This window comes from Pinus tabuliformis, chromosome Q, assembly GCF_031772625.1.
Source record: "Pinus tabuliformis cultivar Carrire ecotype Pingquan chromosome Q, CPIR1, whole genome shotgun sequence".
Classification (NCBI taxonomy): domain Eukaryota; kingdom Viridiplantae; phylum Streptophyta; class Pinopsida; order Pinales; family Pinaceae; genus Pinus; species Pinus tabuliformis.
This window is the reverse complement of record NC_142296.1, coordinates 202,966,321-203,038,409: the sequence shown is the minus strand read 5'-3', so window position 1 is coordinate 203,038,409 and position 72,089 is coordinate 202,966,321.

The window sequence follows — 72,089 nt, the reverse complement described above, 5'->3', positions numbered from 1 at the left end:
TCCCAAAATTCTGAAACTTTGTTAGGTGTTTCTTCCTCCCTTTTATAAGTAGAGGGAAAGCTTGAGAATCAATTACAAAAATATCTCAATCCTAAGCTTTCAGCTATTTGCATGACTAGCTGTCTCGATGTGTAGGATCTGTCGCCTCCAATTATTACAAGAGAAAGATGCATTTCTTTAAAATAAAACAAAATGACAGACTAATAAACAAACTGAATAACAAAATGTGAAAACTATAATGATGGTGTATGGAAATATCTCCTTTCCACTTCCTCGGATGGCTTTTGTCCTAGCTACATTTATGCCGCATCATGCCTCATACACTCCTGGTCGATTCCCTATTGCTTTTAGTCTTAATAGTTTTACTCCTTCCTTTTATAGAAACCAGGGGCGATCACTCTTGATGGCCATAACATATCCTAAGCACAACTTCCAAATCATCCATCCCTCTAGACTCCCTATATAACACTATCAGAGCCATATGTGCCTCTAAAACTGTTGGGTTGTGTTATATTCTTTCCACGACTAACCCACATAGTGAATCGGGGGGTTAGACGGGGGGTGGAGCCCCCCCTTCGTTGCGCCAATTACACAGCGGGGGGGTCACAGGCGGGTAGCCCCTCTACGGGGTCCGGGGCAGCGCCCCAGGAAATTTTTTTTGGACCCTATATTAGGTTGGGCGAACCTACCTATGGTTTTCAGTCCTTGGTTTTGGACGCGATGGTTTTTCGGTCCATGGTATTGGATGCTTCGAAATGTATAAATATGTATTGTAACATTGAAAGGAATATAATGAAAAATCAAGCCGGTAGTCCTGGTTTTGGGATCCAGGGGAAAATCTCTGTGTATATGTGTTTTATGTGTTAAGCTCTCGCATTGTTTATTTTCTCTGTTTTAGAATTCGTATGTAGGTAATTTCTGTACATGGTTAAAACCTACAAAAACAACCATAGTGTAATATCAGGAATTTTCCAATGATTGACACTTAACATTGAAAAACATTGCAAAAAAACGAATTCTGATCCCTTTTAGGCTCCTTTTGTTCTTTTTCTTCATATGACTAGGTGTTATGACTGAATTCTTAGCCCTAAGGCACTAGAGCCTTTAAACTCCTGTCCAGGGGCCTTTTTTCCTTTGTAAATATTTCGACTCCTTTTCCTTTAATTTCCTCTATAGACCATGCACTTAGCCAAATACCGGAGCTCATAAAATCGGGACTTCACACAGAACATGCTTCATGAACCAACGAAAACCAATCACTTTTTATGCTTAGCTCATGGTTCTTCGGCTCTTCCCATGACCATAGGTCAGCCCCTATATCAGAGCCCCCCAATTAGAAGTTTTCAATTGGCAATTCCATTATGACGCATAACACGCTTCAACCTCTGATTGTTGATCTCCGATTAGTGATGTCATCACTGCCACGTGTTGCTTCTTGAGTGGTGACACATGTCACCTAGATATGCCCCCACAGGACCCTCTAAATTTCAGATCTGCATGCCATGTGTCCTCCCTACTACCATGTCAAGGTGACGCCAGCCACCATGTGGCCCTATCGAGACTAATAGAATTCTGCCATGTGGCCCCCTTAGAAGAGAGAGAAAAAGGCTTGCCTGCCCTTGGTTTCTTGTTGATTTCCTTTATTAAACATTTCAAGGATTTCCCAGCACTTGAACACAAGAGGATCAAATCTCAGAAATATTAATCGCAATCATAACTTTAAAATGGTGTCATCTATTTTATTTCCGATTGTGACATGTCAATCTCCTATTGTTTCGATGACTTGGACCTCTAATATGTGGGATCGCCGATGTGTGAGCCCTCTGATATTGCAGGACCCCCCGATTGCCTATATATATAGTGCCTTGAATCTCCACTCTCTGATTTCCGATATCGGTGATCTTTGATCACTGGTTTTCTTTGACCTCCCCTGTGGCTGCTTTAGAAAACTCCGATTTGCAGGATCCAAGATTATACTTAAGAATTTTTCCTTGGTTTTTTTATTTTCATGGGTAACTTTCAATCTGCTCTAACTTTTGATTTCGGAGTCCATTTGAGGATTTCCATATACTGTTGGAAAGATAATTCCGAGAAATATCCATTGGGGGGGGGTCTAATTTAGCTTTGAGTACTTCTACGGATTGGAGGATTTCTTCAAACATATTTTTTCTTTTTTCTTCTTTGTATAGCTGAAAATCTTTTTTCGGAAGGCAACAACACAATGCATGAACATAAATAGACAAGAGACATATCATGTAGGCTATGAGCCAGGGCCAAAACCTCTCACTCTTTGAGAGGAAATAACACACAAATTCTTCTTCTAGAGATTCCAATTGATGAATACCAAGACCAAGACCCTTGACCTATTACCCACTTCAAGATCAAGACACAACTTCTCTTGACTTTATTTTCTTCTTCGTGATTCTTTCTTCGCTTAGACCTTATTTGAATTAATACATTGTCTTCAAATCACTACCTTATCAAGACCTTCTCATCACCATCTTTAAGATATTCTTCTCACTATCATGACCTTCATACTACCAGAATATATGACTATGGTGCACTATGAACTGTCTCATCTTCTTCGCTGCCACTAAAATATGAACTGTAGAGGGATTTGAATTCCCTTACACACCCAAACTCTTTCTTTGCCTCTTAGACCGATTTATGTTCTCACATCTGAATCATAGAGATGTTTCACTATTCATCATCACCGAAAACTCAGATAGGATATCCAAAATCTGTTGACCATATTCCATAGAAGAATTCGAACTTGTGACTGTTTCAAGAGTATCGAATTGTGGTTTATATAGAGACTATTCTTTCTTGTCACTGTGATCTGCATTTAAGAGGGATCCAAATTTCCTTCTCCATAGAACTGTAGTCTTGTAATATTCCAATTATAGCCTCTACCGAAACATAGATGATTTGAATTCCTCTTTTGTCTTAGTTCACCGAAATTTCATAGATGTGAAGTTATGGATTGTGGAAATGTGAGGATCCTAGCCTCCTATATATAGTGATTCAACCATATATTTAGGCCGACTTTAGCATCCAAATGGGTGTGTCACTTTGGGTGAGCTGACATGAGTTATTCCTTCATTTTATAGGCCAACATCAAGAGAAGAGAGTTGTGAATGTCTTTGGAGGGCTTTCTAGACATTTAATTGACTCATATACATTTTACACACACTCAAGGAGATCTCTTCATACATGACATTAATTCTTTGACCTTAATGACAAATCCTAAGGCTGTCAATGGGGGCCATCTAAAATAAAATCACTTGCTCATGAAACCCATGAAGCAAGGCTTACAATAATAATTTTATTTTCTTCATTAAATCATTTACAAAAGTCACAATTACATGTAATTATGAAAATCAAACCTAGTTACACTTTTCAACACTCCTTAACTAGGGCGATATTCATAATGGTACTTGGTCATTCTCAATATGAAGAATTTCTCATAAGAAGAATTCTGATTGGTAACTCATTTGTATAGCATCATATCAACCAACAATGTTACATAGAAAGGCCTTAACTAATAACTCCTTACCTCCACAAGATCTGAGCTCAACGTTGGCAAGACCAATGATTTATAGACACTCTCATTATTGTCTCTCTCATAGCATACCCTACTTGGGTACTCAGGGTATGTTCCATGAGGAATATTATTATCTTGGACTCCCTATCCCTCAAAGAATATTGGTCCTCCATGACCACTCTTCTATTGGATTCCATATCTCATCCTCAAAGAGCATCAGATGCCAAACGATTACCCAATCCTCCATTCTTTCTTCCCAGGTGAAGACCAAAATGTCATGTCTATCTCTTTCTCTCAAATAGGGAGGACATATTCCAATAAGGAATGTACTCATTCCTAAAAAAGGAGTGTACCTAAGCTCCCTCTTGGCTTAGTAATTTCCAAGTTTCTTCCAAGTAAGAAACTTCTTTTCCAAGCTCCCTATAAACTAGGGACCTATAACAATTCCTCATGTGGATTAACCAACTACCTGAAGAACCCCTCTCTTCTTCGATGTCATAAATTTCTTTTGTCATGGAGTCTTCATCTTTCAGGGACTTATTCATAGGGAACATACCAACCATCACTTTCTGTTGGAAATACTGGGGGGGGGGTGAATCAATATTCCTTAGCAATTATCACTTTTTAAATCTTTTAGAGAATTAGTTAATCTTCAATTATTATTAATGTTTATGCAGTAAAAATAGAACACAATAGGCATAAGAATTCTAGGTGGAAAACCCCCTCTGGGTCAAAAACCACTGAACACTTTTCTAATAAATTCTTTAATCTTTAGACCCAACTGAAATGAAAGTTACATCTTCCTAGAATTATAGAAAATCATTCTTCTCCACCTTGCACTGGAAGGATGCCCCAACGCCCTAGTTTCTTCAGTAGTCAACTGAATGGATCCCCAACACCCTAGTGAGCCTCAACTCACCCTAGCACCACCCTACCACCCTGAAGTGTTTAAAGGACCCAACCTATAGGTGAATTCATTCACCTGCCTAGCACCACCCTACCACCCTATAAAGACAAAAATTAAATACAAAAGTGTGGACTCCCGTACCCGGGACAATGATCCACTATACAATATGATTTACAATGATTTTGACCAAACACCCAATCACACTATGACCTACAACCCAACCATGAAATCACCCCAACAGAGACTCCTATACCTCCCAATAATTCCTTTTCGACTCTGGGCAGATTGACTCTTTTACAGTAATGCCTCTTCCAATGATGATACTTTTATAAATGACTCTTTTACAACTTTGCAATGATGACTCTTGGCCTTGACACTTCACAATATATAGATGGTTGTCATGTCTTCAAAGTATGTCCCGCTAAAATGATTCCTTTTATTTGATACTTATGCTCTTGAATTCTTTCTTGAAGTTGTACTTGAATCTTCTTCTACCTGCATGCAAAATTTTCCCAACGAAACAATCCCAAAACAAACAAAATACCCTTCAACTTACCTCTACCTACAAAACACATGCAAGTGCATAATAATGATTAAATACAAATTAAAATTACAATGTGTACCTGAAGCGTGCTTGTCACTTTTGGTGTTGACTTGTTGCAGCAGTAGAAAAAGACTCCCACTCTTGATATAGGCCTAGACTCTATGCAAGACTATATCCAAAACTGACCTAAATATATATACAATAAAAATTGATGACAGACCCTAGACTTATGATGGACCAAGTTCTAAGTATAGCAACATAGACGTGATGATGGATCCCTGTTGGGATTTGAAACGTTGACAAGCATGATTATTACTATGGGTACTCCGAGATTCAACTGAAAAAATGAACCACAGATGCCTGGAATCCAACATAGACCATTCTATCAACTATGAAAAGACAAGTAACATGAAGATACAACATCATATAGATTTAGCAGACTTGGTGTAGCATCAAATGTGTAGTATCAAGAATAGGATATCCGAAATGTGGTATCAAAATTAATTGTGACATATAGAGACATAGAGATATAACCGAGACCTTGTATATACTTACGTTGTCCTGCAAAAACATATGTGAGAGATGATACTCATATTTCAAATGTAAACACTAATCATACATACCTTTCTATAGGAGACTTACCCTTGACTGTTGATGTGTGGTCCTTATGGTAGTGATCTTTGTATGCATGCTTTTTCTTGCCTTCTAGGAGCTCGATATTGAATCTATTGTATCTATGTAATTTCAAATCTCTAGGGTATGAAATTTCGTCCTGTGGTCGCCCTTTGAGTCTTATTTCCAATCCCATAGGTCTAATCAACATTGGATTCTTTAAGAAAGAGTTATTCACAATCTCCCACAATGACCTAATTATAGATGGGTTTAGTAGAGCAAACTTGTATGAACTGCCACATGTCACTGTTGCGACCTTCGGACTTGAAACACTACTCAAAAAACTACAGTCCATTCTAATTCTATGATGACTTACGAAATTTGAATCTAATGCTTAGAGAGAAAGTTATGATGATTGTCCCAACATCACATGTTTGACATAGAATTCGGGAGGCTACAAAAACCCTAACTTCCTCAGATAATATCTCTGCAAATATAGCACACCAAGATCTGAACTTAGGTTACTAGGTTAACCAAGATTTCGGCTCAAATGGTTTTTAATTGCAGCTTCTGAAGCTTCACAGAAACAAAGTTATAGAGAAAATTCCATGATGGACTGTTTGAAGCCACAAAATCCCTACTAGAGGAGGATATGAGGGTCATTATTTATATGAATGTATTGAGTTGAGAGGGTCCTCAACAAGTGAAATTTGGAGGGATTTTAGGAGCAATTTGTTTTATTAATTATTGACTATTCAATGACCACAACCAATTATGAGTGCCATGCCACAACCCCATAGGGTTTTAGCCCACTAACTGGGGTTACTAATTTCAATCACAAATATCTCTCAAACCATGAAGAATTACGTGGCGTGCCATGTATCAACGGAAAAATCTCGATGAGTAGAATCCATATAGAAGATCCTTGACCTAGAATAGAGTAAGTTTTCAAGTCAAAATTCCCATGCAAGATTGGGATAGCCCCTGGTGCTACTTTGATTGACATCAATGACAATCACTGATCAACACTTTCATCCATGAGTTAGTCATGTCCTCATATCATTAGAAAGTGATCCATTAGTTTTTCCATCTGGATTTTCTTCATGTCATTCTGCTTTCATGCCATATTTTCCAGAAGGATCTTACATCCTTCAATATGGTCCTCTTGGAATTCATACACATGTCTTCCATTTGGTAGTACTACATAAGCCCATCCAGATATTAGTTAAAAAATAAGAGATGAACACTTAAATCAAAATTACCTTTGTGATGGTATTTCATCATGACATCTTCCAGTTTGCAACAACATTTTACATACATGTTGTCATATCGCCCAAAGATATCCATTATCAAGGGTCTCCATATTTTTCCAACTTCCATCAGAGTCTTCATATTTTTCCACGATATTTCCTAGTCAAATCTTATTGGTCTTTTGGATGTTGATTTCCTTTATCATAGTTGCATATCTCATGATCTCTTCCTTCATTTATTCACACATTTCATTCCCAGGAGCTTCCAATCAGAGTTCCTCAATTCTATTCAACCACTTCATACTATATATGAGGACATATTATGTTGATTTCATCTAGTGTGACCTATGCCTTCCTGCATCCTTTCAGAGGAGGAGCTCCTTTTCCTTTGATCATGCTTCTCAAGATAGAAGTAGTGATCCATGTTACTCGCAACCATACGACATGAAATTATAGTATTGAATACAAGGATACATAACTAATTTACCTTTAGGTCATCTAGGCTTCTTTCAACAACTTCCTTGATTGAAAACATCTTCAACCCCTTGATCTGCTTCGTCTCTTATGCCATTATACCATCATCCCATGAACTCCACAAGTTGTAGTTCCCAATGAAACACTTGATTCCACTCTAGATCAGTGAATACTCCAATGAGGATTCCATCAGAGAATCTTAAGGATATCACATATCCTTATTCATCAGATGTTTCCCTTGATGTATGATGAGCCTTGTCTTGGATGACTTATTCCTTTCCTTAAGTTTGCAATGAGGTTCCCAAGAGCTATATCCTTCATATTTGACTGCCATGATTTTGTTCTAGATAACCTTCATGTTTCTTATGGTGATGTCACAAGCTCTTGTTTCTAATTCTTCCATGATGCCATGATCCATATTATTATTTATTATAGCCATATCCTATAAGTTTTAGGAGCTATGACAAGAAATTTTATGAGGGAGACTATATTAGCATAGTGGAGATCTCTTACTTCCTCTTTTCTTGGACTCCTCTTCTTTGGTGATATGGGCTTCTTCTCTTCCTCTTTTGATATTGTCTCTTTAAGACAATATTTCCTATAATGACCATATTTTTTACATGCATAACATTGAATCTCAACTATGCTCTTCTTTCTTTTCTGAGGAATTTTTTTTTCCAAACTTCCCTTTCTTTCCTACAAATGTTTAAGTCCTTTAATGTTTAAAACTTTTTCCCTCAACTTCTCTTCTTCTATCTTGCATAGAAACCACAAGTTGTCGAATGAGGTAACTTTCTTATCCCCATGGACATTTGTTACCTTGTTCAGTAGTTAGTGCATTTTGAACAATGATGCTTATCTTCTTATCATCTCTCCCAGATCTCGCAGTTGAGATCTTATGAAGATATCCATTCATATTTGATACCTTTAATTTGTGTAGATAAGATCTAAGCCATGTGACCTTCTTTATCGCATCTTCAGAGAATATTATTACGAGTTTATTATATGCATCTTTTTGATGTCTCCAATATTTCTATATGAATATTTCTATATGAGGGGACATTTCATAAGAATCCCTTTCCATGAATTCAGAGGAGACCTTTTTCATTGGTGTGTTCAATGACTTCACGTTCTTCGAAGACTATGTATGTCCTCCTTTTTCGTGCAAGGAGTTCCAATGACCCAACCCGCTTATAGATCTCATTGCAAACACAAAGTAATTTTACCAAATTTGATTAAAGAATGAAAGATACTTGACAAGTGAAGATGAGATCTTCATATTGATCACTTTGATGATGGTTGAAGAAGATGTATTAGTGCTCCCCTTTGTATGATCTTTTTCCAAATTAAAAAACCTTTCTTCAATAAAGAAGACAACGCCTTTTGATCTAGCTCATTTTGATGACGGTGATTGATGAGGATTTCTTTTCTGCTTCCTTGGATGATATTATTTAAGGAAAAGGATAGAATCCTTACTTAAATGAGAGGGAACTTGCCTCATTTCTTTGAAGATGATGATTATGCCTTCTTTCTTTCAAGATACTTCAACTACTTTGGTAGTGAATGAGTGCTGATTAGAATTTCTTCTAGGGTTTCCACTTTATGCAAGATGATGTGATCTTCATATTTAAAGTCCTTCGAGCTACCTTTCTTTGTAGATAACTTGATGAGGGTTTTTGTGGTATTTTGATGATGATTAGAGGATCCAAAACTTTTTTTGTTGTAGACTTATTCTTTGATCTAGGGTTTTATTATTCAATGTAGATCTTTATCTTTTGCTTTGATAACCTTCGACTTGCTTTGATGCCTTTCTTGAAACTCGATCCTTGAGTGCCTCTTTGATTAGATGTCCTTCCTTTGAATTCAACACCTTAGATCTAATACCATGTTGAGAAATCTATGGAATTAACATTGGGTGATTTCTCTTTTATTAGTGAATGCTTGTGAATGATTTTTACTTCTTCAAATTAGGATATGCTTCTTATAAGATTATTAGTTTTCTTCTTCATCAAACAATAACCAATACATGAACATAAATAGACAAGAGACACAACATGTAGGCTATGAGCCAAGGCCAAAACCTCTCACTCTTTGAGAGGAAAACCCACACAAATTATTCTTTTAGAGATTCCAATTGAATAATACCAAGACCAAGACCCTTGACCTATTAGCCACTCTAAGACCAAGACACTGCATCTCTTAACTGTCTTTTCTTCTTTGTGATTCTTCTTTCGCTTCGACCTTATTTGCATCAAGACATTGTCTTCACATCACTATCTTATCAAGACCTTATCATCACTATCTTCAAGATCTTCTTCTCGCTGTCATGACCTTCATAGTACCGAAATGTATGACTATGGTGCACTACGAACTATCTCATCTTCTTCACTACCATTGAAATACAAACTGTAAAGGGATCTAAATTCCCTTAGACACCCAAACTCTTCCTCTGCCTCTTAGACCAAGTTCTATTCTCACATCCGAATCATAGAGATGTTTCACTTTTCATCATCACCAAAAACTTAGAGAGGATATTCAAAATCTTTTGACCATACTCCATAGAAGAATCCAAACTTGTGACTGTTTCAAGAGTATCAAACTGTGGTCTATATAGGGACTAGTCTTTGTTGTGACTCTGATCTACATTTAAGAGAGATCTGACTTCCCTTCTCCATAGAACTGTAGTCTTGTAACCTTCAAATTGTAGCCTCTACCGAAACATAGATGATTCGAATTCCTCTATTTTCTCAGTTCACCGAAATCTCAGAGATGTGATGTTTTGGACTATGGAAATGTGAGGAACCTAGCATCCTATATATAGTGATTTGACCATGTATTTAAGCCGAATTTAGCATCCAAATGGTTGTGTCACTTTGGGTGAGTCAACATGAGTTATTCCTTTATTTTATAGGCCAACATCAAGATAAGATATTTGTGTTTGTCTTTGGAGGGCTTTTTACACATTTAATTGACTCATATACATCTTACACATGCTCAAGGAGATATCTTCATAAATGAAATTAATTATTTGACCTTAATGACGAATCCTTTCTCATAAAACCCATGAAGCAAGGCTTACAACAATAAATTTATTTTCTTCATTACATCATTTACAAAAGTCACAATTAATTGTCATTATGAAGACCAAACCTAGTTACACTTTTCCACACCCACCACTCATCTTGTTTCCTTCCATCATCATCCTTGGTTTCAGTCCATCAGTCACTCTACTATGATACTTGACCTTTTTTGAGGATTCCTCATTACCTTAACTCTGGCAGGCCTTTTTCTGTCGAATTCAACACATTTATGCTAGAAGTGTGGTCTAGATGGTGGTGTACCTTGGTTCCAGTTTTCATCTTTGTTTGGTTCCTTGAATCAAGGAAAGGGGATCATCATTTCCCTTTGACTTGGTTGTTTCTCACATGTTCAACGCCAGCTTATTATCGCATGACTGAGAATCATACACTTGATAGTTCGGTGATCCAAATGATTATATCAGTGATTCCTGGTGTGTGTGAGATGTTCCAGACCTCACGAGGGGGTGGCCCTTCAAGTATCCCCCCACATGCCCAAGTGTATGCATATGTTGATCCAACCTCAGATTCAGTTCTACAGATGTGATGGGTTTGGTTTCAGCTGCTTTCAATGCCCACAACATGCATGCCTCCTTCAGATGATCCATTCAGATCTTCAGAGCCTTTTCCTATTCAACTGAGATTCTTTGGTTGTGATCCCCCCTCACCATGTTAGATTCAGGGGAATTATGTCTCATGTACTCGAATGTTATTATATTTAGTCTTGGCCTATGTCTTTCCAACCACATTATGTATATGGGATTCATTGTATTGTTTTTTGGCACATTTATGCCAACATATCATGTATCGTGTACTTTGTATCTCAGTGTCACATTGTTGGGCTCACCATTATTTTTTGTACTCAGTTATCTTGGCAGTTATGGGTATGCCTCCCCTGCCTCATTTGAGATCATGTACTCCAACATAAAATGAGACTTATATCCATTTAGTAGGTCTCACCCCCTCCATTTTTGTGCTTACTTCCATTGCTTCAGTTGTATCTCTCTCTCTCTCTTTCTCTGACTCCCCTTTGGTGCCTTATGGAAGTGTAACCTACAATGTATTTCGATCATATCATTTTCGCTTGACACTCATATGTTGGGGAGCAATCTTTTATCACCAAAAAATTATCACCTAGCCATTTTTAACTAGGTGGATCAAAATACGCCATGTAGGATTAATTTTACCATAGTAAATTCACTTTCACCATGGGAAAACATTAGTAAACCATTTTAATTAAATTATTTTTGATTAAAAATTAAAAAACCCTATGACAATAATTGAATAAATCAATATTTATTTAATTTTCTCTAGGAATCATTATTTGATAATTATTCCTTGTCACATTTGACTAAATCACCTAGGAATGATTAAATAAATCACTATTTATTTATTATTACTTAATTATATTATTGGAATAATTGTTAAATCATTATTTAATAATTATTTCAGTTTCACACCATTCTTAATCCTCTTGAAATAATTAATAAATAATTTTATTTGTTAATTATTTCTAAATAAAGACATTTGACCATTTTGAATATATTTCCCCTCTCCAAAAAATATAATAAAGTATTCCTAATGGTTAGATCTTGATTTGGTCAATATTATTTTATAATTTTCCATTTCCGAGATCAACCCAATACTTTGTTATAAATAAGAGGGTTATCCATTCATTCTTCACCATGATCATTAGCATCGTCACCACTATCGTCTTCTTGCACTTTAGCTCTCACTTGAGTTCTACACTCTTTTCGGGTTTTTTCACATATTGAGAGAGAGAATCGATTACTGAAGCATCAAGAACATCAAAGGATGCTTCCCATGGAGGGGGATTTGTAGACCCTTTTTGTAGATCTCCTTCACCAGGTGTTATCAGTAATGATTATTATTCATTTAAAAGTATTTCCATATTGGGTTATTACATTGGATATATATTGTTGTTTGTTGTTTTTTATTACATATATCTTTTTGTTGCAGGTTTTTCTCATTTTATTATTGCATATCTGAAGTGTAAATAACCACGAATTGTAGTTAGGGTCACTTGTCACTAGTGACTTAAGTGAGATGTTTTTAGTACACATTTAAGAAATTTCATACTAATAGTAAACATTTAATACTATGTGGTTGTAAGATATTAATCACATTTACTTCCAAGTGCAAGCACAAGCACAAGCACACATGTACACCTACATATACATAGATATTTTTAGCATACAAGCTAGGGAAATATCCCTTCACGATTGCACCATAGGTATACACACAACAACACAATTCAACCCCTATTTTCCATATCTATTACAGACGACAATGCAACACAAGCCATTAAAAGCTAGTATTCAGAAACACTTATCTTTTAGTCTATAGGGAAAATGAGTTTGGGACTATGAATCTCCACCCAACCATAGATAGTTACAGCCATTAATACTTGTAGTTACCACCCCCAATCCAACTTCTAGAGTATGAGGGGGAAATTCTAGCTTATGGGACCACACACAAGATGCCATTTAAGTCAGGAACTCTGGAGGACTTCCCACCTCAATCCCACAGGTGTTTTTCCTCCTCCTTACATGCATGGGGAGTTTAGAGGTGTCCAACCACACCCCCTCGTGCACATAAAATGTTTCACCCCCTCCCAGGGAGTCTAAAAACCACTATACTAATTCGAGAGTAACCAGGAACTGTGTTCAAGCCTGTCTTTGTCTCGACTTCAATATGGTGTCCTCCCAAGCTGTTATAGGGCTCTACAATAGATATCCCAACCCACATCCTCTAGGGAATCCAAGTTGTTACAGGGATCCAGAGATTTCGTTACACCCAAAACCTCCATGGACCCATGTTGTTACAAGGATCCAGAGATTTCATTACACCCAAAACCTCCATGGACCCATGTTGTTACAAGGCTCCATAGACCTCTTGCCTCAACCCATAGCCTCCAAGGATCCAAGTTGTTACAGGGTTCTAGGAATCCTATCTCAACCCACAGCCTCCAGGGAACCCAAGATCCATAGATTGGCATTGAAACCACAACTTCCAGGGATAGAGAACTGATCCCCTTCTCTTCTCTTCTCTTCATTGTTACCTGCAAAAAGCTTCTGTTGGAGGTTCACTCTTTGCCCCCCCAGTCTACCTTTCCCTGAAATGAAACAAAGGTATGTACTTCCATTTCTATGTTTTTTTCAACTCATGCTATCCCTCCTCTTTGAGTGCTTCTCTCACCAGGAATATAAGTCCCCTCCATATGTTTTTTTCCTTTTCCTTCCTCTTTTTTTGTCAATATTTTTGTCCCCTTTCTTTATTGTCGCATCCTTGTTGTTTGAAACCCTTCATAAATCTATGTTCTCTTTACTTGGTGTGTTTTATCAAGAAATCATGGGCATGGGTACTTTCATTCAACCCATTTAATTTCAGGAGTCAATTCATTAACTCCTTGCACTAGCCAGCCATCCATGATTTACTTATCAAACCAGGTTTCTCCTTGGCACAAGAAACCACACATCCCAAGCAACAATTCTCCACCCCCGACTTTGGAATATGTATCCCTTAGATTCAATCCACTTTTCTTTGATTTCAAACACAATATTTACATTAAATTTATAAGGTGGCTCATATGAGAGCCTTGGATGGGGTTGTCATAGTCCCCTCCCACTTGAGGGAACGCCACCCTCAGTGTTCATTTGCACATATATAATGCCAAAATGAAGGTAAGACACATATTGTTTCATGGATCTTTATACACATAGCTCTATACAATATTTACAATTATATACACCTGATTTAATCGTCAAACAAGGAAGGATAATTAACTTTCATGGCATCATCCAGTTCCCATGTGGCCTCCTTTGGCCCAAAATTGCTTCCACTTCAACTTAACTATCTCTATGGCTCAATTCTGGAGCATGAGACTCCTTTGGTCTAGAATTCACATTGGCTCTAGTTGGAACTCTCCCTCTAGTTCCACCTATAGCACTGTTGTGGGGAAAAGTATCCGACTCGGAATGACCCTATCCCTACTCTAAGGGTGATAGTTCCTTAGCAACAACTGAAAGTAAAGCTTTGATATTTTTCCTTTATGAAAGTACAGAGAAGGAAGAAAATATTGACCAACCGATGTCTTTCGCTTTTGTCGATCCTGTCTTCTCTCTTTGCCTCTTGTTCCCAGCTCCTTGCTCCCTTTGCCGGCCCAGCTACACAAAGATCCTGCAAAAACAAGAGAGGGAAACTACAAGAAACATGTACTCATAACTGATGCATGGATTAGAATGGATCAAATATACAGATAAAAACAATACATCATTGCAATACAAGTATATAGGAGAACATCAAAGCTTTATTGATAGAAGAAAAAGGTTCTGAGAAGGTTACAACCATAAATGGCTCCAATCCAGCAGCACCTCCCCAGCAGCAAGAAATCTCCTCTTCTCCTCTATAAAAGCAATCACCCAATAGCTCTAACTGTAAACCAACAACACTTCCTTGCTTTGCACAAAATTCCAGCTTCCCTAGACCTCATGAGAGAGCTCTATATATAGGAGATTTGGAGAAAGGATGAGTCAGCTTGAGGCTGGCATAAAGCTGACTAGTGTCCTCTCCCACTTTAGTTAAACTTCAGTTCTTGAGTCCACTTGGAGATCCTTGCTTACACATGGAGATCAAGTACCTCTTACTCATCACAGGGCGAATCCCTTGAACCAAGTGTCAGTTTGGAAGCTTCCTGGGCAATTGACACCTTGCAGAATGACTGTGCCACTTGGCCAATCTCGCCCAGCGCAGGTAGCCTTCATTGGAGTTGACTTTCAGCGCAGGTACAAGGAGGAGCAGTTGACATTCAGCGCAGTTGCTCAGTGGAGCAGCTGACATGATCCAAAAATAGCCTGTTTTTGAGTGTTTTCAGGTGGAGAACTGATGGGAAGTGCTGTGGTTTGTTGACCTTGTTCTTCTAGGGGTAAGAACAACATGTTTAGGGACTGAGGATCCCTGTAATTATTGACATTTCATGCTCCATGCTGCGAGGCACAAAAATGTCTATAACAGTTGCCCCCTAAAGTATGAGGCCGTTTATCGGGTGAAATGCTTTATCTAGAGGGTCCGAAGTTCATTCCAGTGCTGAGGAGGCGCCCTGTAATACAATACAATACAATACATTATTTTTCATTTTGTTTTCATGATCTAGCTGAGGCGGGCATTCCCATGCTCAGCTTTATAAATACATTTTGGTACATAGAACAGACGATCGTCTGATGGTAGACTGATAATTCTCTGCTGAAATTATCATCCTTTGAGTAGGATGATCATCTGCTGTAATGATGTACATGACAAATGCTTTTATATTTCCTGAATATGTATCGCAGCCCGGATGGATGAAACTAGATCCGGGGTCTTCAAACTTGTTCGATCTTCACTCTAAGTACAAGTCGATCCATGTGAGAATTTCGCTGAAGTCGAACATGGAAAGACATCGCTTGATTACTGGTCAGTGACGAAAACCGTTAACAAGCGCGAGAGGAATCACCGATAATGATAATGACCCTCAAGGTACTGCAGTACAATTCACGTGGCGTGAATAAAGGACTTGGCGTCGAACGCCACGCAAAATCTTCTGGTCGAAGGTCATTGATGTATACCTGTCGCCGGAAGTGAGAAACTTGCCATTGAGGCATGCAAGCTTCAAAGTACTGATGGGGTTGTTCCTAGATCAACTTCTTGGATAATGAGCTGAAGTCGACAAGAAGCGATCCGTCAAAGGAGGGCCTTAATGAATCCCACATCAATGACACGGAACGGAGCTAATGATTTTAGTGGAGGTGAAAACAAACTGTGACATATGATTCAGGGTGGCGATCATGAATGGATGAAGGATAATGTATGGCAGTGGATGGGACACGGTTGACACTTTCAGAACGACCTCTCTTGAACATATAACGACACTGATGTGATGGATCGGTAGCATTACCCCAAAATGTGGATGGTTTGGCGAAGACCATGGTGATGAGACCGGTGAATGAAACAACCCAACCCGATGTGGTACGGAGGAAAAGTGTCATGTTCAAGAGCGACTTGCTACCATTAAACTTTGATGTTCTCCCAATTTTTCCCCAGTCATTTCTGACCAGTACCTCTTTATTTTTGTCAAGCTTGAGGAGGATAACATATGCTTGTTCTATAACCTGCCCTTCGGGCAAGCCCATCGGGCAAGCCCATCGCTATGATTTAACGAGCTTAGCGATAGGGAAACTCGTTCTCGTCTAAAGACAAGTTTGTCGCTATTTAATGAATTTAACGAGTCTAACGACAAAGATAACTCGGTCCTTTTCATTTTTATAGAGTCTGAAAAGGTACAGAAAGTCAACTCCAGAATTCCTTTTTCGTCAGCTAATCCCTTAAGTCCGAAAAAGTATAAAACAATACAGAAGGGATGGGTGTTCGGTACTTTTAACGAGCCGAACAAGACAAGCGCTCGATCTTTTTGTGCAATAATCTCTCAGGTCCAAAAAGATTAAAATCTAGAGGAGGGATAGCGTTCCGGTCTTTTAACGAGCTGGAAGGCCAAAACTCGGCAAACTTTTCATATTTTACGAGTCAGTGAAAAGAGCTCAAAGAAGACTCGTCTTTTGAGGAACGAGTGATAAACAGGGATAGCAGCAGATTCCAGGTACAGGTTGGAATTTTCCAATCACGGCAGTGTCACAAGGATGGCTAGGTGAAATCACTCTTCGCAGCTGTTTCTCAAAAGAGGTAAACACACAAATGGAGGTGAATGATCGGCCAAATGAACAGTGGAGGTGACGGTGCACAAACACGACCAAGGCTTTTATGGCTGATGAATTTACGATCTCAAAAGGTTATTTATCGGTTCATTTTTTCTGAATGAGCTTGAACTCTGAAGGGAAGCCTGCTCATAAACTTATGTTTATTTTTTAACGAGCATGAACTATGTGCTAAAACTACTCAGATCTTGCATTTATTTTTTAACGAGCATGAACTATGTGCTAAAACTGCTCGATATACCAGTCATGGAATAAGAACGCCTCCTGTGAGATAGCTATTTTTTAAGGAGCTTTATCTCACGAAGCTATGCTCCAATTTTGGCAAGTTTTTACCTTTGCCCCACAGACTTTCTTCATGTAAGGTCGGAATCGGCTAAGCCTACGAGTTTAAAGGGTTAGACCTACAGGTTTAAAAGGAAGGACCTAAAAATTTAAAAAATAAATAGTCGTCCCTCGCTCACATTCCAAAAGTTTGCATGCCCCCAGGTATAAAGTATAATTTCGAGATACCGCCATCTCTTACTTATTATCCGAAGAGGGTTCTATTCGCTGCCGCAAATCAATCTCTTTCTTCGGCGATGTCTATCATTGGGTTACTCAAAGATGGTTACCCTCCGTCACAACAATAGAATCTCTTTCTTTGGAGGCTGCCCCTACTTATCCTTCAAAACATTTGTTTTAATGGGTGAGGCTTGCTTTTCCCCAAAGATGGTTACTACTCGTTGCAATAAGGGAATTCCTACTTGGGCATTGCCCACCTATTTAGACAAAGGTGAATGACTCCTTTGCCAAACACATAACTTTAACAAAAGAATACTATTCCAGAACAACCCCTCTTCCACCGCCGGACGGGGTACGGACTAGTCATATTCTTCTGCGGAAATTCTACCTTATACCCAGGGTTTCTTCCGCCCGAAGCAGACCAGGGTGCATGCCCCCTGGGTTCCAGTCTTTCTTTCCGAATCACTCGCACTCATCGGGAAGGAGGACTGGTGGTGGAGGCGAATCTTGATTGAACAGACCATTTAGGAATGGTATTTGACTATTTGCGATGCGAGATCCCGGAAACGAAAGTTGGTCTACGAGCTTGACCATCCTTCCTTCGTGTGGAAAACACATTACTCTAAAGAGTGAGGAGACTATCGCTCCCATGCAATAAATATAGTCACGTCCAAGGAGTAGGTTATAATCCAAGGGTCTCTGGACGACCATCACGTTCAAATTGACGGTCTTCCCTTTCAATGTAACAGGCACATTGGGAAGGATTCCTAATGGTCGACTGGTTCCTTTATCAAAACCTGAGAGATTTCTTAACTCAGGTAAAAGCGCCGGGGAACCCAGTGCTTTCCAAGCAACAGAGGAAAGGATACTCACAGACGCCCCTTCATCAATGATAGTACCAGCCATAATCATTCTATAGATCTGGACAATGATTCTGAATGGTATACTGGCCAGTAACCGGGGTCTGCCTAGTTGATTCCAATCAAAGGATACAACCAGGTTGCTTGGTGGTGGGACCGAATATACGGCCGGGTATGACCCTGATGATGTTCCTTCCTGCGATAAAGGAATGGGTGCATTGCCCTGACGCTCATCAGAGTCGGTGCTAATGAAAAGAACCTGGATGGTGTCATCCTTATTCTCTTCAGTGAGGGTGTCGCATGAAGATGACTCTTCGGCGACGGTGTCATTTGAAGATGGGTCTTCAATGACAGAGTCATTGGACGATGAAACCTCTGAAGGAAGAACCGGGTCGACTGCCGTATCAACCTTTAGACTTTCGTCTGGTCTGGATTCAGTAGGTTCATTCTCAACGACCGACACTTCAGCTGACCACTTGGGCGGGTCAGCTGGATTTTCAACTATCAAGGGATTAGGCGCGAGTTTTTGGTATCCAGGAGGAAGTCGTAACGGTGAAACCGGACGATCTTCCAAAACTCTCTTGGCCTCATCTAAGAATGGACATTTGTGGATGGCATGCTTGCCTTCACACAATACACAGGGTGATCTTGGTCTCCCTCTTCGTCCTTCACTCTCGCTAGTTGACGGACTGCAATCAACATGACTATCAGAGGTTGATGCTACCGGATTGTGCAACCTTGGGGACCAGTCCCTTAGTATCCGGGGAATACAAGGACAATCACGATGGAAGTGGGTCCCTTTGCAAATGACACATGGCGATTTAGGCCCGGTCGGTGCAGTGTGTGGGTTTTTGTCAGCTGTCTCCTGCTTGCCCCCAGTCGCCTTCGCCATAGGCTCCTTCTGCTTCTTTTCTTTCTTCTTCTTTTCCTTCTTCTCCTTGGGAGGCTGACTTTTGCCAGCTCTACCTCGCGAAGATGAAGGATCAGAGGAAGTGTTGTAAGAAGTGGAAGGCTGGTGGGTAGCTCTAGACTGTTCTGACTGTTGATTCGACTGCTCAGGATTAGTGGTGATCTGGACTACATTAGTTGAAAAGAGCCATACAGGGAGGCCGATTGTCAATCCTGGAAGTGACAATGTTGCCATATGAGGTGCACCAACATCTCCCCAAGAGGAGAAGGGATTTGGACTTCCGCCAAGGTTGCCTCCTTGGTTTGTGGGCTCCATACTTTTCAACTGAAAGATCAACGTGGGAATAACAGGTGATTTTGTTCCGCTTAAAATAAATTTTATTAACGACGCTTTCAGACACAAACTTGCTTTTTCATGTTTTAAGAGTCGAGAAAAAGCTAAAGATGACTCTAGTCGCCTTCGATGTTTTAACGAGCCCGAAGTGACAAATGCTCGGTTGGACCTTTTCAGTTATAGAGTTTGAAAAAGGCCAAAAGAAACTGCTCTGGAGATCTAGGCAGAGGGTGTGCCAAACCTTTCGCGAAACCACAGAATACGTTTTACGGTACGGGTGGTCGATCTTCGTGAATGCTGTGTTCACTGCATCGCGATCAGTAGGGCGGTCGACACGGCTTCCTATGGATAAAGGATAATTGCCTATAGGGGTCTCCCAATATATACTCGACGGTACGTGGGAGCACAAGTCCGTATTAGTGCCACCGACTCTCAGGAGGAATCACCCACCTTCGTAGAGATCGACAGTCACTATGTTTAACGACGCCGGAACACGTCTCTACCTAGACCTCTAGATGTTTGCGTTATGTTACAAAGCGTTGTTATGTAAATTGGATTTATTTTAATGTTGATCTTTGCTTAGCAGTTTGCCTTTAAGGATCACCACGAGATGTATGTATACAACTTCCTAAATGCAATCTAAGATGAGAAGCAAAACCTTTCAATCTTTCAACTTTGAAAACCTTAATCTACTGAGGGAAAAGAAAGACATCAACTTTTCTCACAGATCACAGAACACACACTAAATGCACTCTTTCCTAAATCACATGCAAACTGTCAATAATGCACATGCACAATGCAGATATTTCTTTTCTTTTTCCTTAATGTTGATGTAAGACAAAAAGGAAACTGTTGTATAACTTTAAATCTAATTTCAAGCGAAAGTAAACAAGCTTGTCCAAAATCAAAAGACACCTTAAGATCGACTTGTTTAGACACTGGAAATGTATAGATTCAAACCACAAAATGAAAAACAAACAAACTCAAACAGCCATGAACAGTAATAAAACTAGCTCTTAAGATCACAAAGACACTTTTACAGTTCAGGATCTAAGAGGCCACAGCTATACTGGTTTGCTTTTCACAATGGGAAACTGTAACTGAAACAAGAAATACTGAAAGAACAATCACAGTTTCATCACACAACTGAGGCGGAATAATGTCAAGGAAAGTTGGTTTACAGCAAGTACAAATGACAAGCAATCAGCAGCAAAACAACAGTGAAAACAGGGCCAAGACTCAGTAGGAAACCTCAGGAAGACATAGCCTAACTGGTTCAGCGCAGGCTCTGGTCTGTCAAACTGACTCTCAGCGCAGTTCCCGAAGGGAGTACCTGCGCTGAAATGCAGACTGCCTTTGGACAGCCTGCACTGAGACACGAGAGTTGCGTTTACAAGGGTTTCCGGGTCATAAAAAGCTAAAAAATTCACTGTTTTTGCTGAAATAAAAAGCTATAGGTCAAGTACAAGCTAAGGGATGATCAAGAGGATGAAAAGCTATCACAAAGAGCACAAGAGTCTTTGGTAGATCAGCTCTTCAAATCATGAATCTGCTCAGAAAATGAGCAAGAGTAGCAGCCCCTCTACTTCGCTTTTGATATAGTCAAAAGCTTTTCGATTTGGTACTCTTTTCTTCAGGAAATGAATAGCAAAGATACTACAAACACCAACAAGATACTAGGCTCCCCAGCGGAGTCGCCAGTTTGTTGTGGGGAAAAGTATCCGACTCGGAATGACCCTATCCCTACTCTAAGGGTGATAGTTCCTTAGCAACAACTGAAAGTAAAGCTTTGATATTTTTCCTTTATGAAAGTACAGAGAAGGAAGAAAAGATTGACCAACCGATGTCTTTCACTTTTGTCGATCTTGTCTTCTCTCTTTGCCTCTTGTTCCCAGCTCCTTGCTCCCTTTGCCGGCCCAGCTACACAAAGATCCTGCAAAAACAAGAGAGGGAAACTACAAGAAACATGTACTCATAATTGATGCATGGATTAGAATGGATCAAATATACAGATAAAAACAATACATCATTGCAATACAAGTATATAGGAGAACATCAAAGCTTTATTGATAGAAGAAAAAGGTTCTGAGAAGGTTACAACCATAAATGGCTCCAATCCAGCAGCACCTCCCCAGCAGCAAGAAATCTCCTCTTCTCCTCTATAAAAGCAATCACCCAATAGCTCTAACTGTAAACCAACAACACTTCCTTGCTTTGCACAAAATTCCAGCTTCCCTAGACCTCATGAGAGAGCTCTATATATAGGAGATTTGGAGAAAGGATGAGTCAGCTTGAGGCTGGCATAAAGCTGACTAGTGTCCTCTCCCACTTTAGTTAAACTTCAGTTCTTGAGTCCACTTGGAGATCCTTGCTTACACATGGAGATCAAGTACCTCTTACTCATCACAGGGCGAATCCCTTGAACCAAGTGTCAGTTTGGAAGCTTCCTGGGCAATTGACACCTTGCAGAATGACTGTGCCACTTGGCCAATCTCGCCCAGCGCAGGTAGCCTTCATTGGAGTTGACTTTCAGCGCAGGTACAAGGAGGAGCAGTTGACATTCAGCGCAGTTGCTCAGTGGAGCAGCTGACATGATCCAAAATAGCCTGTTTTTGAGTGTTTTCAGGTGGAGAACTGATGGGAAGTGCTGTGGTTTGCTGACCTTGTTCTTCTAGGGGTAAGAATAACATGTTTAGGGACTGAGGATCCCTGTAATTATTGACATTTCATGCTCCATGCTGCGAGGCACAAAAATGTCTATAACAAGCACAAACAAATCAAACACATGATTAGAATCCTATACATATCTTTTAAGCAAAGAAACATGGAAAACATCATGAACTTTAACTGATGGAGGAAAAGCCAGTCTATATACTACTAGCCCAACCTCTCAAGAATTTAAAATGGTCCAAAATATCGTGGTGCCAACTTGGCACATGTCCCCATCCTTATGGAAATTTTTCTTGGATTGAATTCTCAAGTAGACATGTTCCCCAGTCTATAACTCTTTGTGCACCCTCTGCTTATCTGCATAGCTTTTTTGTCTAATTCCCATGCCACCTTCAAATTATGCCTTATGATCTAAACTTGTTGTTCCATATCTTAAGCATATCAGGTCCTACATGAACTTTTTTAACTGGATCGTTCCAACTAATAGGAGTATTACAACTCCTGCCATACAATGCCTCGAAAAGGCTCATATTTAGGGATTTTCGGTATCCATTATTGTATGAAAATTCCATAAGTGGAAGGTATTATTTCCACATCTTGGGTTGATGCATCACATACATCATTAACATGTCCTCAAGCATTCGATTGATACTCTCTATTTTTCTATTTGTTTCTGGGTGATATGTCATACTAAATACCAACTTTTTTCCCACTCCTCCAAACAATGCCTTCCAAAACCTCGAAGTGAATCTAACATCTCTATTTGAAACAATATTTTGGGAATACCATGTAGTCTCAGAATCTCCTTTATGAAGAAGTGCGATATATCACTAGAAAAATTGGTGGATTTGACTACCACAAAATGACATACCTTGCCAATTTTATCCACCACCACCATTATTGCATCATGCTACTTAGATGTCTTGGGAAATCCTATTATCAAATCCATAGAAATGACCCCCCACTTTGATTCTGGAATAGGGATAGGCTGCAAAAATATTTTCGGATGTTTGTATTCAGCCTTTACCTATTAGCATTTGACCTTTACCTGCTGGCATTCTATGCATCTTGCTATGAAATCTGCCACTTCTTTCTTCAAATCTTGCTAGTGATAATACTTTTTAATGGTTGTGAGGACATTTTGATACCTTGAGTGGCATGAGTAAGGCTTAACATGGAGCTCCTTCATTATTAGCCTTTTTATTTCATCACTATCAGGCACATAAATTCTACCTTTGAAATTTACTAAGGCATCCTTTGTGAGGTGACATCCTTCATCCTCACCTCTCTCCTACAAATTTTCTTTCATTTGATGGTATTTCTCATATTGTAGTACAATGTTTTTTATTCCCTCCTCCAGATTTGTAGCATATAGACTTACAACTGCCAAATGATTTACTTGGTTTCTTCTCCTAAAGGCATCAATGACCTTGTTTTCCTTACCCTTGATGTACTTAATTTCAAAGTCAAATTCATTGAAAGTGGCCAACCATCTTTCTTGCCTAGCATTTAACTTTGGTTGTCCCAAAAAATATTTTAGTCCATTATGGTCTGATATGAGCATGGATTTCCTACCAAGGAGGTAGTGCCTCCACATTTTTAGCGCATGAACTATGGCAGCCAGTTCTAAATCATGTGTTGCATAATTTTCCAAATGCTTATTCATATTCCTAGATTTATAACACACTACTTTCCCTTCCTGCATTAAGATTCCACTGAGTCCTTCTTTGCATGCCTCTGTCCATACCACAAAATCCTTTTCAGTATTTGCGATTCTCAGCACGACCACACTAGTGAGTAATTGTTTTAACTACTCAAATATTTCTACAAATTATGAAGTACGATCAAATATTCTCCCTTTCTTTTGCAAGGTTGTAATGGGATGAACGATTTTGGAGAAATTCTGAATAAATCTCTGGTAGTATCTTGCCAACCCCATGAATGATCTAACCTCATATACACTTTTTGGACTCGACCACTCCTTTATGGATTTGATATTTTCAAGGTCAACTGATATGCCTTCCTTAGAGACAACATGCCCTAGGTACTGTATCTGTGACTGAAAAAAGTCACACTTGCCGAGTTTTGCATAGATCTTGTGCTCTCTCAATAGTTGTAACACTACCTCCAAACGTTTTTCATGTTCTTCCTTTGTGTTTTATTAAACTAATATGTCATAAAAAACACTATGACGAACTTGTCCAAGTAAGGACGTAATGTTATATAGGAAAATGACCTCCTCACCAGCTCGGAGGAGAAATACTGATGACTGAAGCACTGACCAAGTTCACAGGCCCAGTTGTCAAGCTAACGCTGTCTAGGAAATAGAAACCTGCTTTATAAAGCTTCCTAGCAAGGCTAAGGGTGCGTTAATGCCTAGGGTAACTCTATCTATTACCTTGGGAAGAGTGTTAGTAAACCTAAATGAGTTTCTATGGGTCAAGGGAACAAGTAGATCGAGAAATATCCTGAGCTTCTCTCCTATGTCAGCTCACAAAAGTAGGGAAACATCATAACTCGACTTGTTTGGAGGAATTACTAATTCCTAATGGAGTCTACAAATGGGAAAGAGCACAAAAGCATGGCAACATCACTACTTTTACCTAATCGAACTCATGAAGGACTTGGCAACCTTATCCTCACATGCTATACATGCAAAGCCAGGGCCATTGTGGAAGAGGTCGAACCATTTGAAAGGATTTCCTATTTGACTATTGAGCATAGTCTCTGACTAAGGCATTAGAAGAGGTTAAGAAGGTAGAGAGAGAGAGAGGAGCTGGAGGGGTAAGGCAAGGCGGATACAACCAATGATTATAATCACTCTTTTCTACATCAATATAGAACTGCAATTGTGTTGTCCACTCCACGATGTTGGTAGTGATATTTGTTTATATGTTCATGCAATGTCTTTATTATGAGTGGCTTAGATATATGCAACTAGATATCTTTATATGTTTATGCATTGTTTATCAAGGTTGTATGTTGTGATATTACACTTGTCTTATCTATGTGCAGGTTTTGATCTGGAGCTAGCTCATGGGTCTTCCACCTAGCTACATTGCGCTCTCTAACAACACCACAATAAGACTTGAGGTAATAAGTCCTTCTTCCCACTTTGATACTCATTTGTTAAACATAGATATGCATGCATATTTGTGATAGCCACATCTAATCTTACAATCTTCCAAGGATCTCAGGAAGATCCTTGAGGGTTTCTACATCACCAAACACCCGTGCATTAATCCCTATAGCAGAATTCGCAACTCCATTGGGGACTACACTTAGTTCCCGGTTTTTCCCTAGAAAGTTCCTAGATCTCTCTTTCTTCCAGGCCTTCCTGTACTTCTTCATTCCCTTTCTGACCACTTAGGACTATACAACACCCTTCTCTCAGTGCTCAACCCTAGATCTGATCCCCACAACCTCTTTTTTGAGCCTTTTTCCTCACTAATGTTGTCTACTAGTGTAAACAATACTTTATAAATGATTGTGGCCTCACACACAGTGCGTTAGTGCTACAAGTAACTCTTTGTAGCCTCTAGCATAGAGCGTTGGCCAACCATTTCTTGATAAACATACTGCTTTATGACCTCATGGGTTGGGAAATCTGCTTGTAGATTGATCAGGGATCTACAATTGTGCTTGTTTGATTGATTGTCTCCTGGACATTTTTTTTTTTAGAAAATAGGTATACTTCTTAAAGTTTTTGTTTCCATAAAAGAAAAAATACAAAACTTTTACTGTTTTTTCTTAGTTGGTTAGATCTGCATTATTTTATTTCAAAATTTGTTAGTGAGAATTACAATTCTCTTGGTTGTGCTAGTGTTTTACTAAACATGATGCATGGTATATATTTTGATGTATGAATCACTCTCCCTTTGTAGAAGCAACTTCTTCAATGAAAGTGAAATTTACAAGCATTGTTTTTGCATGATTTGAGTTAGAGTCTCATATAACTTCATACATCAACACCCCTACCTAAGACTCTAAAAAAGTACATTTAAAATCTACCTAATAAAATCAATCAACAACTCTTTTTAGAGTAAACACAAATTAGTTTAGGCTAGGATCTTGGGTTAGGAAGTTGTGAGTTAACTGCCTAAGATCATACACTAAAACTAGTGTCATTAATGAGAGAAATCCTTCTGCACTCATATTATCCGGGACCACTCCAATAAAAGCGGAGCTAAATACGAGACAACATTGGACTGTAAATGAAGGTAGCCCACCTTTGTTTACATCTCCTTTGGGTATTCTATGTATCGGGGATGCCTTCGGGGATATCGGAGCTGTGTCAGGGACTCAGGTATCCTACCCACACAGTGTATTGTCTGCGAGTATGTCCCCCCTGGTAGTGTCTGTGATTTGAAGTATCCTTAGTGGCCATAATTTTAGGGATGGACACAAGGTGACTGGGGTGGGCTACCCTGGTACCTAACGCAGATGGACCTACTTTGTCTTTGGTTTTTGGGAGGGTGCTCATATTCACGAGAGTACTTGGCCCCTTAATCTGAGGTTCGGGCGAAGCTCAAGAGTAATCTTAACTATACATTTGACCAACTCTCTCTGTTATCCATTGTGATACTAGGTTTCATCTCCAGTGATTGGTGGTTATCAGACAGGTTCATTTCCCTCTGCTTGTTGATTGATTTCCCTAGTGTATTTTTTACTTTTTAAGTGATAGATTCTTATCACTGATACTTTAATAAATATCACTGTAAAATCTACTGATAAAATTTATCATCACTGTGGCTACATTCGACCCTTGTTATCAATATAGATGTTTTTTAGGTCTTCCCCCACTCATTGTGGAGGATCCTTCGAGCCCCAGTGAACCAGATTACTCATGTTTGGGCAACCAGTCTCCGAGATCTAACACATAATCAGTTTGGATATCCCACGATTCCAGCTTACGGGAAGATTTCTTTACTGAAGGTTTTATTACTCCATACAATCCTCCGATCACAAATCCGTTGGGATCACTCTTGATTCCAGTTGCATTTGTACCTCTTATGTCTTCTATTGGACCTACACCACCCAATCCTCCGATCACAAATCCGTTGGGATCACTCTTGATTCCAGTTGCATTTGTACCTCTTATGTCTTCTGTTGGACCCACACCATCCCATCGTGGGATTTTGTGGACACTTTTGATCCACCGCCACCTCCCTAGTCGATAGTCAGTACCACATCTCTGATGGAAAACCCTGTTATCCCACCTATCCCAGGTTCAAAACCTATCATCACACATAGCACAAGTGGAACCCAGTATATACCAGGTTCCACCCCTTTTGTGTCAGCTCCCAAACCTTTGATAAGTGCTACATATAGCACTCCTTATAATGCTCAATATAGCACGGTTATCAAGGGCCCCGTCTCGTCAACAACCCCTTTTTTTGGCATCCATTGTTTAGTTCCAACCCCCAGGTTTAGATGCCTGGGGGTAATGTTCCCAATATACACATACCGTTATAGTTCCCCCTCCATTTACAGGACAATAGGGACAGTCATTGATTGACATGAACCCTCCTTATGTCAGTCAAGGACCTATAGTTAATTACATGGCGAGTGAGATCCCTCAACAAGGTCTCAATCAATCCATATGGGCACCCCACTCTCAACCTCAAATGAGCCAAGGGGGAATTCCTTATCCTAGGAGCACTTACAAACCCCAGTCTAAAAATCCCTATGGAAACCCACAGCACACGATTATACCCGAAGGAAATTACTATTCCACACATCCTGTGTATAATATTGGGAATAACACAATGGGAGGACCGCAAGGACCCTCAAGTCATATGTCATCACCTTGGTCCAATTCGGGGAAATAAAACACCTTGCCTCTCTTGGTAACGCTTGATATCCCTGACTTGTATAAACTCACAAATGACCCCATCTATCAATACCAATCTCACATAAAATTCCGACAGACATCACGAAGTTCAAAGGGAAATAAGGGGAGGATCCAGGTACGCACATCACCACCTATCATTTATGGTGTGTTTCTAACTCCATGGTGGATGATAGTATTTGGCTATGGCTCTTTACCCACACCCTTACTGGCAATGTAGCCAAGTGGTACATTGAGATACCACGTGCGTTAGTCAATACCTTTGGCGCTTTAGCGATGGAATTATTAAAGCACTTCTAGCTACCCATCCACTATGAAAATTGGATGAAACTCCTCACTTATTTACATTAGGACACTGCCACCCACATCTCTGATCACATCCATGAATGGAGACATAGGAAACGGCTGGTCAAAGCTCCCCTCCCAGACTATCTATTAGCAGATTGGTTCTGCAAGTCTCTACTCCCTCAAATCGCTAAAGATGTTGCCCTAGGTGGTGCAGTCATGGAAGACCAATCCATTTTCCATGCCCAACACTTAGATTTGATATATTTGTAGTCTGGCACTATATTTGACATCATTCCCAATTCCCCTTGCAACTCAAATGCTCCCACTACTCAACAACCCAGTGTGCACGCCGATGATATTATCGGCACTGCCTTCAGGGCTGTTGTAAAACAACTTAGCGGTCACATTTCCCAGTTGTCAGTTGACCCCTATACCAAATCGACTGCTCTTCCTACCGCTGTGATAAACTCTGTGTAGTCTACACAAAAGCCCAATGGTAATAAAAAGAAGAATAAGAAAAAGACCGCTCCTTCTGAAGAGCAGTCAACCAAGAAGTACAACCCAAAGCAGAAGGCTTTTGTGACCTCTGACGATGGAAAGGAAAAACCCGCCAAATTCCCTTGCAAAATCTGTGCGGAAGACCACATGACATATCATTGTTCGCATCTCCAGGAATGCACATATTTCATTGCTAAAAAGGACACTGCAAGACCTTGCAGTCCTAAACAATCATTTCCCTGCTCAGCAGCAGCAACAACTTATTGCAAACCAACCCCTACCCTCACGAGGGGGCAATGGTGGTTCACATCATCCTTCAGCTGGTGAAGGACCATCTACCATTTACACCTTTGAAATGGTAGATCTTCAAATCAGAGCCAAAACTTACAGAGCGCCAGTCTCTAATGCAGAGGAAGCCCCCTCGAGTCAAAACCCACCCCCACCTAATGATATTCATATCAAAAGGTCGGTTGTTGATCTTGTAATTCGCCCTCCAAAAGGGGCACTTCGTCGCACAACTCATAATACATCTGCATGTGTTGCCCAGAACTACAGTATTGTAGAAGATTCGGCGCAAGCACCGTTAGCTATGTCGGCACTTGAAGTATTACAAACCTGTCTAGCACAAAGGAAAGCATTGCTTTCGGCAATTGGTGGGGTCGATCCTTAGGATTCCATGCTTGCAATTTTATACATGGACATATGTAAACCTCCCCTTTCACACCAGCTCACATTTCAGGTGCAAATATTTTTGAAAGGGCAAGGAGTACAGAGAACTGTCATTGATGAAGGTGCTTCAACTTGCGTCATGTCAGCTTCATGTTGGCTCGCTTTGGGTTCTCCAACCCTATCCACACTGTCAAATTCCCTTAAAGCTTTTGACGGCCACACTTTCATCCCAAAAGGTTAGCTAGCCAGCTACCCCATCACTTTGAGTGGGAAAATGGTAATGGTGGACATCAAAGTCATAGATAGAAAGCTCGACTATAATCTATTGTTGGGTCACAGTTGGACTTACACCATGACTGCCATTGTGTCTACTATATTTCACATCATCCTATTTCCATTGGATGGAAGGATAGTCACAGTGGACCAACTATCCTTTTGCACCCCAGATTATTCCCCATTACCTAGCGGCTCGGTACCCTTAGTGGGTGGTGTACTTGAATCTTATGTTAGTATCAATACCAGTCTATTGAAGAGCTCTTACCTGATGGGTTGTTTCCCTCTTCTGCCACCTAAAGTTCCATAGATGGTCTCTATGGTTTAATCCATTCCTCACAAACTGACCGATCCTTGGATCCTCCCAGCCCCTTCAGACATTGACACTTACGAAGAACAAATGCCATTGTCACTAGTTGAATTGGCCTACCAAGCCATTCAATCTGCATTTGAATCTCTGGTCACTTTGGTCACGGCCAACAGTACCACCTCCCCTCCCATAAATGCTCCTTCTTTTAATATCCTCAATCAAGTCCTACCTTCAAACGAAACTATTAGAGAGATCGTGTGTTTAGAAGAGCGACCTTGGGAGGACTTTCACCATCATGTTTCGATATTTCATTTGGACACGATGCCTCTTCAAATCCTATCCTCTGATGCACCTAAAATTGTTTCCTCACCATATACAACTATCCAAACTTTGGAATCGGAGGGAAACATGGGAAATATTTCAAAGACATTGCTCATTGATATTTCTGTCAAGACAAGCATCGTAGAAAACATCCAGGTTGGAGCTGATTGCACTCCTGAAGAAATTGTAAGCTTCACCTACCTTTTTAAGGAATTTTGTGATGTATTTTCTTGTTCTTACGAGGAAATTCCTGGCGTAGATCCATCTATTGTCGAGCATGAGATCAAGATATATGACAATGCCAAGCCTTCCCACCAAAGGCTTCAACCATTCCACCCCCACAAAACGGCCTTCATTTGCCCTTGGGGAATCTTTTCCTATCAAAAACTCCCATTCGGTTTAAAGAATGTTGGAAAAACATTTCAAAGGGCCATGGACTACGTATTTCATGATATCAGACATATCATTCAAGATTGCTTGGATCACCTTCCAACCCATTCCAAGAAGCGAGCCCAACACCTAGATCATTTACAAGCGATTTTTCTTAGGTTCTGGTTCTATAACATACTTTTGAATCCGTATAAATGCATTTTCTTTGTTGAGTCTAGATGCTTACTTGGTTTCATTGTCTCCAAGTACAGGATTAGGGTTGATCCTGATAAAGTAAAGGAAATTACTCAATTTCCCGAACCACAATCCATTTTGCAGCTCCAATGTTTGTAGGGGAAAGCAAACTTCCTACGATGGTTCATCGTACATTATGCTGAATTGATGAAAGGATTTATGTGCCTACTCAAGAAGGGAGTGTCGTACTTGTGGGATGATCAATCTCAACGATCATTTGATGCCTTGAAAAAGGAACTTATATCAGCCCCACTACTCAGTGCTACCAACATTGGGCGTGACTTTGTCCTCTATCTGGAAGCTTCGCCATCCTCTCTAGGAATGGTCTTGGTTCAAACTCATGATGACCTAAGTGAGAATGTGATATATTGATCCAAGATCTTTTTCTTATAGATGTATTAAATAATTACATGGGTAAATTGTAGCTTAACAATAAAAATTTAATGTGCACATGAGAGAAGAGGAGAAACACATAAAAAAACAACATGAAAAGAAGACAAGAGGCTTGATAACAGATTTTGTACACTTTGGACTACGTCTTCGAGCCCTTCTCGATCAATGGGGAGGCCTTCATTCATTAAGTGGCATGAGAAAGAAGAAGTACAATCAACATTTACAAAAAGGAGTTTTATACCTCCAATCTAGAAAATGGCTGAGAAATGGAGAGATTTGTTGCAAAAACTTACATCACCATTGAGTTCCTGTCACCAAGAGGTAAAAAATCGATATGAAACTTGCCCAATTCTGACACTGGACCAAAACTGATCCTCTCAAAATGTGCTCAAGCAAGGTTTCGCCCCTGCCACAGGCTGCTTAGGGTTCCATCCTCCTACAAATCATCCACCTTGAAAAACATGTCATGCTCTCCCCCCTGGATGCATTGTGCATATGAGTTTATATATTTGTTTTGTGGGCGGATATCCCAAGAGCGACTGTTGGTGCACTGGTTAAAATTGAAGGTTGGTTACAGTGTTTTGTTTTGAATTAAGTTATAAATGAGGGTGGGTCCGCCGTTCCTGGTGGCCTGCTCCCCAAATTCCACTAGCAGCTCCATGTGGTATGGAGGGGGTGGCAGGGTTGACTGCCCGCCCCCCATATATATAGTGTAGTGGTGGTTCCAAGGGTGGCGGGGTCATGACCGCCTTCCCCATTTTTATATTTTTTTGTTTAAAGAATAATATTTTGGGTTATGGTTCCACCGAGGGCGGTGGGGGTCATGGCCTACCGCCCAACTTATAACCCATTTTTAAAAATTCTTGAACCTTAGAAGATATTAGGCGAATTAACGAAACCACAATTTTTCCCGGAAAAGTGGCCAGATTCCAGTGTTGGATTCTTGCCAAATTGCACCCTCCTTAAGCTTGCCACATGGGTAAGTCAACCCTAAACTTTGACTACTTCTATCTTTCTCATACAAACTCAGATTGGAGTGTCGTTCACGCCATTGGAATCAGGATGACGAGCACTTTGATCTGGTGTCAAGTTTATCATCTTTTTTCCACTTTGAATTTTGAGCCTTTTTCATGCCACTGGTGTCTGGAGATCCACCTGGATCAATCCTCCCCATTGAGAGATTTTGGACCACCAAAAGCATTAACACTATTCAACATATGACCTATGTCCTCGCCAAACCACACTTTCAATCATTTGCACACAAAACTAGTACATCTTTTGCACTCACTCATGACTCAACAATCCCTCACTTGCCAAGAGTTTATAGCACACACTCTTTGGTCAAGGATTACACAATAACAATCAATACTTCAACTACTCATAAGAAGGCCTAAAAACATCATCGTTGCATTTTGAAGTGATGGCAACACATCATCACTTTTACATTTACTTGCAATGCATGATTTACAAACCGAGGCCATACAAACTACTATTAAAAAAAACATCCTTTCCTTAATAAAGTGGACCACCATGAATGTGTTTGAGAGTTGTCACCGGCTAGCTTCTCTATTGCTGTTTTCTGGCTGTGGAGCATTTGGCATGTGATTTCCTGATGTCCCTCTTTGTTACAACGACTAAAACAATTTTTCTTTCTCTAAACCTCCTGGGTCCTCTTGAAGTGCTTCCCTCTGGTGTTCCTCTGATAAGGGTCCATGGAGCCCTTATTATCACTGGAATAGTAGGAGGAAGTCTCGTCATCCGTTGTTTACTAATCACTAACTGCTTTGGATTTTTCCCCAATGTCCCTCCTGACATAACCGAGTCCTGCATGATGATGAATTTCCTCTACTTTGATGGGGTTCATGATGCCCTAGCCATTAATGCCGAGGTCCTTTCCCTGATAGCCTATATTCTTCAACAACTTGGACTCGATACCTGTAGTATATATTTCAAAAATAGCAAAATCATCATCAGGAAAAGTACACGGAATCGAAGAACTATTTTTTACCTCAAGGGGGTTAGGCTGCAATCTTCCCAAGGCCTCATTCTTAGCTTGCAATTGGCATAGAAACCTCTGTTTCTCCTCCTCTGCTTCCCGTAGGAGCCTCCTTAACTTAGAATTTTCTTCTTGAAGGTTTTGGTTGGTCTCCTTAAGTTCCTGGAGCCCTACCACATTGGGTTCCCTTTCCATCTTTGGTACAGTATCTATTAACATTTTTGCTTCATCACCTGAATCAAAACCCAGATCGATGGGTTCGTCTGTTGCTATTCCAAGAGCTGTAATCCTCTTTTCGTCATCAGAATCTGATCCCAAATCAATGGGTCTACTTTGTGCAAAACCCATAGCTGTGACCTTCTCGTCTTCTTCTGACTCAGATGTTTGATCTTGTTGCATGGTGGTGGTGGTTTTCTACTTCTCCTTTCTGTCATTTCTCTTAGGTCTCAACTCAGGGTGAAGTTTCCAACAATTCTCTTCATCATGTCCCTCTTTCTCACAATGTGTACAAGAGGGTTTTGTCCCTCTCCTCTTGGTTGTTGCAACTCTTTTTTGGTGGTCATTTTGCACGTGCATCCCACTGCTTTCAAGATGCATGGCTTTCACACTAGCCTCATTGATAGTAGTAGGTTCAAATAATAATAATGAATGCCTTATGTAACTATGTAAAGAACCGATATACTTAGTTACAATCTCTGGTGAATCTAAGGAAATGCTTAAATTCAATGCTTGTCTTCTAAATTCTTCAGTAAAGTTTTGCACATTTTGACCTTTGCTTTGCCTTAGGTGTTTCCATTCTATTAATGCCTTTTTCTTATAGCCCAAAGGGTAAAATTGTTTTTTCAATGCAGACATAAAATTTGACCATGAGGAGAGAAGGTTACCTAGATTCATGTTTCCCTGCAATTTTCTCTTCCACCAAACGAGAGCAGTGCCACTCAGTCGAAGGGATGCCAACTAGATCTTTGCCTCGTCCTCTTCAATCCATTGAATTCTGCAGTAGACTTCAATATGCCTAATCCAATTGTTAAGCTTTTCGGCATTACTTTCACCATTATACATGGGAAGATCAAATTTGACATCTAATTTAAGGAAAGGTTTCTTAGATGCATTTCTTGAATTTCTATGACGATGGTGAGAAGAAGAAGAGGAACTTTCACTTGTGGAAGGAGAAGGAGGGGGTTCCTCTCCACCATTTCCATGCACCGAACCTTGTTCTTCTAGCTTTCTCTCTTCTCCTTTCTCCAGTCTTGAAAGTAACTGATTGACCTTTTCTGCCATTGTATAGAAGGTTTTGTCGTAATTGCACTCCTTTTCACAACGATCCTCTTCATCTGCCATGTTTCTCCTTCGATGTGCACGCCCCACCTATGGATCGAAAGACTTTAGTTTCCCTTCACCTCTTTAGGGCCTATTTCTTGTTAGCATACAAACATGCAATTCACATCTACAAATACCTCCTATGTTACCACTCAATCCAAGATCTTTTGCTTATAGATGTATTAAATAATTACATGGGTAAATTACAGCTTAACCATAAAAATTTAATGTGCACATGAGAGAAGAGGAGAAACACATAAAAAAACATGAAAAGAAGATAAGAGGCTTGATAACAGAGTTCGTCCACTTTGGACTACATCTCCGGGCCCTGCTCGATCAATGGGTAGGCCTTCATTCATTAAGTGGCATGAGAAAGAAGAAGTACAATCAACATTTACAAAAAGGAGTTTTATACCTCCAATCTAGAAAATTGCTAAGAAATCGAGAGCCCTATTGTAGAAACTGACATCACTATTGAATTCCTGTCACCGAGAGGTGCAAAATCAATATAAAACTTTCCCAATTCTGACACTGGATCAAAACTGACCCTCTGAAAATGTGCTCAAGCAAGGTTCTACCCCCTGCCACATGCTTCTCAGGGTTCCATCCTCCTGCAAATCATCCACCTTGAAAAACGTGCCATGCTATCCCCCCCCCCCCCCAGATGCACTGTCCATAAGAGTTTATATATTTGTTTTGTGGGCAGATATCCCAAGAGCGATCGTTGGTTCGCTAGTTAAAACTGAAGGTTGGTTATGGAGGGGTCGGGGTTTCAAATCCCACCCATCCCAATAATACATGCTTTTTTTTTAATTAAGTTATAAATGGGGGTGGGTCGATCGGTCCTGGTGACCCGCTCCCCAAATTCCACGGGCAGCTCTGTGTGGTATGGAGGGAGTGGTGGGGTTGACTGCCCGCCCCCCATATATATAGTGTAATGGTGGTTCCAGGGGTGGCGGGGTCATGGCCTCCCACCCCATTAATACATTTTATGCAACAGTTCCAGGGGCAGCGGGGTCATGGCTGCCCGCCCCATTTTTATATTTTTTTTTGTTTAAAAAATAATATTTCGGGTTATGGTTCCACTGGCGGCGGTGGGGGTCATGGCCTGCTACCCAACTTATAACCCATTTTTAAAAATTCTTGAACCTTAGAAGATATTAGGCGAATTAACGAACCCACAATTTCACCCAGAAAACTGGCCGGATTCTAGTGCTGGATTCTTGCCAAATTGCACCCTCCTTAAGCTTTCCACATGGGTAAGTCAACTTGAACTTTGACTGCTTCTATCTTTCTCATACAGAATCTGATTGGAGTGTCATTCACGCCGTTGGAATCAGGGCGACGAGAAATTTGATTTGGTGTCAAGTTTATCATCTTTTTTCCACTTTGAATTTTGAGCCTTTTTCATGCCATTGGTGTCTAGAGATCCACCTATATCATATATTATTTTTCGAAAGGCTTGGCTGGGCCCAAACTCAGATATTCACATGTGGAAAAGTTGTCTTTGTTAGTTGTCTTTGCTGTCAACCGCTTCCAACATTAGATACTGCTACGACAGACTACCACCATCCCTTTGGAGAATCCATTGAGACACATTTTGTCTCGTCAAATCATTGGAGGGAAATATTCCAAATAGATAGTGATCCTCCAACAATTTGATTTGGTTTTCACCACTAGAAAGGAGAAAAATTCCTTACTCTTCATCAAACTTTTTTCAGATCTTCCCATTGTCGATCCCAATGAGATAGCCCATGATCCTCTTTCGGATGAAGCTTTCTATCTGATCAACTCTACTGACCCTTGGTATAGTGACATTCTTGTCTACCTCCAAGGCAATGTTTCTACCCTAAACTATCATCAGGTGACCGTCGTCGCATCCGCCACCAAGCGCAACACTATTTAGTGCTCAACGATACTTTATATCGATATGGTGCTGATACAGTTCTTCGATGTTGCCTCAATCATGAAGAGACAGAACACATTTTAAATGACTACCATGCTAGGGCATGTGGCAGTCATCTTTCTGGCATATCTACTACTCAAAAAATTTTACGTGCAGGCTACTATTGGCCAATCTTGTTCAAAGATTGTATCAAGGCTATCCGGCAGTGCCACCCTTTTCAAGTGTTTACAAAGAAAATGCGCGCTCCTCCGACCCTACTACATCTGGTTATCTCCATCGACCCCTTTGCAAAATGGGGTATAGAATTTGTAACTTGTAACCCCACTTCCTCTGTCGGACACAATTACATTATCATAGCTATGGACTATTTCACGAAATGGGCCGAAGCCCTTCCCACTTTCCGGGCTGATGGAGAAACTATGGCACTATTCTTGTTCAATCAGGTCATCTGTCATTTCGGTGTTCCTCGCATGATCGTTACAGACCATGGGTCTCATTTTCATAATCACATGATGTCTAACTTAACATTGTTGCTTGTTTTTCGCTAGGATCAATCATTGTCCTACTACCCCCAATCTAATGGCCAAGTAGAAGCCGTTAATGGCATCTTAAAGTCCATGATCCATAGGTTAGTAGGGAATCATAAAACCCACTGGCATCGAATGTTATATCTTGTGCTGTGGTCATACCGAACTTCAGTAAAAACTACTACAGGCTTTACATCTTTTCGACTAGCTTATGGCCTGGAAGCTGTTTTAGCAATCGAGTGTCAGATTCCTTCCTTACAAATCGCTATTGAACTCTTACCCAAAACCACTGCCAAAGAAGAGTGCTTGCTATACCTAAATCAATTGGATGAAACTCGTCAAGATGCCGAATTAGCACTTGAAGCCCATAAGCGTCGAGTCAAAGCCTAGTATGAAAAAAAGGTCAAGCCTCGTTCTTACCAAGAAGGAGATCTTGTTTTATTATACGATAAAAAACATGACCTCTTGGGGGTAGGAATGCTTCAACCCTTATGGCTCAATCCATATGTTGTCACGAAAGCCCTCTCAAAAGTGGCACATGAACTTCAGGACTGGGAAGGAGTCTTGCTCGTTGAGCCCTGAAACAGGCTCTATCTGAAAAAGTATTATGCCTAGTACTGCACTAGGCATGTGCTTTGTAATTTTATGTATTTATAAGTTTTGCTTCTTTTTGATGTGATTGGATTGTTTGTTATTTTTTGGGTAGTTGTCTCATACATATTTCTCGATATGCATATGTCGTCATTACCCTTAGCATATGCAGGATACGCGGATGGTTCCAGTCGTCACACACGGTACATTGCATCAGCTGCCTGGGTCATTTACACACCTGAGTCGGAACTGCTTTGTTCCAGGGGAGTCTTTCTTGGCACTGCCATCAACAATATTGATGAGTACATGTCCATAATTTCACTTCTCACTGAAGTGTCATCAAGGGACATCTCCAATCTAGTGGTCAGGTTAGACTCTCAACTTGTTGTTATGCAATTGACAAATGATTATCACGTTTGTAATCCAATCTTGTTGCGTCATTATTTAAGGGTACAACTCTTGGAATGTCAATTTGAGTTTATTACATATGAACACATTCCTCGAGAATTTAATACACTTGCGGATTCATTAGCAAACAATGTGTTAGATTGGCATCTGTCTCATTTATTATAGATCCATGTATGAAAGTAAAAATTTACATGGTTAAAAATTTACAAAAACACTTTAAAACATTTACATCATAAAATACCAAAATGTCTGTAGATATATATATATATATATATATATATATATATATATATATATATATATATATATAGATATATCGAATCTAGTCTTTTACATCAGAAAATTTCACAAAACTTGGGTGTTTTAAGTACAAAATGGCTACTAAGCCTATCTATAAACACCTTATGGCTATACCATACACCAGCTAATAGATCCTACTGCTCATGAAAAGACAATACATCTCTAGCTATCCTCCGAAGAGGAACCAGAAACCGCTCAAGCACACCAACTGTGTGTCGCTGCATGTGAGCAGGAATCTCCCTCATAGGAAGGGGGGTCACACCCATGCTCAAGCCCTCTAGGTTCCTTAGAACCTCGTGAAGACTGTTAGCATCACCCCCCCCCCCCCTTCAGGTATTTGGCCACCTTGCCTCACTTGGCGAGGCTCGCTTGTAGGTCGCATCAATGACACATCTGTGTCAAGCAAAAAGCTTTATGTCAGTCCTTGTTCACCCATTAAATCAACAAAAACATAACATAAACATTCAAAAGCTTAAAAATACTTTAAGTACTCTCAAATAAACCTTCTTACCTTGAGGCCCCCAGTTTGTACCAGGTGGAAAAATCAAGTTAGGATCACCTGTGAAGTCCATTCCCTCATAGGCATAATCATTTATCATCACAATCTGACCACTGAGCCATTCAAAGAAATCCTATTCGAAAAAATGTCGGATGGGTCCTCCTCCTATGTGAGGATCGAGCGATGCCCATTCCCTTTGCCTAGGCTCCCTCGGATCAAGGGGACCTAAGCTCATCCATGGTCGCATAACTGGCACCCTCTCAAGTATGAAGGATACAATGAGAGTACCGTACCCAAAACTCTGTTGGGTCCAAGTCTTACATGAAGTCAACTTTGTCTTCAACTGATGAAGCACTGAATCACACCAGTTGAAGATCTGTGGCTGGACACAGTCAACAGCAAGCAACAATTGGGCCTTTGTCGCGACATGGATACTTTTCGACCCTGCCAAGCACATAATCATCCATAAAATGGCCCTCAAAACTGTATCTGATTTTCTCTATAAGGACTCTATTTCTCATAAGTCCTCTCTTAGGGATACAATAAGCTCGGGCTAGCTCTAAATTGGATCGAGGATCAGGCCTACCATCGGTCAAGTTTGCTCGTGCTCCTATGCATGACAAACCTGTGAAGAAATAGATGTCATCTTAGTCAATAACAAGCTCATGGTCCCCGATCCTGAACACTTATTTATGTTCATCCCAACGTTGAATAATTCAGCTCAAAAGGTCCTCCTGACATTTCATCAAGTCCAACTGTGCATACTTCATCAAACCACATTGTCACAATGCAAGTATACAAGTTGGATCATTTTGCATAAGCAATTCTTGTAGATCATGGGCCCATTCTCTCCATAGACTAGTCATAATGGCTCAAAACCTACACAAATCAACCCAAAAATTAGTGCAAATGGGGAAATAAATCTCAAGAAAGCACTTTTTGGGGTTTTAGAGTATGCCCTCATCTACTAACGCTGTCCCTTGTGGAAAACATGGAGGATTAATTCCCTCGTCCAGGTCATAAAGGGCATTTAACGCTCCTTACAGGCTTAGAAGGGGGTGTTAGGCGCAGTAAATGAACTAGGGCTCCCCAAATCTCTAAAAATCCACCCCAAATGTAGCTAAAAGAGGTTAAATAATGCAATATAAGGGTTTTCGCATCTACTTGGAATTGATGGAAAGTTGAATGATTGCCTGCAATTGTCCATGGAAGATCTGCTCCTCTTTAGCTCCAAAACACTCTCATAGCTCTCAAATGATGCAAATGGTGAAAGTGGAGGCTCAATAACTCCCTTATAGTCACTTTGGAGACATGAATTATCTTAATTGAAGTCATTAAAGTAGAAGTAGTCCATTTCCTATGATATTTATCAGGTGCCATGACCCCATATTGGCAGAAATTGCTCATGTTTTGATGAAAGAACTTTCAGGGTTGAATGACAGAAATGACCGTGTTCGATTCTCAATTAAAACTTTCTTTTATGGGATGTTTTCTCACTCTTGAACTAAAAAATCCCCGATTTTTTCATCATCGAGCTCGTTAAACACCTACTACGATGGTCTGAGCAACTCTTTTTCTCTCTTTTTCTAGCTCACTAAACTGAAAAAGATAGACTAAGCATTCTTTTTAGGGACTTTTTCTCGCTCATAAAATCGAAAAAACCTCAAGTTCCTTCTTTCGGCTCATTAAAAACTTATGAAGAAACTCTGAGCATTCTTTTTAGGAACTTTTTTCACTCGTTAAATAAAAAAACCCCGAGTTTTCATCATCGGGCTCGTTAAAAACCTACAATGACGATATGTGAGCTTTCTTTTTTTGGACTCTTTCTTGCTCTTAAATTGAAAAATCCCCAATTTTTTTCCTTTGGGCTTGTTAAATCTATGAAGAAGGAATGAGAAGCTCTTTTAATTCATTTTCCTCGCTCATTAAACTAAAAAATATACCTCGAGTTTTCTTCATTTAACTCATTAAAATTCGATGAAGGCCTATTGAGTTTGTCATCGTGCACGACAAATATCAAGATTACTCCGTCTCCTTGTACTCATAACAAAATGAGGCAAACATCTATTGAGCATAGGTTTCTCTTTATCCGAACTCAAAAGATTGACTTACGGAAAAGGAACCTTTTCGGGTATACTATTAAACTTTTGTCGCACCCGATTAACAAGTATGACAGAGGGACCACCTTGGAGTCATTCTTTACGATATTTTCAGACTCTCGAAATATGAAAAGACCACCGAATTGTCCTGTCTGGACTCATTAAATTAAACATATGAGGAATGAAGTCACTCTTTACGATCTTTTTAGACTCTTGAAACATGAAAAAATCAATGAGTTTGCCTGTCTGGACTCATTAAACTAATTAGATAGGGCATAGAGTCTCTCTTTTACGATATTTTCAGACTCTTAAAACATGAAAAAACCAATGAGTTTTGCCCATCTGGACTCACTAAAATAATCATATGGGGAAGGTGGACTATACAATTGCTTTTTGTTCAATATTTTGAAAAGATTTTTTTGGCAGCAATCACTCCCTTGAACATGGCACTCCCTCAGATAAAACTTCCTTGTGACAACCTCTCAATATGAACCTTACCATCCTATGAGTTTAGCCTATATACCTTGATGTTCTTGCATCTCTGTATCCTAACACTCTTTGGTGTTCATGAGTCTAGTGATGCATGGTTTAAACCATTGTGTCGTGCCTTCTATTGTTCAAGGAAAACCTTTATCTTTTGTTTCCTCCATCAAACCATCAAGCATATCTTTTTATCATGCCCTCTGTCGCTTTGACCCAATGCTCAAAAGATTCCTAAAAAAAAAATCATTCTTGTCTCATTTCATGTCAACTAATATAGGACACCTTATTGCCTACCTTTCGACATGTCTCTTCCTATCGACTTCAACACTCTATCTAGGAAGAAGACCCAGAAACACTTCAGTGCCTTGGTACTTGCAGACATCAGTGGTAGTTCACCTTGTGTTTGGTCAGGGGTTTTCATTATTGGCTCCTGGTTAAATGATTCTATGAGCGTATGACGACAAAAACATTATTCACACTCGCTAGATTATATTATGCATCTTGGAGATCATCACCATTATCGATGGCCATCCTCACGTCTGTTAACGGTCTCCATTATTGACTAGTAATTAGAAGATTTCATGCATGTTTGACCTCAGCACCTTTATTCACATGTATCGATCTATATTGTTGTGGTGAAGGGGAAATCAAGACCTTGGGTAGAGGTTTACATCAGTCAACCTTGTTTCTTGTCCCAAGTTGCACATATTGTTTTTTGGAGACGGCTCATCAGATTGATCCTATTATGACACATGTTTTGCATTGTTCTTATTGGCATCCAACATCGTCATATCTCTTCGTTAATAAATCACTCTGACATAGCTACTAAGCGTGTGAATGCCCGACTTGGGAAATGATTTTAGTTGTTTTATATGTATGTGTTGTATCAGGTTTCTCATACCACCCGAAGCTCCAATCCTCTCTCTCTCTTTTCCAAATAAAAGGACAATTATATATAAAGTATTTCATCCATCATTGCAGCCTTTGATATCACACTATAGGGGGCATATGTTATACAGGAAAATGACCTCCTCACTAGCTCAGAGGAGAAAGACATGATGACTGAAGGACTTACCAAGTTCACAGGCCCAGTTGTAAGCTAATGCTGTCTAGGAACTAACAACCTGCTTTATAAAGCTTCCTAGCAAGGCTAAGGGTGCGTTAGTGCCTACGGTAACTCTATCTGTTACCTCGAGAATAGTGTTAGTAAACCTAAATGAGTTTCTATGGGTTAAGGGAACAAGTTGACTGAGAAATATCCCGAGATTCTCTCCCATGTCAGCTCACAAAAGCAGGGAAACATCAAAATGACCTGTTTGGAGGAATTAGTAATTCCTAATGGAGTCTACAAACAAGAAAGAGCACAAAAGCATGGTAACATCACTGCTTTTACCTAATGGAACTCATGAAGGACTTGGCAACCTTATCCTCACATGCTATATATGTAAGGCCAGGGCCATTGTGGAAGAGGTCGAACCATTTGAAAGGATTGCCTATTTGACTATCGAGCATAGTCTTTGACTAAGGTATTAGAATAGGTTAAGAAGGGAGAGAAAGAGAGAGGAGCTGGAGGGGTAAGGGAAGGCTAATACAACTGATGGTTGTAATCACTCTTTTCTACATCAATATAAAACTGCAATTGTGTTTTCCACTTCGCGATGTTGGTAGTGTAATTAGTTTATATGTTCATGCAATGTTGTTATTATGAGTGGCTTATATATATGCAACTAGATATATTTATATGTTTATGCATTGTTTATCAAGGTTTTATTTTGTGATATTACACTTGTTTTATCTATGTGAAGGTTTTGATCTGGAGCTAACTCAGGGGTTTTCCACCTAGCTACATTACGCTCTCCAGCAACACTACACTATGACCCAAGGTAATAAGTCCTTCCCGCTTTGATATTAATTTGTTAAACATAGATATGCATGCATCTTTGTTACAGCTGCAGCTAATCTTACAGTCTTCCAAGGATCCCAGGAAGATCCTTGAGGGTTTCTACATCATCAAACACCCATGCATTAATCCCTATAGCATGCAATACTTCGTTTATTAGGCACATGAATGTGGTTGGGGCATTAGTGAGCCCAAAGGGTACCACTATAAATTCATAGTGCCCATATCTTGTTCTGAATTTAGTTTTATGAATATTCTCCTCCTTGATTCTCACTTGATGGTAACCTGACCTCAAGTCAATTTTGGAGAAAATCATTGCTCCTCTTAACTGGTTAAAGACATCATCAATTCTTGATAATGGGCACCTATTCTTGATGGTTACCTTATTCAATTGTATGTAATCAATGCACAATCTAAGGGTTCCATATTTTTTCTTTACAAATAATATTGGTGCTCCCCAAGGAGACACACTTAGCCTTATGTAACCATTGCCAAGCATTTCTTTTAGCTCAACCAACTCTGGGGTGCTCATTATATATGGAGCCTTGGATGTTGGTGTTGCTTCTGGTACCAGCATGATAGAGAAATTCACCTTTGTGTAAGGAGGTAGTTTGGGGACCTTCACTAGAAAAACACGCGTAAAATATTACAAAACAATGTAGTTTTGAAGCAATTCAATTCCCTTATCTTTTGTTTCTTTGTTAGCTTCCTCATACTTGGAAACTTGTACTGAAAACAACATGCATATTTTTCTATTGTTGCATTTAGATTGCATAGCAGTGATCCTCCTCACTAATATGGGTTTACTCTTACCTTGCAACACTCTTTTTGTTCCTTTTTTAACCAAGCATTCTATTTCTTTCTCATAGCAATCTACCTTGGTTTGGTGCAAGTACAACCAATGCATTCCCAATAACAAGTCATACTGACCCAATGGTAACACATTCAAGTGGGTTGTTGTGGGCATGTCACTGAGCTCAATTGCACATGACCTTACCCAATGGTTGATTCTTCTCCTTGTGTCTATTTCCAATTGAACCAATCAAGGTTCCTGATGCAATTCCTTGGCCAATTCACACTTCTCAACAAGTTTTGGGCTAATATAACTATAGTTAGATCTTGGATAAATTAAAATAGAGATGACTTGTTGTTGTAGCTTGCCTTCCATCTCAATGATGGATGCCTAGTGATTTACCTGGTGATTCTCTACCACTTTGTAAATTCTTGGTATACTCAAGGCCACTTCACCCACTATACTTTCCTCTTGAACATGGTAAATATTTGGTCCAATGCTCTACTAATGTGGGAATTCTCTCCTCTTGTGGTCCCCACCACAAGTCAAACACTTGATTGGTTCTCTACCTTCAATATTGGGTTGTGTTGATGATGGTTGCTACACATTTTTCTTGACAGTGATATTGGGTCTTTGTTGAAGTTGTTGTGCCTGAGATGGATGCTTCACTTCCCTCCTATCTGGGTTTCTTTTGGGACAATTCGTATCCCATTTAGATTTTCTCTTAACCTGCCAACTACTCTGAATTTTAGGTCGGTGATTTGCTTGTTTATAACAATGTTCCAATTTCTTTATAACATCATTAAGGGTTTCAGGTACCACTGGCATCCCTGTTGGGAACGGGTCCCCTAGAGTCAATTTTGGGGTTAGAAGCCCAAGTTTTGGGGTAGAAAGCCCAAGTTTTTGTATTGAAAGTCTAAAGTCTCCACATTTTTTGGTCGCAAAGTGCGAAGATGTAAAGTGTCATAAAGGGTTTCCACCCTTCTTTTATGTAAGTTATGTTGGCTTTAGGAGATCTACCCATGGTCTACGGATCATGGGATTTTATAAAAAGGGAAGTCTTAGAAGAGTCTAAGGAAGATTAGATTTGGTAATGTAATGGGTTAGTAAGATCTAAGAGAGAAGAGTCTTTGCGTAGGAAAGAGGCTCTGCAGCTGTGTGCGGAAAGGCCTAGGGTAGAAGTCCATAGCTGAGTGCGCGATCCTTGCAGCTATGTGCACAGGGTAGTTAGAGTCTGTAAGGAAGATCTGGAGCATTAATAAAGAAAGTTATTATGGGATTACATGTGTTTGATATATTTACTTCTATTATGAATGCATGTTATTATGTTATGAAGAATATTTGGGTTTATGATTTAATGCTATATTGATGTGCGAATCTATATGTTTTACTTTGTTATATGAATGCAAGTAATAATATCTATTTACACGAAGAATATATTAATGCATGTTGAAGTTATAAGATACTTAAGCCGATTAGGGTAAATACAAAGGTAAGAATAATTACAGAAGCTCGTAAGTAGATAAATCACTTGTTTAGGGTCCGCGAAGGACAATCACAGACCATTCGAAGGTCTAGAAGTTGAAAAAAAGAAGTATAACGATAAGCCCTAAAAGGCTTATCGATCCACGCGAAGACGGGTTTAGGGTAGAAAATGACATCACTACCATATTTGGGAGTGGAAACTTGGTTCATTCATCCCCCCATACTGCTTCAGGTGAGACTTTAGTCCACGCTTCGTGGGTTGATGCCGAAAGGGCCAGTAGTGTAGGGATTTGCTTAGCTAATTAACGTTGAACCTAGGTCAGGGCCCATTAAGCCAAAAAATGGTTTCCTTTCCGGGATCAAGATCTGCATAAAGAGATGTGTGATGTCACATCATTGGAATTTGACTAAGAAGGAAACTGAAGACTAGTTGGATAGGAAGATCCACGAATTCGTGGCACAAGAAAATAGAAATCCGTGATTGACTAAAGAACAGTGGTTGGACAAATATCTGTACACAGAGATACACAAAATCTTCTTTTGTTCCTCCCTGGTTGAATTATACGATTGGATCGCTAAATTGGAAGATGACCAAGGAAGGTGGAGGATTGATGGTCTGATAGTGTAGACCCCAGAGTTAGTATGGACATTGGAAGCCTCGGAAGGTAAGATCGCACGCGTTGTCAATCACTAGCTTGATCGTATCATAAGAGGATTCATGACAGAGTTCGTAGTCAATACTTCAATTACAACAAAGCAGAGCGTCACTTCTTCAAGGGACCGTGAGGTAAGTATTTAAGGTCTTTAAATACTTGGATTAAGATTCTCTTGTGTGAAAAGTGAGTTATGTAGTTACCGTGATGTGTGGAGCTACGTGAAGTGGAAAGATCTTCAGGGATAGAGGAAAAATAGGCCCTGAATATAGCCCTGTAATCGAACCTCCTCTAAGTGGTGACGAGGAAACAACACAAGCTTCACCAAAGAGCATTGTTCAGTTAATAAAACAAGGGTTCCCATGAATACCCCATCCACCTACCCCACCTCCGCATTCACCTCCATAGCATACACCCTCACCCATACTGCCACCACCTCCGCCACCATTCAATATGGTGAATGTAGTAAAGTTGCCCGTTTTCAAGGGTTTGGGAACAAAATACTTGGACCAGTTTTGGTTTGTTATGAAGGCTGTATGGGAGGCTTAGAGTATAATAGATGATCAAATGAAGAAAACAACATTGGTCACTACTTTACAGGGATGCGTGCTGACATGGTACATTAAGTACTGCATTGATAACTTGATGGCTTCATTAGTGGATATTCAGACCGCACTGAATAAGGAGTTCAGTAGGCCTAAGTCTGAAGCTCAATAAATTGTGGGATTCAAAGAGATCATGATTAAGCTTGGTGAGACACCCTGGGATTTGTATCAGAGATTTAAGTGCATGATTTGTGAAGTCAACATGAACCTTACGAATGGGTAGCACCACGAATGGTTTGTGGAATCACTCTTGCCTCATATGAGGGTCGCTTTATCGCAGCAAAAGATTGGGACCCAGGCGGAAGCCCTAGAGATTGAAATGAGATTACATGAGACGTCGATGCAGAATGCTAATTTGGGAATTCAATAGATTCACACGCAGTTGCAGAACCTTTACCTAGAGTTCCAAAGTCTGAAGAAGGATAGAGCAGTTCGGCCAGAGGTATTCACGAATTATGTTGCAATAGGAGGGCCGATGCCTCTAAGGCTGGAAGCTCAAGTAGGGCCAAGTATAGGTCCCGTGTTATGGTGTTCTATCTGTCAGGTGGCTGGAAAACATGTGACAGAAAATTGTCACTTGCTGCAGAAATTTGTACAAACACCGCAACAACTCTTCTACAACTTCTCTCAGTCGGTGGGTCATGATGAGCGTAACTATCATAGATATGAGCTAATTATGGATAGAACACCCACATATAGAGTGTATTCAAAGACTCAGCCTCTAGATCAAGGCGTTGGGGGAGCACGAGGAGGATTTTAAGGGAGTGGACGAGGCCGCGGTGGAGGAGGACCTGGTAGAGGTTGAGGACAAGTGATTTGCTACAACTGTGGGGGACCAGGACACTACACACAAGAATGCATGAACTCGATGCACCTATTGTGCAGATATTGCACTCAGTTTGACCACGCAACAGAAGACTACCTTGTATTATTAGCTAAGATACGTGAAAAAGGGGGACAACCTCAGCAACCTACCCAGAATCTGCAGATGATGAGGGTTTAACCCCACAAAGAGGATCCTAATGTGAACATCATGCTGTAAAGTGGAATGATGACTGGTGAAGATAAGGGAAAGAATCCTAAAGAAGGTGAATTGGTCTGCAAAGCTCCAGAAAAGGAGCTTGGCTTTGATTTGGAGTGCACAAAGGAAACCTTCATGGAAGCAAAGAAAAGCTTCACTGAGGCTTCTACCTCAAGAAGTCAAGATGTTAGGCCCGTATACTACTAGTGTAACCCCTTATTGTTATTAGTACAACCCACTTATTATATTGATGTACCCATTTAGTGCCCATATTGTTAGTATTGTGCCCCCTAGAAGCCCACTATTGATATTATTGTGCCCTTACATTATTATTGTTATGTCGGCTCTGATTATGTTATGACCCCTTAGACTCCTATATATAGAAAGGAGGTCTTTTCATTTGTATCATCCAAGAATTTCTCATTTGTGTAATGTAAATGAGGTTTCCCCCTCAAAGAGGCTAAAGTCAAAGGCGTTGATCTTTATTTGCTATCTTTTTGTGAGCTGGTTTCATAACATTTGATATTAGAGCTTTGGATTCTAGGGTTTCACTGCTCCAAACAGGTCATTGTGACATTTTCGCTATAACTTTTTTTCTGCGTCATTTCAGAAGCTAAAAAAAAAACCCATTTGAGAATAGATTGCGCTAAATCTCGAGTCCGAATTTCAAAGCTTTTTGCACTACTTTTGTGGAGATATGATCTAAGGAAGTTGGTCTTTTTGAAAACTCCTGAATTAAATTCCAAATAGGTGACCTAGGGAAAATCGTCATAACTTTCTCTCTAAGCATCGGATTGAAATTTTGTAAAAAGGTATAGAAAGAGGATGGATGATAGTTTCTTGTATATATTTTTAGTGCCAAAGGTCGAAATAATGACACGTGGCACTTCATACAAGTTCGCTCTTCTGGAAAGGTCTATAATTAGGTCATCTTGGGAGATTATGCATAACTCTTTCTTGGAGAATCCAATTTGGATCAGACTGGTGGCATTGGAAAGAGGACACAGATGGCTACTACAAGTCACAATTTTAGAACTTAAAGATCCGAAAGTATAGAGTTACAATCATTTCAAGATCGAGATCCTAAAATTAAGAAAAAGCAAGATGAGGAAGTTTGATTGCAAGGATCCGGTAAATTGGATACTTTAGATGGACGAATATTTTGATTTACATGGTGTACCATTGTTACAAAAGGTATGTATTGCATCTTCATATTTAGAACCAGTTCAATTTTTATGGTATGAAGGGCTTTGTTCTCGTAAACAACTTGTTACGTTGTCAATTTTCATGGAGTAAATGATAGCACCTTATGAGGATACAAAGAGCAACACCTTCTTTAGAGCAACACCACAACAATTGGAAAGAGTAAAAGGGCTTTGTGACATAGTGGAAAGCAAAATATGGAAACCAGGAAGCATCCCCTCACAACTATGAAGATGGAAGTGTTGTTTCTCCTAGCCTTCCACAACCTACAAGGGTTACACCACAACAATTGGAAGAAAAAAGAGAAAAAGCACTTTGTTACAATTGTGATAGCAAATGCACTAAAGGTCATAAGTGTGTTGAGAAGAAATTATTTTACATAGAATATGAAGAGGAGGAAGAAAATGATCAAGAAAAATCAAAAGAAGAAGATATATGCCAGGACCCCACCCCAGAGAAAGAAGAAATGAATCATACCATATCTTGTAAAGCATTGGCAAGAATTACCACTCCTCAAACTCTCAAGATAGAAGGACATATCAAGAAGAAAAAGGTGCAAGAAGTGAAAGATCACATCGAGAAAGAAGAAATGAATCCAACCATATCGTGTAATTCATTGGTCGAAATTACCACTCCTCAAACTATCAAGATAGAAGGACATATTAAGAAGAAAAATGTTCAAGAAGTGAAAGATCACATCGAGCATTAAGAAATGAATCCGACAATATCTTGTAAAGGATTGGAAGAAATTACCACTCCTCAAACTCTAGAGATAGAAGGACATATCAAGAAGAAAAAGGTTCAAGAAGTGAAAGATCACATTGAGCATCAACAACAAGTTCTCCAACTTTTAAAGGATAACGCCACTTCGGTGCAAAATCAAACGAAACAACAGGTAGATCAACATCGTAGTGAAAAATGTTTTGATGTAGGTGATTGGGTATTTTTACTGCTACATCTCAAGCAAGCTATTTATGAGGAGGAAATGTTGGCAATACTACATGCACTTAAAAAATGGTGACCTTACCGAATGGGAAGACTCTTCAAGGATGAGGATGTGGAAGCATTGTTTTGTGCTATTTCTATTATCCAACCAGATTGGATAAATGAAGCAAGGGATGAATGGAAGAAGGATGAAGAAGTATTGCCACTTATTCAAAAGTTGCAAAAGATCCCAATTCAAACAATATTGCCAAAAATTGAAGAGGAAGGACAAATCATATTAGAACCTGGAGCAGTCACAGAAACAAGAACCTGACAGCTACGAAATCGATCAATTTCAGAGTATCTCATCAAGTGGAAGTACTTACCCGCTGAAGATTCCACATGGGAGGACAATAATTTTATACAAAAGCATCAAGAACTACTCAAGTGTTGAGGACAACGCTTTTTTAAGGAGAGGGGCATGTTAGGCCCCTATACTACTAGTGTAACCCCTTATTGTTATTAGTACAACCCACTTATTATATTGATGTACCCATGTAGTGCCCATATTGTTAGTATTGTGCCCCCTTGAAGCCCACTATTGTTATTATTATGCCCTTACATTATTATTGTTATGTCGGCTCTAATTATGTTATGACCTCTTAGACTCCTATATATAGAAAGGAGGTCTTTTCATTTGTATCATCCAAGAATTGCTCAATTGTGTAATGTAAAGGAGGTTGCCCCCTCGAAGAGGCTGAAGTATAAGGCGTTGATCTTTCTTTTCTATCTTTTTGTGAGGTGGTTTCATAACACAGGATAAGGAGTCCGAAGAAATGGACCCATCCATGCTTACTACATTTTTGGAGACCTGTATGAAGCTGCTTCGAGATAGAAAGGTCATAAACGGATTATAGGATCTTGGTTAGGAAGATTGGTAAGCATAAGGCAAGAACAGGGAGGGAGATGAGACTCACCGCATAGATAGGAGAATATGGAATGGACCAAGTTATTATGGATCTAGGATCCAACGCGAATGTTTTTCCTAAACATACATGGGAGAGAATGGGAAGACCTATGCTACAATGGTCTCCTATTCAATTGAGGATGGAAAATTAGCAAAAGATTATCCCCATGGGAATATTACAGGGAGTGACAGTCAATATCAAAGGCATGAGTGCATTGGCCAATTTTGAAGTAATAGAGATTGTGGATGACAACAATCCTTACCTTGCGCTCCTTGGGATCGACTGGGCTATCAACATGAATAGGGTGATTAACTTGAAGAAGCAAACAATGACATTTGAAAGAAAATCACTCCGTGTAGCAATACTGTTGGACCCTGCAGAAGGACCGCGCTACATTAAACTAGTCTACGATTACAAAAGTGATGATGATTTGGACCAAATTTATAAGATAACAGTGCGAGATCAAGATTGGGTGAATCCGATAGCTAATGGACATCTTGCATGGGACCGTGAAAGATCTTGCACATCAAACTCAGATGAGGAATTGGAACATTGGAAAAATAGATTGCACGGAGTATCTACGCTAAGATGTAACATTATGGAAAAATCGTTGCACTGTGTGTCATCAGAGGTAAGAAGTTTACCTTACTATGATGGTTTAATTGACGTTGATAAATTTCTGGATGCATTTGAAAGGGAAGTGCTGGAGAAGAATCGCTTCCAAGCCTTGGACTTGGCACTATGCGCTATGCCTCCAAGATGGTGAGGTATGCATAAAGACAACTTCGATGGATGGCGTGAATATAGAAGAATGATGAGGCTGTGTGTTATAGACATTTTTGTGCCTTACAGCTCTAAGCATGAAATGTCCATAAACCAAGGGCTCCTAAGTCCCTAAAAGTGTTGTTCTAACTCCTAAAGGAACAAGGTCAACAAAATACAGCTTCTCCCAGAAGTTCTTCACCAGAAACTTCTCAGAACTAGTCAAATCAGGATCATTTCAGCTGCTCCACTAGCTAGCTGCGTTGCAAAGCACCCAAGTACACTAGCTAGGTGCGTTGCAACGCACCTAAATGCACTACCAAGGTGCGTTGAGCGGGAAATGACAAGTGGCAGAGTCATTCCACGAGGTGGACAGACAATGGAAGCTTCCAGAATCTTCTCCAATGACACTTGCCTCACTGAATTCGACCAAGGATGAGTAAGAGGCTCTCAGTTTCCAAGTGGAAGCAAGAACTGACAGAGAGAAGCCACTAATCAATTCATGAGCCGACTCATCCTCTTTGCATACATCTATATATGGATCCCTCATCCAAGAGATCCAGAGGCTGGAATATTGTACATTGCAAAGAATTGCTGTTGGTTTTGATAGATATCAGAGTATTGGGTGATTTATGCTTTGTTGGAGGTGAAGAGGGGCTTCTATGCTGGGAGGTTGATGCTGGATCAGGAATCATCGGTTGTAACTCCTCCTGGATCTTCTTGTTATATCAATAAAACTATTTGAGTTTCTCCTACATGCTTGTGTATCATTGATGTTTGTTACATTTGTATGTTTAGCTTAAATCTGATCCTAAGCTTTTTATGAGTATGAACCCATGTCTTTGTATAGTTTCCTTCTTCTGTGATCTTGCAGGTACTTGGTGAAGCTGGGCAAGTAAAGGAGCAGGTAGCTGGAAGCTGTCAAAGAGGAGAGAGATTGGATCAAAGGACTAGCGCAAGACACAGGTTGGTTCATCCTACTTCTCTTTGTTTATAGTTCATAAAGGAGAATACAAAAGTAGTTTTCTCTGTTTGTTTCTAAGGTCACTGTCACACCTTAGTGGGATAGGGTCGTTATGAATAGACACTTTTCCCGTTAACAAAATGGCGACTCCACTGGGGACGATTGTCTAGTTGGATTGTTTGTGTTTCTCTTGTTGTTTGTTTCATAAACTTAGAAGTAGCGAATCGAACTGCATTTGCCATTAACAAATGCAAAGTAGACATCTGCTGCTTCAATCCATTCATTGGATCTGTTTATGATTTGAACAGCTGATTCACAAATGATCTGATTTCCCTTTGTGATAGCTCTTAAACCTTCTTTAAATCTACCCTCTGATTGTGCATTACTGATTGCTTTTACTCGGCCAAAAACCATAGATTAAACTGCAAACCGTGACCCAGAACCCGGATAGAATTCTCATTTCTGCCCCAGCACAGGTACTGTGAAGAGTTCCTGAATTTCAGCGCAGTTCCCGAGAGGGCAACCTACATTGCAATCCAGTTTCTCTGTGTAACAGGTGCGTTGATCAGCCTAGCCTTGTGCAGCTGAGGTTCTTTGCTTCATTTTTTCCAGTTTTGTCTCTGATTTTTGCAGCCTGTGATCAGTGTATGTGTCTGTTTAAAAACCCCTTTTCTTTGTTGTAATTCTACCTCAGTTGTATAAAAGAAACTGTAGATGTTTTTTGTGTGTTTGTTACGTCATTTACAGTTTTCCATTGCAAAAGTATAATAGTCGTACTGTCGTCCTTTGATTTAGATCTGTCGCAAGTGTCGATTTTGATCATAGGAGAAAGTTTATTTGCTGTTGATAGTCGATTATGCTTTTACTTTTGTCTTTGGCTTGAATTTGTCACTTTCTAGTGTCGAAACGAGTATTTACTTCAAAATCATAAAGTGTCGTAATCATCTCTACCTTTTGATTTCGAAAAGAAGCTTGTTTGTGTTTGTCACTTGAAAGCAAATTCAGATTTGTACAACAACTTTCTTTTTAGGCATCAATATTAAGAAAGTGAAAAACAAAACACATGCATGTGCATTTGCATATTGGCAATCTATTTGGCTTGATTTAGGAAAAGTGCATCTATAGTGTGCTCTTTGCTCTTTGCGAAAAGATTGTGTCTTTCTTTTCCCTTAGTAGCTAGGATTTTCATCGCTGAAAAGAGATAAAAGCTTGTTTATATCCTTTAGATTGCATTTTAGGAATTACATATACATCTCGTGGTGATCCCAAAAGGCAAACTTCATAAGAAAGATCAACCTAAAATAAATTCAATGAACTTAACAACGCTTTGTAACTTAACGCACAACATTTAGAGGTCTAGGCTAGAGACGTATTCCGGCGTCGTAAAGCCTGGTAACTGTTGTCCTCACTGATGGTTGGGTGATTCCTCCACTTTGAGACGATAAGTGCCAGTACGAACTTGTTCTCCCACGTACCGTCGAGTATATATTGGGAGACCCCTATAGGCATAAAACCTTTATCCATAGGAAGCCGTGTCGGCCGCCCTATTGATCGCAATGCACCGAACACAACATTCGGGAAGATTGACTGTCGTACCGTAAAAAGTATTCTGCAGTTTTGTGATTGGTTTGGTACTCCCTCTACCTAGACCTCCAGAGCAGTCCCTTTCGTTCCTTTTCAGACTCCTTAATGGAAAAGGTCCATCTGAGCACTTGTCACTTCAGGCTCATTAAAAATCGAAGGAGACTAGAGTCATCTTTTGTTTTTTCTCAACTCTTAAAAACTGAAAAAACAAGTTGTGTCAAAAGCGTCTAAAATTCATTTAATTCGGAAACATACCTTCCCTTTATTTTAGTTGATCGAGTAATCCGCAATCGTGGAAGAAAGTCAATTGAAACCCCGTCGTTTGCAGAGGCTTACGAGTCAATCGTCTTTGTCTCCGGAAGCGAAACCAGTACGGACAAAGTGAACTCGTTTAACCGGTTCCAAGTCTCCTATCAAAGTTAGAACAAGTGTTCCAATGACATTAGAGACTCCGGTTACTCCAAACATTTTTGGAATCCCTGCCTCAACAGAAGAAGTTCAACAGCCACAGAAGGACATTGGTACTGATCCTAGTTTGAGAATAAACACTTGTGTTACTGAACCAGTTCCATCTATAACCGGTTCAGGGAGTCTTACTCTTCAAACATCTGTCGCTGCCTCTTCGGCACCAGAAATATTTTACGGACCTGACGGTCTTCCCCTTCCACCTGGACTGATTGCGATAGAAGAAATTGTAGAATATCCTCAAACAAGTACTCCAACGCACTTTGGAGTCGGGATCACTCTATATCCTTCGACATCAAAAGTTAGTCTACCACCAGCGGAAGTTCCTGTAGAATTGCTAGGTAATCTTTTGGATAGACTACAAATGTATGAACAACCATCAACATCTAGGACTGTGTCTTCTGACACAGCGACGTTAGAACCCCCTGCTGTCACTCCGACAATGTTCGTCGGCATACCATCTGTCCCGACTAGCTCACAACCGCTAGAAGGAGCCCGCCCAAGGGCTATTTCGACAGTTTGGTCCGTTCCTGTTTGTTCATCCGGAATTATATCCGGAAACTCTTATGTTGAGTCTCAACAAATTGATCCATTTGGAGGTCAATTTGGGCAGTCCGGTCCCCAAGGGAAAACAATTCCCTTGAGTTCTAGATTACCACCATATGGGGGGCAGTATGCCCTGTCATTATCCCCTCTTGGAGGATATCCATACGGGAGTTCACAACAACATTCAGGTTATACTGGAATTACTTCAAGTGGTTGGGTACCTATACTACCTCAACAACCAAGAGTTGTGTATTCAATGCAACAATGCGTACCTATGTCGAACATACCGACTACGCCAGCTATTGTGACGGTGTCGCAAGTTCAAGCGCTGCCTGTTGTATGCCAACCTCAAGTTTCTCAGGTTGTAATGCAACAGCCCCTTGACCCTGCAACTCAACCACAATCGCCGACTAGTGGGTTGACACAGGTCCAAACGGGTACAATTACCCCTCACCTTGGTCAAATGGTTAGTATCGGGCAACAGCACATGGCTTCACAACCGTGGCTGGTGTAATACCAACAACCACAATTCCAACAAGTATACCAAGGTGCTGAGCAGCAGATCTTTGCAAACAGTGGACAACCGTACATTCAAAACGGTCAAAATCAACCATTTTATAATGGTCAAGTCCACCAACCTTACCAAACATACCAGCATCAAATGCATTATGCCGGTATGCAAAGACCAACTGCTCAAGCGATTCCATCGTATCCTGGATATGCTTCACCTAACCTGAATCAACAGTTACCATTCGTGGCAACTTTAGAGTTACCTGATTTAAACTGGTTAACAAACGATCCAATTGCTTACGCCCCTTGGTGGCCAGTGATTCCGCATAAACTTCCATCAGATATTCCTAAATTTAATGGAAATTCGGGTGAAGATCCATCGAATCATGTGATGACCTTTCATCTATGGTGTTCATCAAACACCCTAAATGATGATTCGATAAGACTTCGCCTCTTTCAGAGGACGTTAACGGGTCCAGTGGCAAAATGGTACATTGAATTGCCTAGAGCTTCGTTCGACAACTTCAGTACCTTAGCCACAACCTTTTTAACCCATTTTCAATTACCAATAAGGTATGAAACGGGAACAGAACTGCTTACCAACTTCAAACAGACGACGGCCACTCACATATCTGATCATATACATGAGTGGCGACGTCGTCGTAGGATGGTAAAAATGTACGTTCCCGATCAGCTATTAGTTGAATGGTTTATCAAGTCATTACTACCTTCCATCACGGAAGATGTGGCAAAGGGGGGAGTCGTAATGGAAGAGCAAGTGATCTCTCGTGCACAATATCTGGACTTGATTTACACTCAGTCCGGCACGCTCTACGACAAAATACCTGACGCCCCTAGACCGGAATTCTCAATTCCTCCTCCTCCTAAATCGAATAATGACTCTCATGCCGGCGATGGCGTGATTGGCGCGACAGACACGAAATCGACAAAGGCTACATCCAAGAAGGCCCGTAAGATTTAAGGTCAAAATGCAAAAGATGAACTTCTTGCTTCGGAAGTAAATGCCGTATCGGCAGATAAGGGCAAAGAAACCAAACAACCAGGAAGCAAGAAGAAAGGCAAAGGGAAGAAGAAGAAACAGGATGAGTCATCTCCTGAAAAACCTTCTTCAAACCCTCCTGGAAATAGGAAACCAAAAACTCCATGCTCTATATGTGATGAGGATCACTGGACCTCAGAATGTCCATACAAAGCTGAGCTTAAGAAATTCTTCAAAAGTTCGAAAACCTCAGCAGTGTTAACTGATCCGTTTCCGAATCCAGGAACAAATCTGGTTGAAAGTGGAAATGCTTCCCCGTCTCAAGTGCTAATGTTGTCGATTTCAAAACAGCAGAATGATGCTTTGATTTCTACAAGGAACAAAGATTACGGGAATCCGCAATTGTCGAACAACAAGGATAAAGATCAACCAAGTAGTTCGACAACAACTTCGACAGAAGTTGTACCACCCACCATCCCTGAATTGACAATAAAACCGCCGAAGGGAGTAGTACACAAGTCGACATTTAATCCCCGTGCTAGAGCGGCGCAACATTATAACATAGTGGAAGATTTGGCCCAATCGCCATCCGCTATGTCGGCTCTTGAAGTACTACAACATTGCCCATCCCAAAGGCAAGCGTTATTATCGGCCATTGGTGGGATTGATCCAAAGGATTCCAATCTTGTATCCTTTGACCACAAAGGGTACGATCCTCAGTTACCAGCTCAATTAGCTTTCCTTGTTCAAGTGAAAGCCCTCAACAAAACTGTTCACCGAACGATTATTGATGAGGGGGCATCCACATGTATTATGTCGATGAGTTGCTGGAAAACTTTAGGATCTCCAACCTTGTCGCGATCTGCGACAACATTAAAAGCATTCGACGGAAGGACATATACCCCATACAATATCCTAAATAACTTGAAAGTTGAGCTAGGAGGGAAAACGGTAGAAATAGATGTTGAAGTCATCGATGGGAATCTTGATTACAACATCCTACTGGGACGACCATGGATATATGCCATGGCGGCAGTTGTGTCGACCTATTTTAGAAATATTGCATTTCCTTTCCAAGGAGGGATTACAATCGTCGATCAACAAAACTTCCTCCCCAATGGTTCTCAAGTTACAGGAAGCATTCCCATGATCCATGGAAGCCCCCATTCGCTTCAGAATATCGGAGTAGGCCTACTAAAAGATCCTATATTAATGGGAACTTTCGCTCTTCCACCTCCAATCAATCTGGCGGAAGTAGCATCAATAGGAACCTGCAACATGATTTCTTCCACAAAGATCTCAGAAAACGATATCAACATGGATCATGCAATGGTTTTGCCCCCAATCCCAATGGAAATATTATAGCAATCAATGTTTCTGGCATGGGAGGCAAACCCAATTCAACGCTCATCAAGCATTTGGATGGATAGGTCTAGAGAATATGGTACTCCTTCAGATCCTTGGTCGCAAGTGCATGGCACCGACGAAGGAATTCTCCAAGCTATGGTAATTGAAGGAGCACCATGGAATGATTCCCACCATCATTCTCTTCTTCTAGATTATGAAGAAGATACTCAAAATGACCTTTACCATCCTTCGTAGTTGATTTTCTATCAAATACTGTAAATACGGTGGATTCCGAGCGAAACTTGTCCAACATTTAAGAGACTATAGCCATAAATATCTCGACCAAAACAGATGTTGTAGAGAATATTTATGTCGGAAAATGTTGTTCTCCTTCAGAGCTGGAAATATATAACGCTCTTTTTCGCGAATTCAGAGATGTCTTTGCTTGGTCATACAGTGAAATGCCAGGCATCGACTCGAGTATCGTTGAACACGAAATTAAGATGTATCCAGATGTCAAACCAGTACGACAACGGCTAAGGCAGGTGCACCCCAAGAAAGCTGCTGCCATTAAGGCAGAAGTTGAAAAACTCCTCCATGCTGGTTTCATCTACCCAGTTCCGCTAACCGATTGGGTATCGAACATTGTCCCTGTTATGAAAAAACAAGGGACAATTAGAGTGTGCGTCGATTATAGGGATGTAAATCAAGCTTGTCCAAAAGACAACTACCCTACATCCTTCATTGACCAGATAATTGATGATGCAAAATCTTTTCATTCATGGATGGATTCTTCGGGTATAATCAAATAAACATCCGCCCACAGGACCAGTCAAAGACTGCATTCATTTGTCCGTGGGGCACCTTCGCATATCGAAAATTACCCTTTGGTTTGAAGAACGCAGGGGCGACGTTTCAGAGGGCAATGAATTATGCCTTCCATGACATCAAAAACATCGTTCAACCATACCTCGACGACCTTCCGGCTCATTCGCGAAAGCGGACTGATCATCCGCAGCATTTAAGAGCGATATTTCTACGTTGTCGACACTACAAGATACGACTCAATCTGCACAAATGTGTATTTTGCGTCAGTTCTGGTCGTTTACTTAGCTTTGTAGTCTCCAAGGATGGGATTCATCTCAATCCGTGTAAGGTCCAGGCAATCATAAATTTGCCTCCACCTTCGAATTTGCTTCAAATTCAGAAACTCCAAGGGAAAGCAAACTTTCTGAGGAGGTTCATTCCAAATTACGCTGAACTTGCTAAAGGTTATACGCATCTCTTGAAAAAGGAGGTACCCTTTGTTTGGGATCAGGTCATGCAAGCTTCCTTTGATGCTTTAAAAGATTCCCTAATGAAAGCATAATTAATGTACGCCCCGGATTATCAAAGAGATTTTAACCTGTATCTGGCTGCAGGAGACACAACCATTGCAATGGTTTTAGTTCAAGAAGTCGATGGAATTGAACATCCTATATATTATTTAAGTAAGAACTTAAATGATACAGAAGGCAAATATTCTTATGTTGAAAAACTAGCGCTTGCGGCTGTTCAAGCGATACAAAGATTTCGACACTATGTCCTCTTTCGGAAGACTACCATTCTGTCAGATTGCAACCCCATGACTTATATATTGTCGCGACAGTTGCTGGGGGGAAAATATTCAAAATGGATAGAAATCCTTCAAGAGTTTGATCTGGAATTTGTGAAATCCAAGTCAAAGAAAGCTCTAGTTTTCGCAGAATTATTATGCGATCTCCCATCGTCATCCAACGATGAAACATCCAAAGAATCAATCGTGGATGAAAGTTTGTTTCTGATATCTACAAGCAATGAGTGGTATGGGGATATAATCATTTATCTCCAAACCCAAAAATTCAGGCCAAACACCTCCCACTCTGAACAAAAATGTATTCGATACCAAGCAAAAGACTACATGATCGTTGGCGATACACTTTACCGTCGTGGTATTCATACGGTTCTGAGAAGGTGCCTCACCCATGAGGAGGCCGAAAAAGTCCTGAATGAGTGTCATTCAGGCACGTGTGGGGGGCATCAATCTGGATATGCTACAGCACAAAAAATCTTACGAGCAGGATACTTCTGGCCAACAATGTTCAAAGATTGCATAACCGCAGTCAGAAGTTGCCATGCTTGTCAAATTTTCAATAGCAAAACCAGAAGACCACCCGCACCTCTACAGCCAATATTTGTTGTTGGGCCATTCGCCAAATGGGGCATCGATTTCATGACATGTAACCCCACCTCGACCGGGGGGCATGGGTATATCATAGTCGCAGTTGACTATTTTACCAAATGGGCCGAGGCGATGCCTACATTAGATAATACTGGTGAAACAGCTGCCCTTTTCTTTTTCAATCATGTAGTCGCCAGATTCAGCGTACCACAGGCAATAGTCACAGATTATGGATCGCATTTTCGCAATCACATGATGGTTGAATTAGCTGCCAAACTAGGGCTGTCTCACGACAGCTCTACTCCATATTATCCGTAGGCCAACGGACAAGTTGAAGCGATCAACAAGGTCCTGAAGCGCATGCTGCAAAGGATGATCGGAGTTCACAAAAGAAGATGGCACCTAATCCTATACTCAGCTTTGTGGGCTTACCGAACATCGGTAAGGAATGCAACCGGGTTCACACCCTTCCAACTGGTATATGGCCTGGAAGTAGTCTTACCAGTCCAGTGTGAAATCTCGTCTCTCAAACTCGCAATTGATCTCCTCCTCGGAACTTCAGAAGAAGAAGCTCGTTTCTTGGAATTAATCCAATTGGATGAAACCCATCGTGACGCCGCGTTGGCTAACGAAGCCCGTAAGAAACGAGTCAAGGCGCAGTTCGACAAAAATGTCAAACCCCGTGTCTTCTCAGAAGGTGACTTGGTCTTGCTTTATGACCAAGAATCCGATAAATTGGGAGCAGGTAAATTTAAATCTTTATGGATGGGCCCTTACATTGTTAAGCGGGTGTTAGCAAAGGGAGCCTACGAGTTGATGGATTACGACATAATTCCATTGGCGCAACCTCGTAATGGGTTGTACCTCAAGCATTACTACGCGTAGTAGTAACCAGTATGCTTTTGTTATATTTTTGTTTTCGCTAGAGTGTTTGTTTTGGTCGAGTAATCCACCTTTTTACATTTATTGCAGATGTCAAACCCATTGGACCCATGTGGTGGATATGCCGACAGAGCGAGTCATAGTTCACGGAACCTGTCCTCCGCAGCCTGGGCCATTTTTGATCCAAACGGCGAGTTAGTAAGTTTCAGACGTGTATGTATTGGTCGATCAACGAACAATATCGCTGAATATAGCGCGTTGATAGAAATTCTCTCTGATGCCATCACTCATGGTATACGCCGACTAATCGTCAGGCTAGACTCACAGCTCATAATACTACAACTCAATGGTATATATTCCGTCCGAAACCCAGCTATTTATTGCATGTTCCTAAGGGTTAAGATTTTGGAAAGACAATTTGATCTTATTCAATACCAACATATTTCCAGAAACTTAAACACATTAACCGACTCATTAGCAAACTGAGTGTTAGATAGACATTTGCAACATTTGTAAAAAGAAACACATCATCAATGTTTTACATGTGGATCATATAACTCAACCAGAATAAAACTCTGAAAATCAAAATATATATAGCTGTTTATGGTTTACATATAATGTTCTGTAACCAAGACAAAATCGGTCACGCGACCCAAAAACTCAAAATGCTAGGGGGCACCCTAGTCTAATGATGCTCGTGATAGCAAGTCACAGCCTGTGCGATCATGCGTAGGAGACGAGTCCATTGTCTGGGCACACTAGTAGTATGCCGCTGTAACCGCAAAGGTAGCTCGTCAGTCCTCACATCTGGTATACCAAGTGTGAGGCCCTCAACCTGCTCCTGCAAAGCTGTGAGAGTCTCGGCCACATCGAGGTCGCGAACAATAGCTCTCCCGACGGCCTCTCCTGCTGGGGCAGCAGCTGGTACTCTCAGGCGAACTACTGGACGAACAGGACCAACATCTGCATGTACACATGAGTTTGATTAGAGTCTTGATAGAACAAATCACAAGGACATTATAAACAAAAACAGTAAACAACAATATGGTCAGAGATTTTACCAATAGCACCCCACTGCTCACCATCCGGCAGTACTAAATCTGGATCACCCCGGAAGTCCATGCTAGCATATGGATACTCGGCATAAACCATATCCTGACGATCAAACCACCTGAAGAAGGTATCAGAAAATGAAATCTGAGATTGGCCAACATGCCTAGACATATGGTCAACCCATCTCTGCATACGTGGTTCGGTAGGAGAAGGTAAGTCAAGTGCAATGTACTGCGGCTGCATCAGTGGTATCTTCTCCAAGGCAAAGGCGGTCAAAATAGAAACATACCCAAAGTTCTTCAACCTCCCGTTCTTTATCTTGGTCAACTGTTCCTTCATCACAAGAAGTACTGCGTCGAACCAGTTGAACACCTTCAGTTGGAGGCATTCCAAGGCATGCTGCATATAGGATCTGTTGGCCACATGAAGAGATGCACTACCGGCCATCCTACCAAAAGTAAACAAGATAGTCCTAAGAGACCTGTCAGTGACATCACAGATGATGATCTTGCCGTCTTTACATGGCTGAGATCCTTCTCTGCAATACCGACGGACGTAATCTCTCACAGAATCGCCTCCTCGGGCCGAGCCTGACAAAGAGATGGGGGCACCCCGCCTCGACAAGCCAGTCAAGAAATAGATGTCTACTGCAGTCAAGGGGATAGATTTTCCCCTAATCTGGAAAACCTGGTTGATAGGATCCCAGGCGTCGAGAAAATACTGCAGTAAGTTAATCTGTTGTCTCATGCTAGAGATGTGGAAGAACTTCAGCAAGCCACAATTCCGCAGCGCGTTCACTGTAACTGGATCATGTAGGGCAATCATGTCCTCTTCTTCATGTTCTCGTTCTCGCCATGTAAGGGTCATCTTGCTCCAAGATCTCTGAAAAAACAAACAAGAGAGGAGTTAGATCCTGATTTTGATGAGAAACAGGCAAAAATTCCATCAAAAATTGTGCAACAAATTCCCTTTCTGCGCCCAACGCACCTGCAGCAGTGTTCCAGGTGCATTGAATGTCAAACTGCCTTCATACAGGCCAGCATTCAACGTAGGTTTCGATGTACTGAGGGTGCGTTGATGGCAGAACGAATCCCTCAAACCCCAGGGGCTCAGAAAAGTAGGGAATAAAGCACAGAATGCAAAAAGGAAACCATGAAATGAAAGAGCTCAGGTTTAGCTCCTACCTGGTCCAGACGGCGCTGAGAATCGTCCACAGAATCTCCTGAAATCAACTGATGAAAGTCGAGGGGGAAAGCACCTCCAAAGCTCCAACAAACCAAGTTCAAACGAAATGGTAAAATGAGAGGTAAAAAACACTTTTTATTTACTTTTACATAGTTCAAAGTAAAGTATTAGCGTTTTAATCTCGTTTTCAAGCAAATATTTTTCATTTCTAACTAGTTTGATGAAGCAGTTGAAAATACAGTACAATCTTTGGAAGGACAAAGCTATCTATTGTAAAAACAAGACCATCTGATCGAGCAGTTTTAGCACATAGTTCAAGCTCGTTAAAAAATAAACAGAAGACCGAGCAAATGTTTCCACCCGCGTTTAAGCTCGTTAAAAAATGAACTATCCCCCCGGTAAATAATCACCGTGAATGAAACATTTCAGCCATTAAAGCCTTGGTCGTGTTTGCACCGTCACCTCCACTTTTCCATTGGCCGATCATTCACCTCCATTTGATTGTTTACCCATTTTGAGGAACAGCTGCGAAGAGTGATTTCACTAGCCATCCTTGTGACACTGCCATGATTGGAAAATTCCAAACCTTACCTGGAATCAGCTGCTACCCATTTTATCAATCGTTCCTCAAAAGACAAGTCTTCTTTAAGCTCTTTTCAACTGACTCGTAAAATATGAAAATATTGCCGAGTTTTGGCCTTCCAGCTCGTTAAAGCGACCGGAAGTGCTATCCCTCCTCTAGATTTTAATCTTTTTGGACCTGAGGGATTATTGCACAAAAAGATCGAGCGCTTGTTTTGTTCGGCTCGTTAAAACTATCGAAAATTCATCCCTTCTGTATTGTTTTATACTTTTTCGGACTTAAGGGATTAGATGACGAAAAAGGAATTTCAGAGTTACCTTTACGTACCTTTTCAGACTCTCTAAAAATGAAAAGGACCGAGTTGTGTTTGTCGTTAGACTCGTTAAAAATATTAATAGCGACAAACTTGTCTTTAGACGAGAACGAGTTTCACTATCGCTAGGCTCGTTAAAACATAGCGATGGGTTTGCCCGAAGGGAAAATTATAGAACAAGCATATGTTATCCTCCTCAAGCTTGACAAAAATAAAGAGGTACTGGTCAGCAATGACTGGGGAAAAATTGGGAAGAAGACTCAAAGAAACTTTATTGGTAGCAAGTCGCTCTTGAACATGACACTTCCACTCTGTGCCTGAGTCGGGTTGGGTTGTTTCATTCACCGGTCACATCGCCATGGTCTTGCCATACCATCCACATTTGGGGTAGATGATACCAATCCATCACATAATTTTCGCCGACATGTTCAAGAGAAGTCATCCAGAGAAGTCACCTGTGTCCCGTCCACTACCATACATCATACTTCATTCTTTCATGACCGCCACCCTGAACCATATATCATCAGATCGTTTTCACCTCCATCAAAATCATTTGCTCCATTCCATGTCATTGATGTGGGATTCATTAAGGCCCTCCTTTGACAGATCGCTTCTTGTCGACATCAGCTCATTATCCAAGAAGTTGATCTAGGAACACCCCATTCAGTACTTTGAAGCTTGCATGCCTCAATGGCAAGTTTCTCACTTCCGGCGACAGGTATACATCAATGACCTTCGACCGAAAGATTTTGTGTGGTGTTCGACGCCAAGTCCTTTATTCACACCACGTGAATTGTACTGCAGTACCTTGAGGGTCATTATCATTATCGGTGATTTCTCTCGCGCTTGTTAACAGTTCACATCATTGACTGGTAATCAAGCGATGTCTTTCCATGTTCGACTTCGAAACATTTCTCACATGGATCGACTTGTACTTCGAGTGAAGATCAGACGAGATTGAAGACCCCGGATCTAGTTTCATCCATTCGGGCTGCGATATATATTCAGGAAAATAAAGACATTGAAATGTACAGCATTGCAGCACAGATAATCATCCTACCAAAAGGATGATGGCTCTATCAGAATCATCAGTCTACCATCAGACGATTGTCTGTCCTATGTACATGAAAATGAATTTATAAAGTTGAGCATGGGAATGCCCGCCTCAGCTAGATCATGAAAATAGTATGAAGATAATGTATTGTATTGTATCTTATTACAGGTCTCCTCCCAACATTGAAAGAACTTCGGATCCTCCTAATAAAGCATTTCACCCGATAAATGGCTTCATACTTTAGGGGGCAACTGTTATAGACATTTTTGTGCCTTACAGCTCTAAGCATGAAATATTCATAAACCAAGGGCTCCTAAGTCCCTAAAAGTGTTGTTCTAACTCCTAAAGGAACAAGATCAACAAAATACAGCTTCTCCCAGAAGTTCTTCACCAGAAACTGCTCAGAACTAGTCAAATCAGGATCATTTCAGCTGCTCCACTAGCTAGTTGCGTTGCAAAGCACCCAAGTACACTAGCTAGGTGCGTTGCAACGCACCTAAATGCACTACCAAGGTGCGTTGAGCGGGAAATGACAAGTGGCAAAGTCATTCCACGAGGTGGGCAGACAATGGAAGCTTCCAGAATCTTCTCCAATGACACTTGCCTCACTGAATTCGACCAAGGATGAGTAAGAGGCTCTCAGTCTCCAAGTGGAAGCAAGAACTGACAAAGAGAAGCCACTAATCAATTCATTAGCTAACTCATCCTCTTTGCATACATCTATATATGGATCCCTCATCCAAGAGATCCAGAGGCTGGAATATTGTACATTGCAAAGAATTGCTGTTGGTTTTGATAGATATTAGAGTATTGGGTGATTTATGCTTTGTTGGAGGTGAAGAGGGGCTTCTATGCTGGGAGGTTGATGCTGGATCAGGAATCATTAGTTGTAACTCCTCCTGGATCTTCTTGTTATATCAATAAAACTATTTGAGTTTCTCCTACATGCTTGTGTATCATTGATGTTTGTTACATTTGTATGTTTAGCTTAAATCTGATCCTAAGCTTTTTATGAGTATGAACCCATGTCTTTGTATAGTTTCCTTCTTCTGTGATCTTGCAGGTACTTGGTGAAGCTGGGCAAGTAAAGGAGCAGGTAACCGGAAGCTGTCAAAGAGGAGAGAGATTGGATCAAAGGACTAGCGCAAGACACAGGTTGGTTCATCCTACTTCTCTTTGTTTATAGTTCATAAAGGAGAATACAAAAGTAGTTTTCTCTGTTTGTTTCTAAGGTCACTGTCACACCTTAGTGGGATAGGGTCGTTCTGAATAGACACTTTTCCCGTTAACACTGTGGTTTGGTCGCCCAAAGGTATGATTGACAGAGAAATATGATGGAAGGAGTGATCCGAATGATCACTTAGGTAAATGGACCGATGCTTATGGAGCAGAGCTGCAATTGGAGTGGGTGCATCTGTTCTGTCACACCTTAGATGTGATACCTATGAATTGGTACTTGGAGGTAGAACTCTGCCATGGCACAGACGAATGGGATATTTTGAGACAGGGATTCTTGATGGCATTCAGCTTTGAATATGGATTTGTGCATTGATGAAGCACTGCAGGAGGTCAAAGCAATGATCTTCAGAATACCACAAGATCCCCTGGATTTGATTCAACCGGATTGGACCACCCAGCTGCGCCACTTGCTGGAGTGCTACAATGTGACTGCTGAAGAAGAATATGAGGATCTGAGGAACATTAATATCCTGGAAACAGAAGGAAACCACGAAGTTGAGGGGCCGTAGATAGAAAATCTAGATATCATCATGTCAATGAAAACAAGACAAGTGAACATTGGGGCAGAAACGGAGGTGAAGTTTGCGAAGATAGGGGACTACGAGGATGATGCTACGGTGGATAAGGTCACTGAGTTGCTCTGTGAATACCAGCACTTGTTCCCTACCAAGTTCTTAGACTTAAAGGGGATAATAGGGGACCTGGAGTTATGAAAATTATGTTGAAATTGGATGCAAAACCGATCAAGCAAAGGCCTTACTGTCTTAATCCGAAGTATAAATAAAAGGTTCGCTTAGAGTTGGATAAAATGCTTACAGCAGGTATTATTGAGCCAGTGGAAGAATCTGATTGGGTGAGCCCAATAGTAGTTTAGGAAAAGAAGCAGAAGGATGAAATAAGGATATGCGTAGATCTCAGGAAGCTGAATAATGCTTGCATGCATGATCCTTTTCCAACTCCATTCACCGATGAAGTGTTGGATAATGTAAGGGGATAGGAAAAATATTCATTCACTAATGGGTTCTCGGGTTACCATCAGATCAAGATTACGCTGGAGGATAGAAGTAAGATGACCTTCGTAACTGAGTGGGGATGCTTTCAGTATACTATAATGCCTTTTGGACTGAAGGACGTGCTGGCGATATTTTCACGCATAGTCATCACGGTGTTTAAGGACTTCATTCACAAGTTTATGGAAGTATACTTTGGTGATTGGATGGTTTTTGGGCTGGTGAAACACCATGTAGGCAACCGATGCTTGATGTTGGATACGTGCCGAAGGTATCAGATTGCACTCAATCTGAAGAAATTTTTGTTTTGTGTTCCTTTCAGAATCTTTCTGGGCCATGTGGTGTGTAGACAAGGATTAATGGTGGACCTAGATAAGATAGAAGTTATAATTAATTTGGAGGCACCAAGAAGTGTGAAACAACTGCGTGCAACGTTGGGGCATACGGGATACTATAGAAAGTTCATCAAGAGTTATGCCTAGATTACCACGCCAATGGAGAAGCTGCTAAAGAAGGATGCTACATTATGTTGGAATGAATAATGTCAGTGAATCTTAGATGTGTTAAAGGAAAATATGGTCACCATGCCAATCCTAGTCTTCCCAGATTGGAAGAAGGAATTTCATGTGCATGTGGACGCGTCATGTATTGCACTCAGAGCAGTACTGACACAAGCCAGTGAGGGAGAGTTGGATCACCCTATAACGTTTGCAAGTAGGAAGTTGTCTAAAGTTGAGAAGAACTATTCAATGACAGAGCACGAAGGTTTGGCTATGGTGTACGTGCTCTAGAATTTTAGACACTACTTGCTAGGCGGACACTTTAAGATGTATAGAGACCATCTGCATTGAAGTACGTGGTTAACAAGCCTGTGGGGGGGGTGGGAAGATATGCAAATGGCTACTGCTGTTTCAGGAATATGATTTCAAAGTCATTGTGAAGCTAGGATGATTGAATTCAGGACCAGATCATCTGTCGTGCATTGAAACAGGAGAGAAGCCTATCAATTTGGAGGACAGATTTACTGATGCGTAGCTCTTTGCAGTGCATGTATCTGACAATCACTTTGTATATATCATACACTTCCTGATGACGGGGACGACTCCAGAAGGGTATACTAGTCAACAAAAGGAGCTGGTGGTGCGCGTGGCAAAATTTTTTGTCATTGTAGGAAATTTATATAAAATCAACTCGAATGAAATTCTGCGACGTTATGTACCTGACTTTGAATGGAACAACATCCTCGATGAATATCATGGAGGAGTCGCGGGAGGAAATTATGCAGGAAAAGAAATAGCGCAGAAGATTTTACGCGCTGGGTTGTGGTGGCCAGCACTGCATAAGGATTCCAAGGCTTACTTTAAGGCATGTGATGCATGTTATAGGATGGGAAAGCCATTGCAGAGGGATGATCTACCTTTGAATCCGCAAGTGTCATTACAACCATTTGAGAAATGGGCCATTGATTTTGTAGGCTTGATTCAACCTCCAGGAAAGAAGATGGGTGTGCAATATATCATCACCGTGACAAAGTATTTGACCAGATGGGCGGAGGTGTAGCCCATGTAAGATTGTACAGGGGAAACAACATCGAAGTTCCTCTTTGAATATGTGTTGACTAGGTTTGGTTGCCCATAGATTTTGATGAGCGATCGTGGTATACATTTCCTTAATGAAACGATTAGTGCTGATGGAGAAACTCCAAGTTTATCATCAAAAGAGCACACCATATTGCTATAGGATAAAATGCATGGTGTATGGAGAATGGAGATACCCACAAAGGTCTTCCTGGGACCTTTGGCAGATTGTAAGATTATCTGCAGCTGTCACAGAGTTACATGCATGTCCATAAAAAATAACTAACTATCAAAGGAAAACAGATTGATTACCTCAAGCCTCTATGTAGATTTCCTGGAGAGCGCAATGAAGCTAGGTGGAAGTCCCCTGTGCCAGCTCCAAATCAAGTCCTGCACATAGAATAGACAAGCATAATCACAACATACAACCTTGATAACTAATACATGAATACATAAAAGACATCTAGTTACACATAACTAAGCTACTCATGCTAAAAGGTATTGGACAAACAAGTAAATGAATGATAGTACCAACACCACGGAGTAGACAGTACAACTGCAGTTCTATATTAATGCCGGAAGAGTGATTACAACCATCTATTGCATCATCCTTCCCTTACCCCTCGAGCTTCTCTCTCTCTCTCCCTTCTTACCAACTTCTTATGCTTAGATTTGAGACTATGCTCAAAAATCAAGTAAGTTATCCTTTCAAATGATCTGACCTCTATCACCATAGCCCTAGCTTTGCTTATGTAGCAATTGAGTTAGGGTTGCCAAGGTCTTCCATGAGTCTCCTAAGGTAAAAGCAATGATGTTTCCATTCTTTTCAGCTCTTTCCCATTTTCCTCCTTCATTAGGATTTAGAAATCCCACAAATAGGTCGAACTTGAGATGTTTCCTTGCTTTTCTGACTATATTTAGCAGGGAATATAGAGATATTTATGAGTCAATTTGCTCCTTTGACCTCTAGATGCTCATTAGGATCCACTAATGTTGTTCCAAAACTAACAGCTAGAGTTAGTAGGGTCACTAACGCTCCCTTAGGCTTATAGAGAAGCTTTATAAAGCATGTTGTCAGTGTTTAGCCAGCATTAGTGTGGAAACAAGGCTTGTGATCTTGGTTTTTGCTTTAGCTATCATGTCTTTCCCCTCTAAGTTGATGAGGGGGTCATTTTGCTATATAATAGATGCCCCCTAAAGTCTAAGATCAGAGGTTGTGATGATGGATGAAATACTTTACTTAATTGTAATTTTCCTTCTTCGACAAAAAGAGAGAGAGGATCAGAGCTTCGAGTGGTACGGGAAACCAGATACAACAAATATATATTAAAAAACTAAAATCATGTCCTGAGTCGGGCATTCCCATGCTCAGTAGCTATGTCAGAGTGATTTTCTTAGAAAAGAGATATGACGATGCTGGTCGTCGATAAGCACAATGCAGATCCGGTGTCATAATAGGATCATTCTAATGAGCTGTCTCCAAAAAACAATATACACAACTTAGGAGAGGAAGCAAGGCCTAGTGATGCAAGCCTCTACCCAAGGTCTTGATTTCCACTTCACCGAACAACATAGATCAATACATTTGAATATATGCATTGATGTCGAACATGCACGAAATCATTTGATTACCAGTCAATAATGGAGACCGTTAACAGACGCGAGGAAGGCCACCAATAATGGTGATGGTATCCAAGATGCACAGTACAGTCTAGCGAGTGTGAAAAATGTTTTCGTCGTCAAACACTCATAGAATCGCTTAACCAGGAGCCAATAATGAGAACCCCTGATCAAACACAAGGTGACCTATCACTAATGTCTGCAAGTACCAAGGCACTGAATGTGTTTCTAGGTTGTCTTCCTAGATAGAGTGTTGAAGTCGATAGGAAGATACTTGTCAAAAGGTACGCAATAATGTGTCCTACATCAATCGACATGAAACGGGACAAGAATGATTTGTTTTTTGAGGAATCTTTAAGCATTGGGTCTAAACGATAGAGGGCATGATGAAAGGATATGCTTGATGGGTTTATGGAGGAAACAAAAGGCTAACCCTTGAATAATAGAAGGCACGACAATGATTTTAACCATGCAACACTAGACTCATGAACACCAAAGAGTGTTAGGACACAGAGATGTAAGAACATCGTGGTATTTAGGCTAAAACTCATAGGATGGTAGGATTCATATTGAGAGGCCATCACTAGGAAGGTTTATCTGAGGGAGTGTCATGTTCAAGGGAACAACTACTGCAAAACCACGCTTTCTAATACTGAATGCATTTGTATTGTATACTTTCCCTGTTTGACTAGTTTAGTGAGTCTATATGGGTAAACTCGTCGATCTTTTCATATTTTAAGAGCCTGAAAAGGAATGCCAAAAGAGCGACTCTATGCCCTATCTGATTAGCTTAATGAGTCCAAACAGGCAAACTCATTGATCTTTTCATGTTTTGAGA